Source organism: Mauremys mutica, chromosome 20 (assembly GCF_020497125.1).
Source record: "Mauremys mutica isolate MM-2020 ecotype Southern chromosome 20, ASM2049712v1, whole genome shotgun sequence".
Taxonomy (NCBI): domain Eukaryota; kingdom Metazoa; phylum Chordata; order Testudines; family Geoemydidae; genus Mauremys; species Mauremys mutica.
In genome coordinates this window covers 13,473,226-13,536,366 of record NC_059091.1, presented here as the reverse complement: position 1 = coordinate 13,536,366, position 63,141 = coordinate 13,473,226, and the positions used below count along the sequence as shown (strand labels likewise).

General features: G+C 56.6%; 1 protein-coding gene and 1 long non-coding RNA gene across 2 annotated transcripts; both read right to left on the bottom strand.

Annotated features, from left to right (window-relative positions):
- Positions 1 to 7,104: 7,104 nt before the first annotated feature.
- On the bottom strand, positions 7,105 to 30,231 carry LOC123353862 (syntaxin-binding protein 2-like). Its single transcript, XM_044995293.1, has 20 exons — positions 30,101 to 30,231; positions 28,489 to 28,554; positions 27,029 to 27,078; positions 25,943 to 26,024; positions 25,268 to 25,344; positions 23,026 to 23,104; positions 22,254 to 22,357; positions 20,959 to 21,107; positions 20,121 to 20,205; positions 16,421 to 16,551; positions 16,167 to 16,274; positions 15,196 to 15,253; positions 14,635 to 14,700; positions 13,882 to 13,962; positions 13,412 to 13,547; positions 12,208 to 12,314; positions 11,634 to 11,723; positions 9,007 to 9,092; positions 8,432 to 8,589; positions 7,105 to 7,184 (listed from the first exon to the last, which is right to left on the bottom strand). The coding sequence occupies exons 2-20, from the start codon at positions 28,523 to 28,525 to the stop codon at positions 7,105 to 7,107; spliced, it is 1,764 nt and encodes a 587-aa protein (XP_044851228.1). The 5' UTR covers positions 28,526 to 28,554; positions 30,101 to 30,231.
- Positions 30,232 to 31,332: 1,101 nt separating this feature from the next.
- On the bottom strand, positions 31,333 to 35,417 carry LOC123353864. Its single transcript, XR_006574575.1, has 3 exons — positions 35,391 to 35,417; positions 34,166 to 34,220; positions 31,333 to 31,460 (listed from the first exon to the last, which is right to left on the bottom strand). It is a non-coding gene; the product is annotated as an uncharacterized LOC123353864 (long non-coding RNA).
- Positions 35,418 to 63,141: the final 27,724 nt, after the last annotated feature.

Genomic DNA, 63,141 nt, shown 5'->3' with positions numbered 1-63,141 from the left:
TGGGGTGCAGGGGGGGAGGTGGGGACGGGGAAGGACAGGAGAAGAGGTGGGACGGGGGTAGGGAAGGACGGGATGGGGCACAGGGGGAGGAGGCAGTGACGGGCAGGGAAGGACAGGACAGGACGGGATGGGACACAGAGGGGGAAGGCAGGGATGGGGGCAGGGAAAGATGGGATGGGGCTGGGGGGGAAGGTGGGGGCTGGGGCAGGGCAGGACGGAATGGGGCCAGAGGGGTGAACGGGGGCAGTGAAGGACAGGATGGGACGGGGCCAGAAGAGGGGGGGGGGACAGAGAGGGGGAAGGCGGGAGGGTAGCAGGGCAGGACAGGATGGGGCACGGAGGAGATGGGGGTAGGGAAAGATGGGACGGGGTGCAGGGGGGAGACGGGGAAGGATGGGACGGGGCCAGAGGGGTTGGCGGGAAGGGTGGCGGGACGGGACACAGAGCGAGGGCAGTGAAGGATGGGATGGGACCAGAGGGGGTGAGGAGGGACCAGGTGGTGAAGGATGGGGTGGGACCAGAGGGGGGAACGGGGGCAGGGTAGAACGGGATGGGACCAGAGGAGGAAACAGGGCAGGGAAGGACCGGATGGGACCAGATGGGGGCGAGGGGGGAACGGGGGCGGTGAAGGACCGGGGGGGGGAACGGGGCAGGGAAGGACTGGGCCAGAGGGTCATGAATTTCTATGCAGCCCTGCACACCGCTTATGGGGGAGGGATTCCGGCTCCTGAGGGAGCTCAGGATGGCACCAGAACACACAGGAGGAGACAGACAGGCCAGACCAACCGGCTCCTCTGCCATGGGGCACAGGGTGGCTTCCTGCAGGGCCAGCTCTGGGCCTGTTCGACTCGTCGGCCCCTGTGCAGACACAAGACCCTCAGCTGACCAGCTCCAAGGACGTGCGCCTCAGTTTCCTTCTGAGCGATGTGGGGGCTCATGATCCCAACACCCTCCCAGGGCCCTGCGGGCAGGGAGCCTGCAGTGAAAGCAGCGAAGGGACCCCAGAAGGGCTGGGGTCTGCCTGCTGCTCTGCTCCAGCTAGGGCAGGGCTCTTAGCGGAGAGGTCATCACCTCCCTGCCCTTCCCATAGTGCTCAAGGGGAGGGGCCTGGCTGGCCGGGAGGAGGGGAAGGGTTCAAGGCTCTGTCCTGTCTCCCAGGGCTGCTGCTCTGATGGGAACAACGAATACCCAGCACACAGCACGGCTAAAGGTGAAATGCCCCCTTTCCTTTTCCTCAAAGGATGGTCATCAAAATAAGAGACTAAACATTTTGCCTCCAAAAAAGGCTGCAATAAGTTTTAATTCCGGTTGTTTTGCTGAATCTGTTTCAATATAAACACTTGTTTTGATTTTGTTCTTGTGTTTAATTAAAAAACTTTCAGCTTGAGAATACAAACAAACCAGGCTGCTGGGGCAGCAGATGGCGCTGGAGAGCTGGTAGAGGGAATCCCCTTGTCAAGTCTCCCTTGCCTGCTTCACTGCTGGGAGGGTGGATGGTTTAGCGAATCAGGACTCCAGGACTGTGTTCCCAACTCTGGGGTGAGAGTGGGGCCTAGTGATTAGAGTAGGGAGGGGGAGGGGCTGAGAGCCAGGACTCCTGGGTTCTATTCTTAGCCCTGGGGTGGGCGTGGGGTCTAGTGATTAGAGCAGGAAGTGGGAGGGGCTGAGAGGCAGGACTCCTGGGTTCTATTTCCTGGCTCTGTTGCCTGGGGAGGTGAACACAGCTTCCCACATCAATAACATGGCTTTCCAGAGTGCACTGAGCATCCCACCACCATCCTGGGATGGGTGCCCGAGGGATTGTCTGCCAGGCTCAAGGGGGCTCCATTCCCCAGTGCCCCCCACCCAGAACCTGCATTTCCATGCCTGGAATCCTCTCTCCCTGGGCCGGGAGCCTCAGACACTGCCAGCAAGAGACGGTGCCCAGGCTGGCTGGGGGAGGCTGGAAAAACTGGCTGACTCAGAGAGGAGAAGGATGAAATGAGACCTGCACTGACCCAGCCCCTGCCTTGTTCTGCCTCCCCCGCCCCCATCCTGCCTTAGCAGGGCAGCACGGGGGATGGAGCTGGCAGGGCAAGGGGGCAGCAGTGGCTTGGGGGTAGCAGTAGCAGCGTGTGCCGTGCTGTGGAGGGGCTGCAGGTGACACTGGGACCAGCCCCTGTCCTGGGCTGGCTCCCGAGGGGGGCGGCTCTGCAGAGTTCTCTCCAGGCTGCAGGCCATGGGGCTGGGCATCCTGCTGGGCAGGGAGAGGGGGGTTCCCTTGGCATCGCTCAGGGTCTCTCCCAGCCCTGCAGGTCTGGGCCACTGTGAGGTGGGCAGCCCAGGGGACCCGCTCCCAGTGGCTGGGCTTTGGTGAAGCATGTGGGCGGGCAGGGCTGGGGGCTCTCTCCAGGGCAGAGCAGTCACAGAAACACCTGCCCCAGGGGATGCTGGGATGCTGCCTTCTCCTGGGGGGAGTGGGAAGGGGGCTGTCCCTGCCCCGTGCCCTGGAGCTGCCTGTCACTACAGCTGTTACCGATACCCCTAGAGACGAGGTGGGAGCCACACGAGCCCTGCTTCAGGGCCGGGCACGGCCGGCCGCGCGTCACAGCAACGCGCAAGGTGCCGGGATTGCTCAGCGTGAGCCGTTAGCACCTGCTGGAAGGGGGCAGGCGAGGGAGAGTGGCCTGTTAACATAGGACAAACAGGGGGGCTGGTGGGTTACTGCCTCAATTCCTAACTGCTAGACCAGGGGTGGGCAAACTACGGCTCGTGAGCTGGATCCGGCCCATCAGGGCTTTGGATCTGGCCCGTGGGATTGCCACCCCCATGGCGCTGCAGGCCCCACGCTGCTCCTGGAAGTGGCCGGCTCGGGCCCCAGGGGGCGGGGGGGGGGCAGAGGGCTCTCCATGTTGCCCTCATCTGCAGGCACCGCCCCCCTGCAGCTCCCATTGGCCGGGAATGGGGAACTGCGGCCAATGAGAGCTTTGGGGGAAGTACCCGCAGGCGACAGCAGCACACAGAGCCCTCTGCCCTCCCCCCCAGGGCCACAGGGACGTGGTGCCCTCTGCTTTGGGGCCAGGGCAGGCAGGCAGCCTGCCTGAGCCCCATTGTGCACCGCTGCCACCCCGGAGCCGCTGCACGTAAGCAGCGCCGGGCCAGAGCCCAAACCCCGAACCCTTCCTGCACCCTACATCTCAACCCCCTGCCCTGAGTCCCCTCCTGCACCCCAACCCCCTGTCCTGAGCCCCATGCCACACCCCTCCTGCGCCCCAACCCCCTGCCCTGAGCCCCCTCATAAACCCAATCCCTTGCCCTGAGCCCTTCCTGCACACCGCACCCCCTCCCACACCCCCTCTCTCCCGCACCCCAACCCCCTGCCCCAGCCCTACATGCATGGCCCGGCATGCAATTTCCTCACCCAGACCTGGCCCTTGAGCCAAAAAGTTTGCCCACCCCTGTGCTAGACACTGAAAGTCATGGGCTAAACAGACACTGGCTCTCTGGCTTATTACAACCACCTGTAACCCACCAGCCCCCTTGTTCTCCTGCACCTGCAGCAGTGTTAATGCGCCACCTCACATGGTCACTTACAACCAGTGATGACCTGCCAAATTTTTAACAACGGGTTCCCTCCTCCCTCCAAAATTTTAACAACGGGTTCCCTCCTTCCCCCCCCCTCCGGGGGGGGGGTCGTGCCCCATCCAACCCCTCATGTTCCTTGACACACACACTCCGAGACCCCTGACCCATCCCCCCCTTCCCTGTCCCCTGACTAACCCCTTGCCGCCCCACCCAACCCCTCCTCTGATTCTCAATGGCCCCCCAGAACCCCTACCCCATACAACTACCCCTTCTCTCTGTCCCTGAGAGCCCCCACCACCTCATCCAACCCTGCTCTTTCCTGACTGCTCCCCGGGATCCTTGCCCCCATTCAATCCCCCTGTTCTCTGCCCTCTGACCCCCCCACCCCCAAACTCCCCTACCCTCTCTCCAACACCCCCTCCCTGCCCCCTTACCGCGCTGCCTGGACGTGGCTGGGCCAGGACAGGAGTCGCGCGGCCGGAGCCGGAGGATGCGGCAGGAGCCCAGTGGCCGGAGCCAGGTGGCTGGCCGGGTGGAGCCAGGGAGGGCTGCGGCCAGAGCTGGAGCCGGGCAGCCGGGGCCGCCGCCACGCCCAGACCCGCGCTGCCGGAGCCCGGCCCCCTGGCAAAACAGCAGGGGCGGCTGGAGCCACGGGGCCAGGCTGGGCTGGAGGTGGGGGGCCGTGTCCAGAGCCGAGCATCCCAGTAGGTGGGGGCACGGCAGGGCCGGGGGGGGTGCGGCCGGAGCCGGGCGGCCGGGGAGGGGTTGGGGGGGGTCGGGGACGCGGGGCCGTGCCGCAGCCGGTGAGGGTCGGGCGGGGACCTGGGGCCGGGGGGGGGCAGGGCCGGGAACGCGGGGCCGGGAACGCGGGGGGGGACGCGGCCAGGGAGGGTCGGGCGGGGACCCGGGGACAGGGGGGCCGGGCAGGGCCGCGGGGGGGGGGGATGCGGCCAGGGAGGGTCGGGCGGGGACCCGGGGGGGTGGGTGGCCGGGCAGGGTCGCGGCCGGGAACGCGGGGGGGGGGACCCGGGGACGGTAGGTGGGGGCACGGCAGGGCGGGGGGGGGGGGTGCGGCCGGAGCCGGGCAGCCGGGGAGGGGTTTGGGGGGAGTCGGGGACGCGGGCCGGGCAGGGTCGCGGCCGAGGAGGCGGGGACGGGCCGCGGCCAGGGACCGGCCGGGGCACACGCCCCCGTTTCCTACCTTAGGGTCGTCTTCCTGGGCCGGGGAAGCCTGCCTGCTTCTCAGCCCTCCCAGGCTTCCCGCGCGAACAGCTGATTCGCGGGAAGCTGTGGGGGAGGAGAAGCAAGGAGGAGCTTCATGGCAGGAGGTGGAGGCAGAATTTGCAACTGTTCGCGCGAACTGTTTGCTAAAATTAGACGCCGGACAGAGAACTTTAGCAAGCGGTTCGCTGTCCGGCGTCTAATTTTAGCAAACGGTTCGCGCGAAACCGTTGCGAACCGTCTGCAGCTCACCCCTGCTCAACCCATCCTCACAACCCTCCCCCAACTGCAGGGCCACTACCCTCATCATGTGAGGGAAACTGAGGCATGGGAGACTAAGGGCTGGATTTAGGCACCAAAGTCCCACTGAACCCCTAGAAGTTAGGCACCTACATCCTTGTGGAAGCCTAGACTGAAGGGCAGTGCCAGGGCGCTCGCCTCCCCAGGACCTGCACAGAGCTCAGCAGTCACAGGCTTCTCCCTGCCCCGTGCACTCACCAGCGAAGCTTTGGGGCAGGTTCTTGTATCCACACTGGCCAGGTGAGCCCCATGGCTCCCTGAACGGGCAGGACCCCCGTGCAGCCAGCAGGAGGCAGCGCAGCACCATGCGGGCTGAGGGCTGCACGTGACTCTGCGGGCAGGGTCCATGCGCTGTGCGGGGGAACAATCCCCTCTGCAGCCAGCCAGGGCAGACAGCAGCCTGGGGGGTGAGGGAGGGCAGCTGCAGAGGGGGGTAGCCAAACAGTACCTCAGTAAGGAGATGAACTTGAGAGTTCCCCAGGCTACCCCCTCCCCCATAGCTGTACCCTGTGCCCTCTCCCCTGCCTGCAGATGGGGCTGCCTGGTGCAGGGGGGCCGATCTCTCCTGGAGGGTGACACAGCATCAGTGGCCCCAGCATGGTGCCTGCTGCCCCCACATCCCAGCCAGCGCGTGGCGGCTTTCATAGGGTGAATCACATCCTGAGCTGCAGCGGGTGGAAGTGATTCTGAGAAAACAGAACTGAACATAAGAACGGCCGAACCGAGTCAGACCAAATGTCCATCTAGCCCAGTATCTGTCTACCGACGGTGGCCAGTGCCACATGCCCCAGAGGGAGTGAACCTAAACCTAACAGCAGCAGAGACCTCGGCCAGCCTTTGGCATCGCACCTCATTGGCCCAGGCACGTGCCCAGCAGGGCAGGAGCCGGGGGTAGGGCCAGCACAGACTGTGTGATAATGGGTTGGGGGGGCTCAGAGCTGCAAACACACAAAATCTCCCCTCCCCCCCCAGAGGTCACTCCCAGTAAAGGAGGTCACTGCCTTTACCTGGGGTCACTCCTGCCAGCGCTTGCCCCAGCACAGTCCTGCTGGCGGGCATGAGGGAGGGAGCCTCTAGGGCCCGTGGGATGCAGGGGGTGAGGCTTGGCTCAGGGCCTGATCAGCCCCAAGGGGGCTGGAGCTGGCTGCCTCAGATGGAGCTGGGGCTCCAGGTGCCCAGGGGTGGCTCTGATACCCAGGGAAAGGCACTGGGGAGGTGTCTGCCTCTGGCAGGGGCATTTGATCCAGGCCTGTTGGGGCAACGAGCCCAGCCTGAGTCCTGCGGGGCCCTGGGTGCAGCCCGGCTCTGCCCGGCTGCGGACCAGCCCTGGACGCGCCTCCTATGCGGTCCTGGCTCCTCCCCCACTTACTTGGGCACTCTGACTGCAACTCCTCCTAGGACCCCTCCCCGCTTCTGGAGCCGAGCTCCCCACTCGGGGACGGGGCCGAGAGGCCAGGGTGCCAGGCTGTGGTGGGAGGGGTGCAGGGAGCCAGGGCTGGGCCAGCACCCCTAGGCGGTGAAGGGGAATGATATGGGGGCAGAAGGAGGGGGTTCTCTTTAACCCTTTGCAGACTGGACAGACGCAGCCTGGGGCTTAGTGGCTGGATCACATCCCCCCAAAGCCAGACGCTGGTAGCAGCCTCTGTGCACCCCCCATCGCTGGCAGAGGGGTGACCGGAGAGGGAGGGGGAGGGGCTGTGCTTTGGGTCCCAGGCAGGGTAGGAATGGCTGAAGCTGGTAGATAACAGAGCCTGACTCTCCCCCTACCCATCGGGGGCAGGGTGGCCATGGGGCACAAAGGGTGACAACCCTAGACGCTGTGTCAGAGGGAGGGAGCTTGGCCTGCCCCCTGCCCTAACAGCCAAGCAGCCTGGGGGGTCCCAGCCCCTCTCCCGTCCCTCCCCCAAGAACTGACACTGCAGCCAGGAGTAGGGGGGAAGGTGCCTTGTTGAGAAAAGCAGGTGGAGCTGGGGGCAGCGAGCTGTGGGGGGCAGAGTCTCTGGGAGGAAGGGGCTGCTTCTAGGCCTCCTCGGGGGCCAGCTGGTCGAGGGTTTGGACGTCATCCAGGAAGCGCCTGGTGGTCAGGATGTGACTGGAACCTGGCGGGGGAGACAGGTGGTTGGTAGTGGTGGGCACAGTGGGGCAGGCATCAGGCTGGCATCACCATCGCCCCCATCCTTGCAGCTGGACCCTGCTCTAGTGCAGGGAGGGAGGGGCTGTCTCCTGCCCCCCCACGGCCTGGCACTGCACCCCTCGTGCCGCTGTACCCTGCATGGCCAGGCAAGAATCCACCCGCTGACAGTGTTCCTCACCCTTGGGTCTTAGAGGGGTGTGTGCAGGGGGTGAGCCATATCCCCATGGGTGTTCCTGGGGGTGTCTGACTGGGCCCCCACACATGGTCCCTTGTAGCAGGGTGAAACCCCTGCTCCTGCCTGGGCCTGGCAGGGCCTGGCAGGGCTTGAGAGCTGCTGCTCTAGGCTGGGCTGATTGGGGAAGTGGCTGCAGCTGGGGCCATGCCCCAAACTGAGCCAAGGGCCTTATAGAAAGGCCAGGGAAGCCAGAAGCCCAGACAGTCTCTCTCTGCCTTCAGAGAGAGAAGGGCCTGGCTGCAGGGAGCTTGAGACTGGATACCTGAGTGAAGCAGGGCTGGGGAAAGGCAGAGGAGCTGGGGAGCTCCAGCCTAGAAAGCCCCAGGCTGTGGCCTAGCAGTGGGCCAACAGGTACTGGGGGTTGCAGAGGGCAGCCCAGGGGTAAGCCAAGGCAGCAGGTCCAAACCCCTTTGCCTGTGGTGAGTAGGCTGATACTGCAGTCTGCCCCAGAGTGTGGGGCTAGACAATGACTGGCAGTAGCCTATACTGAGGCAAGGTGGGGATAGAGGGTGGGGGTTCCCCAAGGAGGGGAGACCCAGAGAGAAAGGGGTTACTGCCAGGGGCAGCACCCCATGTGAAAGGGCACCGGGTCCAGGGAGGGACACGGGGGGCCAGAGGACAGGCGGATCACCAGCCTGCAGAGGGCGCTCCAGCGCTGGACTGAGCTAATTCCCGGAGTCACCAGCAGGAGGCGCCGCGGGGGTGAGTCTGACCCGTCTACATCCCTGGGCAAGGAGAGCCCTGGGGAGCCAGAGGCCAGGAGCTCAGGTGGCTAGATACAGGCCATGTGGGGCTGCGGGCAGGTGGGGCCAGCACATCTGTTCCCAGGCCCCCCCCAGTGCAGGAGGACAGAGGGTGGCATGGGTGCCCTGTGGGTGCTGGGCAGGTGGTTCTAGGGTCTCCCCCTCCCAGAGGGTCCCGACTGTCCCTGACCTGGGCATTCCAGCCACCCTCCCCCCAGGACTCGCCCCACTCACCGATCACCACGTCCCACTTGCCCTCGCTGGCCTGAGTCACTTCGTAGGCGCAGCGCATCTCAGACATGGACACCCCACCCAGCACGTAGATGATGAGGCGCTGGCCCGTCGGGTTCTCGGCCGCTGGCTTGTTCTTGTGCCAATGCCCGGAGTGGGTGCTGGGGGGAGAGAGGGGCAGTGTGGAGACCAGGGGCTCGCTGAGGGATGCCAGATGGAAGGGCAGGGCCCCGAGGAGGCTGGGGGGCAGGCCCTGCCCAAGGCCGTGGGACAGGAGACCCAAAGCCGGCAAGAGGCAGTAGGGGAGGGCGGCACCTGCCCTGGGCTGGGGGTGCTGTCTGAAGCTGGGCCAGTCCCTTTCCTCCATCCTGGGCCCTGGTGTGCTGAGGGACTGCTGGGGGGCGGGAGACATGCTGAGAGGGGTCCAGGGCTCCAGGCTCTTGGGCACCCCCTCCCCTGTAGAGGGCAGGGTCCTGGCCACACACTCTCAGACACACAGGTTCCTACATGCTGGGGGTGGGGCGGGGGGAGGATGGCAGGGCTCTGCCCCCCCACAGCCCAGCCAGGCTCAGCCTTACCTGACAGCAGCCTGGGAGCTGGTGGAAGGGACCGGGTCTGAGAGGAAGGGCCACAGCTCCCTGTCCAGTCTGTCCTCAGTGATGTCCTGGTGGGGGGGGGGGGTGGAGGACAGGTCAGCAGGGGCCAAGCAGCAGGAACCTTGGACCTGGTGGCCAAGCCAGGCCCCATTGGCGGGAGGGGCTGGGACGGCTCCTCACTGAATGATTGACAGTCCCTGGGGGGAGCAGCCTGGGGCCCCCTTTCTGGGGTGGCGCATGGGGAGCCAGCAAAGAGCACACGGACTCCTCCAGTGATGCCCCCCATCTCCCCACATCCCCCTCAGCCGCTCAGTGCCCTGCTGTGAACTCCCCACCCCTCCATCATTATGGGGAGGGCAGAGACCTCCTGCCGCTGGATCCAGGGCCCCTCACTTGGGGGGGGAGGCTGCCCTCAGTGCCCTTTCCCTGCTGCAGGCAGATCCAGGCCCTGCCTCTTGCCCCATGAGGTGTGTCCCAGCCACGCAGGGGGCCCAGGCTGTGATACAGCCGAATGCCACATAATAGGGGCTTTTACATGAATCCGCTGCGTTGACTTGTACAGGGAAGCTTAAGGCCTGACGAGCTGCGGCTGGCGCGGGGAGCAGTGCCCCTGATTGGATTAGCCATGGGATCGAGGCTACCGCAACTGCCTGCTCCAAAATCCCACAGGAGGAACCATCACAGCGCTGGAGCAGGGGCCTGGGAGCCTCCCGCCTGTGATCTACCAGGGCCAGGAGCTCGGGCTAGGGGGTTAATCCTTGGCCTGGAGGAGCCCCAAGCCAGTAGGATGAAGGCAACTAAATGTGCTCCCCTCACCCCCTTGAGGAGTGCCCCACAGGGCAGGGCGATGAGGGGCTCAGGCCCCAGCAAGCATTGGGGGAAAGGAGCGACCATGTCACCTCTCACAAGCTAAGCAGGTTTGGGCTCAGGCAGTGCTTGGACAGGAGACCTCTAAGGAAAAGCCACTGGGTGCTGGGGGGTGCTAGTGAGTCAGCAGAGGGTGCTCTGTGACCCCAGTGCGGCGCTAGGGGGCTCTGTACTGCAGGGAGTGGGGAGGCTCTGCAGGGGGCGCGCTCCCCGGTCAGTCAGTGACCAGTACTGTGCTGCAGGAGTTTGTCCTTCAGATGAACGTCAAACAGCTGCTCCTCACTGGAGGTTAGGCCAAGGACCCTGCCGGCCATTCAGATTCCAGTGCCAGCCATGACAGTGTGCTGCCTGGATCCCCTGCACTTCCAGCCCCACACACTGATCACCTCCTGCACTAGCAGGGCCGGCTCCAGACCCCAGCGCGCCAAGCGCGTGCTTGGGGCGGCATCCCGCGGGAGGACCTCCCGCAGGCAGGAGCGGCTCTAGAAAGTAGGCTGCCCCAAGCAGAGCGGTGCGCTGCGCCGCCCTTTCCCGGTCCCGCGGCGGGTCCCCTCTTCCCGCGGCTCCGGTTGAGCTCCCGCCGGCATGCCTGCGGCAGGTCCACCGGAGCCCGGGACGAGCGGACCTGCCGCAGGCATGACTGCGGCGGGTGCCGTGGTCCCGCGGCTCCGGTGGACCTGCCGCAGGCATGCCTACGGGAGCTCAAACCGGAGCCGCGGGAAGAGGGGACCCGCCGCAGACATGCGTGGGCCTGGTCCGCTCGTCCGGGGCTCCGGTGGACGTGCCGCACACTTGCCGGCGGCTGGTCCACCGGAGCCAAATGCCGCCCCCCCGGGAAAGGGCCGCCCCACGCGCCTGCTTGGCGCGCTTGGGTCTAGAGCCGCCCCTGCCCGCAGGCATGCCTGCGGATGCTCCACCGGAGCCGCGGGACCGGTGACCGCCAGAGCGCCCCCCGCGGCGTGCCGCCGTGCTTGGGGCAGCGCAAATCCTAGAGCCGCCCCTGTGCACTAGACTCCCAGGCAGTGTTGCTGTGCGGCTGTTAACAGCTGCCTGCCACTCCTCAGAAAGAATTCAGGCCCAGTGAGGGACCCCTGTATAAACCGCCCGTGCCCCACCCCAGAGGTGGCAGCATCTCAGCACTGGGTAAGACAACTCCCCGGCACTCGTGTCTATGATTTAAGACCCTAAGGATGGCAGCAGGAGAGGGCTCTTTGATGAGCCCCTCACATGGCTAGAGCCTGGTATGGTGACCAGACAGCAAGTATGAAAAATCGGGACAGAGTGTGGGGAGTAATAGGTTCCCATATAAGAAAAAGTCCCGAATATCGGGACTGTCCCTATAAAATCGGGACATCTGGTCACCCTTGGCGCCGAGGCCCCGCCCGCTCCAATCCCAAATCCTGCTGCCCAGGAGCTGATGGGGAGGCTGGTGCTGCTCGATTTGCAGCACAGGAAGCAGCGCAGTGGGGCAAATGGGTGCCGGACAGCCACTGGCTGCTGGCTGGCGGCCCCGAGCGTGCTGCGCCCCCCGGGCTGCATGAGCCGGATGCTGTGGGCCAGGCGCTGCTGGGGAGTAGAGACTGACCTGGTTGTCTCTGCAGCCGATCCACTATCTGCAGAAATGGTGCGCGGATATGCAGGGCTCTACACATGGCTGACCCCAAAGCAACCCCTCCCCCTTGTGCCCCAGCCTGCCAGGTGTGGACCCCACCCCCAAGGCCAGGAAGCAGACAGCCGGGTACCTCCATGACGTCCTTCAGCCTGGGGGTCCAGCGGGAGAGCGGGTAGGTGGACTCCAGCCTCATCTTCCTCTTGGGTTGCAGCTGCCCGCTCTGGGGGAGGAAGGGAGAGGGGGTGAGAGGCAGCAGGGAGGGGGTGCGGGGTGGGAATGGGGGCAGACAGGGAGAGCGCGGCCTATCTGAGTCGCTCCAGCCGGGCTGGCAGGGGAGAGGCAGAGAAAAGAACAGAATGGATCACTGAGCGAGAGAGAGAGGAGGGGAGAGAGACTGGTGGGAGGACAGAGCCGCTTCACCCCATGCAGTGGTCACCAGCTCCAGCTCCCTGGCGATCTGAGGTCCTGACCCCCAGGGTTCTCTGCAGGGGCAGAAGGGGTCACCCCAGATGGGGAGTAACTCAGGGGTCACCCTCATATGGGGAGGGCATCACCCCACTGTACAGGGGCAGAGGCCACCTCTGTGCTGGGAGTAGGTCACTGCCATAGGGGGACACCCCCAGGATGTCCTGGGCTCCCCTGTGCAGCACAGATCTGCCCCTTGGCATGGGTACAGCTACCGGCCCCTGGCCCCAGTCCCTTACCCCACGCCTGAGGGAGGTGCCCAGGAGCTCCATGTTGTGGATGATGTTGCCCTGCTGCTGGATGCTGGCATGCTGGATCAGCCCGCTAATGGCCTCCTCGCTCACACCTGCATGGGGAGAGGACAGGTCAGCGCTAGCACCCCTGGGACGCACCCACAGCCCAGGCACATTCAGTCCGTGGCCCAGGAGTCCTAGTTCCCCGATCAAATCCTAAGATCCTGCTCTTCCCACCCCTCTCAGAGCTGGGGAAGAACCCAGGAGTCCTGGCTCCCAGCCCCCCTCTAACCACTAGACCCCACTCCTCTCTCAGAGCTGGGGATAAACCCAGGAGTCCTGGCTCCCAGCCCCCTTCTAACCACTAGACCCCACTCCCCTCTCAGAGCTGGGGGTAGAACCCAGGAGTCCTGGCTCCCACCACCATCCGCTCTAACCCACTGGATCCCACACAGTTAATGATTGAATTCAGGTTCTTGCTGCTCCTGCCTCCACAGGTTCTCTCAGCGCTGGGGGCAGGGGTCTCTCTAGCTCCCCCCGGCAGTGCAGTGGGAGCCCCCCTCCCCCTGATCTGGGCTCCCCCTTCTGCGGCCAGTCAGGTGCAGTGTCAGAGCCATGGTCTGGCTCTTTAAGGCTGTGAGGCCTTGAGCTGGAGGGAGGGCAACCCCCCCAAACCATTTACTGCTGCTTAGTGCAGAGGGGGAGGCCTGGCAACTCCACAGCGCCCCCTGGCCAGGAAACTGGGCAGCCAGAGGAGCCACATGAGGGCACCTGGCCTGGGCAATGGGCGCAGGGGCAGTGCCTGAGCAGGGTTACAGGAAGGGCCCCGTAGCAGGGCCCTGCCCCACCGAGCCAGCATGGGGCAGGAACCAATGGGGGAAGAGGGACTGTGCCAATGTCAGGGGCAGGGAGGTTCCCCAGGCCCTGGTGAGCTGGGGAAGGGGCTGGATGCAGCAAGAAGCAGGGAGCTGGTCCAGGGAGGACACAAGGGGTGGGCAGGGAGCTGGTCGCAGGGGGCTCAGAGGCAGAACATGGTGTCTGAACAGCCTGCAGGAAGGGAGGGATGTTCCCCTTCCCTGCAGAGAACGGCCCGGGGGGCTGCTCCTGGTGTGTCTCCCCATCCCCCTCCCTGCAGAGAACGGGCCGGGGGCCGCTCAGGGTGTGTGTCGACATCCCCCCAGTGCTGCCCCCTGCAGGCCTGTGGCGTTACCGTTGTTCAAGATGTAGAGCAGGATGATACGGAGCTTGTCGTAGGCCTGCACACTGGGGTCCAGCAGGACGGGCACGATGATCTTCACGGGGTTCTTGATCTTCTCCCCATCCACATCCATCCCCATGGCCAGGTCCTGGGGGGCGAGGGAGGTGCACACACAAGGCCCAGGTCAGGCCGCTCCGCTTCCTCCCACCCCCGCAACAGGATGGGAGACGCGATGGCCCCATGACCCACAGCTCGTCTACCCCCTGTGCCAGGGCCCCCTCCTCCCTGGGGTCGGCTCCCCCTGGGGTGCGCAATGTGCCTCCAGAGAGTAACCTGAGCCCCATGTCCCCTTTCTGCACCCCCGGTGCTGCATGGTGGGGCTGGCCCTGGCTCCAGCGAGCCTGTGGGTCTGAGACCCCTTTCTCCGGGCTGAGTCATGAGCCAGACTCTGCCCCCCAGCCAGGCTCTGCCCACAGACCCACCTGCTCCACGCCGCACAGCTTCTCCACCGATCCTTTGAAGTGCCGCATGCAGTGCTCAGCCAGGTTCAGGTGTGTGGAGTACTGCGGGGAGAGACCGGGGCACGGGGGGTTTACCGCATCACCGGCTGGTCCAGAGCACCTGCACCGCCCCAACCCGCAAGGAGGGCCCCTCGGCCAGAGGGGCAGCCCCAACCGGCTGTATAAGGCAAGTATATAGGGATTGTTTTGCCCAGCACTGACGTGCTGCCACCTCTGGGGTGGAGCGGGGCAGCTGGAGGGGAGGATCAGGAGGAGGAAGCAGCTTCCAAAGCAGCCCACGGTTTCTCTGTTAGCCACCACGAGGCTGGGGGCTTGGAGACCAGCTGGTGTCGGGGTACCTGTGCCAGTGGCCAGGAGCTTTCCGTTGGCACATGGCCCAGTGGCACCAGGAGTGGCTCCAACGGGCTAGTTTGGAAGCCCACCAAGGCCGTCTCCCGAGAGCTGCAGCAGCAAGGCGTGGGCATTACCCAAGGGCTGCCATTGCTGGGGCATTGCTACTGCCCATGGTGCCACACAGCACCTGGGGGGGAAATGGCTTTGCCCGATGGGACAGGTCAGCAGCTCTCATCAGGCAGTAAAGCAGAGTGCCCGAGAGTGTCCTGCCCCCCAGAGAGTCCCTACTGTGCCTCACCAGCCCCACAGAGCACCCTGCCCCCCCCCATTACCCCACTGAATGCCCTGCCCCCTGCCCACTAACAGCTCCAGCGCCGTTACCTTGTTCAGCTCTTTCTGGTACTGGGGCAACTTTTTCACCATCTGGGACAGGTCCTCGATGTTGGCCTGGAGGGAAGCAGTGGTGAGATCCCGGCCCCTCCCAGCACATGGAACCCCCTACCCCTGCAGGGCAGAGGCCTCGCCTGGGCCAGGGCGGGTCACTCAGGCCACACATGGCTGTGGCTTGGGTTAGACCTGCTTTTCCCAGGCGAGCTGGAATGAGATGGGAGCCCCGCAACCCAAGCACCCCCTGAGGTGTAAAGCGGCAGCAGGCCGCGGAGATGCCAGGTCTGGCTCCCTGCAGCTCTCCCTGCGCGGCCCCGATCCTGCTGTCTGACCCCGCCCCATGGGCCCCTGCCCTCCCCCACTGTGGGGAGCTCCAGAGCTCTGGCTGGGGGCAGGGGGCTCCACATATACTTCTTAGCCCTTTACAGGCAAACCCTGGGAGCAATGGGACAGGCCCCCCCCCCCCGCCAAGGCCTCCTGGGGCAGCAGAGCAGCCTCCCCTCCCCATCAGTGGCAGTGGGATGGGTCCCCCCGTCCCGGACTCCCCCGCCGCACCTTGTCCGTGGTCAGCCTCTTGCTCTCAGAGAAGGTGTGCAGCAGCTCCGTCACCTTCCTGCAGCAGGGAGAGGGGTCAGGCCGGAGCCAGGCACTGCCTTCAAGATAGGGGCGCCCTGTCCTATGCTACAGGGGATAGTGTCCCCATCCCACGGGCACCAGGGTTTTTTGCCTCGAGAGCCTCATATGGGGCCGGGGGAGTGTGGGGGGCTCTTCCCAAGTTACTCTAAGGCAGAGAGTTCAGTGCACCTCTGGGGGCTCCTGCTGGGTGGGTCTGGGGGCAGCAGCAGGCCCAGTAGGAGGTCGGTGAAGGACTCCCTCAAGGGGGCTGTGAGGCGCATGGGGAGATCCTGGGATCGGGGGAAGACAGTGTCCAGGGGGATCTCCGAGAGGAGGTGCAGACAGTGGCTCTGGAAGGGAGCGCTCAGGGGTCCTTTGGGGAGAGGGGCTGGGTCCAGGAGGTCTCAGCACTCAAAAAGGAGCATGTCTGAGGGACGGGCCCCAGCACTGGGTGGGAGGGGGAGAGGGAGTCCTGGCAGTGAGCAGGAGAGGGGTGTGTTGCGGGGGGGTGTCCCTGCACTGGATGGGAGAGGAGTGTATCCAAGGGGGAGCGGGGTTCCAACACTGGGTGGGAAGGGAAGGGGAGGGGTGTGTCTGAAGGGGCAGATGGGGGAAGTCCCAGCACTGGAAAATAGGGGGAGGGGTGTGTCAAGGGGGTGGGCTGTCCTGGCACTGGGTGGGAGAGGTGTGTTCGAGGGGAGAGGTTCTTGCAGTGGGTGTGGAGGGGAGGGGTGTGCTGAAGCATGGGGGTGGGTAGCAGATCCCAGCACTAGGCATTGGTTGGGGCACAGAGCGGTGTATCCTGGGGGGAGGGGGAGATGGGTTCTGGCCCTGGGTGGGGCACGGTGGGGAGTGTCCGAGGGATGGGTGGGGCATGGAGGGGTGTCAGGGGCAGGGCTGAGCGCGCTCACTTGGAGACGTCAGCGATGTGCATGTGGCGTAGCTGCACCCAGAGTTCGTCGTTTTCGTCCAGCAGCGCCTCCTTCTCCCGCGAGACGCTGGTCCCCGTCGTCTCGTACCTGTGGGGGAGGGGAGACGGGGTCAGGCTGCGGCACCCCTCCCCCAAGCCTGGGGGCTACAGAGCAGTGCAGGTGCCTGGGACACATCCCCCCCAGCCCGCCTGAGGAGGAGTGCGGGGCGCCCCCTGCTGGCAGCCAGGCCCTACTTGTAGGTGTCGTTCTCGATGCTGAGCAGGTCGTAGGCCATGGCCTGGTAGGTGAGCTCGTGCAGCAGTGGGGACACCAGGTCGAAGCTCCGGTCCACAATCAGCAGCTGAGAGCGGGCTTTGTCGGGGCCCTGGGGCAAAGGAGAGAGACCTGTCACCCCCTGCTCCAGCAGAGGGGTCCTGGCCTGGCTCACACGGCACAATCCAATGGGCCCTGGTGGCCTGAAACTTCACCACCCGCCCTCTCTGCGGCCCAGCCCCCAACCCCAGGGGGAAGCCAAGAGACACCTCCCAAGCTAGCTGGGACGTGCCCTGGGGTCCTGCCCTGACCGGCAGGGAGAGCTCCCCACCCAGCTGCGCTGCAACGCCCCCTGCAGGGACAGGCCACCTGCCCTTCCTGCAAATAGCAATGCCCCCCTCCCCTAAACACGCTCTCTGCTCGTGCCTCCCCTAAACCCCACCTTGCATCTGAGCTGGGACCCCATGTGAGGCTCTAGCTCCCCACTCCCAGCCTGGGTGGCCCCCCAGTATCCAGTTGGACAGAGACCATTCAAATGGTCAGCATCTCAGACCCACATCATGGGCGCTGGCCCAGCCCCTGCTCCCTGCCTGATCAGCATGCACTGCCCTCTTGGCACAGCAGGTGGCGATAGGAGACCAGCCCTGCGCTTCCATGGCAGACGGCTCTGAGACCAGCTCCAGCAGCCCCAGTGGAACCCAAGCCCACCCAGGAGCACCTCAGCAAGGGGCTGCGTCTGCTCTTCGCTGGGTAGCACAGACAGTCGGAGTGGGGGGGGAACGTACAGCCCCTGACGCTTCCCCAACTGTCCCACCTCAGTACATGGCCCGATTTTCAGCCACGCTTGGGAGCAGAACCTCGGACCAGTCACCACCCACTCGCTGGCAGATCTCCACAGTCTCTGGGTAAATGGGTTGAGGCTCGGGTGACCAGATGTCCCGATTTTATAGGGACAGTCCTGATTTTGGGGGTCTTTTTCGTATGTAGGCTCCTATTACCCCCCACCCCCTGTCCTGATTTTCACACTTGCTCTCTGGTCACCCTGGTTGAGGCTGACGGGGAGGTGCCTCTCTTGGAGGAGTATCTGGCCCCCACCACTGTAGCACTATCATTGCTTCATCCTGCCTCCCCCCGCCAAACCATGCACGTGGGGCTGGGCAGCGCTGTCACCCCATTGCAGAGGGGGATGGAGGCCCAGAGAGGCTGGGTGACTCACCCAAGGTCACACCGGGAGTCTGTGGCAGAGCAGGGACATGAACCCAGAGCTGGCGCCATCATTGCTGTCCAGACCTACCCAGCCTGGGTGGGTTGCTATGCCCAGCGTGCCCCACACCCCCCGCCTCACCTCCTGGACTCGGCTCACACCTTTGTCAGTTCAACTCTGCTGGAGGGATCCCCGACTGCAGATGGGGGCTGGCATAACCACTGGGTCACCCCACCTTGCCCAGAGCAGAGGGGCGGTTAGTGCTCTGCCTGTGCCAGCTACTCCTCAGGGCTGGCAGCTGGGAAACATCAAGGCAAGAGGAACTAGTGCAAACAAGGCCCCAGGGCACTGTCACGAGGGGCTGGGTGGCTTTGGAGACCTGACTGCTAGAGGCCATGCTCCAAGAGACCCTGGGGTTCTGCGCCAGCTGGCAATGTGGGGGGCACACTGGACTAGCCAGCCGGGATTGTGCTGCATGGAGCAGGGGCTTGAGTCAGCACTCCCGGCCCTGCGGTGGGCGAGCTGTCTGGATTCTATTGAAGGGGGCTGGGCAGTCCAGCCTGCAGCCCCTGTCTGATCTGTGCTATTCTCAGGAGCTGGGAGGTGCTGGGGAGCTCAAAGTCCTGCTCCGTGCACACCCTGCTGCTCTTACTCCTGTGAGTCCCCCCAGGGATATCCTGTCATAGGTGTAAGCACTAACCCATGTTACCCGGGGGAAACTGAGGCATGGAGCAGCGTGCCAGGAGTAGGTGGCAGAGGCAGGAATAGGAGCCAGGAGTCTGCAGCAAGTAGCTCCGGTGGTTAACAAGCATGCTGTCAATCCCTTCCCTGTGTAGACGGTTTGGGCAGCCAGGTGTGCGCGGAGCCGTTGGTTGCTTCTCAGCCCTCCCAGGCTTCCCATGTGAACAGCTGATTTGCGGGAAGCGGGGGGAGTGGGGGAGAAGCGGGGCGGAGCACAGGTGAGCTGGGGCTGGGGCTGGGGTGGGGAGCTGGAGCACCCATGGGGTCGGCGCCTAAGGTGCCACTTTTAGGTAATATACTGAGGGGGAGTGGCTGCTCCCCCCAAGCTACGCTCTTGGGTCACTTAAACTTACCGGTTGTTAAATTTAGAAGCCCTTTTAGAACTGGTTTTCCCGCACAGGACAACCGGTTCTAAAAGGGCTTCTAAATTTAACAACTGGTTCCCGCGAACCGGCTCCAGCTCACCACTGTGTCTACATGTAAACCGCTGCAGCTGCGCCGCTTCAGTGACGCCGCCTTTCTCATGCCCCCGAGCAACGCAGTTACACCGACCCAATTGCCTCGTGTAGACCAGGCCTCAGTCTGACCTTGGTCAGTTCTCAGGCGAGAGCTCCCAGCTTCCCTCACTTATCCCCCAGCTCAAACCTTCCTAATTCTGTGTTCTCAAGCTGGGGGCCCTGCTCCGATTCCCTGCTGGGAGCATCCAGCCAGGAGCCATTGGAGCTGGCACGGTCTTTCTGGCTCCCAGGCTGATCTGGGTTGGATTCTCTTCATTTCACCAAGACAGGGAGGTGACACCCCCTCACACACCATGATTCTTACCTTCCCTGAGAGTCCTTCCCCCCCCCATGTCCCGCCAGAGAAGCCATGCAACATATAGGGGAAACTGAGGCATGCACTGGCTTCATAAAAGATATTACAAACATTCCCAGTTGGTCACAGGTGCACAGTCTCCCAGCAGCTCGGCAAAGGCTGGAAGCAAGAGCAGAAGCAACAGGAGGGAGAGATCTGGGCAGGCCTTGGATTTTACATCACTTTGCTTCTCCTAGAGGGACAGGAACCTCTGAGTTTCTTGTGCGAGAATCCAGGGCAGGGTGGGTTTGCAGCTCCCCTCTGCTGGGGGTGGGATGGGGACGGCAGAAGCTGGGGGGAGCCCACAGGCCAGGGCTGACTTGTGGCTAAGGCTTAGGAGAGCTGGGTTCTAATCCTGCTCTGACAGACTCCCTGCATGCCTCAGTTTCCCATCTGTAACACAGGCCACCCCGCCTCCCCTGGGAGGCTGAATTCACTAGTGAGGTTCCGATACCGTGGGGATGGGTGTAGGAGCACACACAGACAGGAGTGTCCAGGTGTGGAAGAGGCTCCGTGTGCAAAGCTTAGTTCTGTGACCGAACTGCCCTGTTTATAAACAGAGAGATTGTGCTGGGCACACACTTCCCAGGCGGTGCCTCGGTTTCCCCATCTGTACAGAGGGGATAAGGACACTGGCCTTTGTAGAGCACTTTGAGATCTGCCCACGGCCAGTGTTAGAGAAGGGCTGGGGCCATTAGTCCCCACACAGGGAATGCTATTGTTCTGCCAACCCCTCAGGATCTCCAAGCAGGTCTAGACCCCACCCCTCCCCCGGCCAGGATCTCCAGGCAGGTTTGAAATCGCTCCTCCTTCCTTCTACTTCTCATGTGCTCCCCACACGGCTCTGTCCCAGGGCGAGGGCACGGCCGGCACAGCTCACTCACCTCTCCCATGCTGGGCTTGTATTCCTTGAACACCTTGAGTTTGGCCAGCACAGCACGAGCCAGGTCGAAGTTCTCTTCATGGTCCCTGCAGCAAAGACAAACCCTATGGGTCAGAAACCTCTCCTCCCGCAGGGCACACACACTTCCTGTAGGAGATGACCAGGTACCCTTCTCCCGCTGGGCACACTCACTTCCTGTAGCAGATGGCCGGGTATCTCCCCGGCACACTCACTTCCTATAGGGGATAGCTAGGTACCCCTTTCCCCGGGCACACTCACTTCCTGAAGCAGATAGCTGGGTACCCCTTGTCACAGTGTGGGGGAGACAAGGCCCTGCACACCCGGCTTCCTGTGACTCACCATGACTCTCAGCCAGCCAGTAAAACAGGTTTGTTTAGATGACAGCAACACAGTCCAAGACAGGTCTTTCAGTACAGACAACAGAACCCCCTCAGTCAGGTCCATCTTGGGGGTGCCAGGGAGGCCAGAGCCCTGGCTAGACTCCCCTCCATTTTCCCAGCCAGCTCCAAACTGAAACTCCCTCCAGCCCTCTCACCCAGCCTCCCCCCCCCAACTCCTCCTCCAGCCTTTGTCCATTTCCTGGGTAAAGGTGTCACCTGGCTCCAACCCCCCTCCTGGTTCTCAGGTTACATGCTCAGGTATCTGGCCTCAAGGAAAGTCTCCCATCCCCAATGCAGACAGTCCCAGCAAAACTCCCCTGCAACCTGCCCAGGTCAATACTCCCCTCTCCCTGCTGCGTCACAGGCACCCACGCAGTATTCAGAGAAAACATTAAGAACATTCCCACTTCGTCACACCCCTTCCCCCGGCACACTCACTTCCGGTAGCGGATGGCTGGAGACTCGTCCAGGGTTTCGCACAACGTGGCAATCTGCTCTGCCAGCATCTCCTGCTCCTTGTTCTTTTCCAAGGAGCGGCAGGGGCTGAACCAGATGTGGAAGGTCTGTGGCCTGTCCAGGGAGTACACCTAGGGGGCGAGGGGAGCAGAGATCAGACCCTGGTGCCAACTGCTGGCAGCCAGGCCAGCTGTGCCCCATACCACGCCCCTAAGATGCGCTGTTGGACCAGACCAGCCTGGCAGAACCATAGCGAGCCCCTAGTGAGGGAGATCCCTTTGCCAGAGCCACTCCTGTTGTGGCAGAGGGACAGCGGCCCAGAGATTCATGCACCAGCCTGGGATGAAGACTCCCCGTCTTCAGGTCCTTACTGAGCTGCAGACTCCCAGGTGCCCTCGGGGTGTGTCTCTGCCCTGGAGAAGTCAATGCTGGGGGAGGGGGCTTGGCCACGCTTCTAGTCTGGTGAAAGCCCCAGTTTAGCCACGGGCAAACCTGGCATCAACGCGCGTCTGCTGCTGTCGCTTATTTCACTGGCCAAACAGAACGAGCCATTGGGGCAAACATGCTTGGACACCAATAAAACAGTATCGGCCATGAAGGGTTTGCTGGCGCAACAGGACGGGTGAACCAGCAAAGCCTCCTGACGGACACTCAGCTTATACCTGCCAAAGCTTCTCTTGGCACAGCTGGCACCGGTACCCCAGATGAAATAAGCTACAGTGGCGAAAGGACTGCTTGGCCAGCATATCGGCATCTACCCAGGGGCTCTGCCACCACAGCTGCATCAGTTACTGGGGGGATTTTTTCTCTTATGTCCCCATAACAAACCCAGACCAACAAAGCTTTTGTGTGTAGACCAGGCTCATATCGCTCTGTGCCTCAGTTTCCCCATCAATGCATTTGAGACTGACAACACAGCCCTCCCCTCAGGGGCGTGAGGGGGGAAATCCACTGACGACACAAGGAGGGGATGGGGCGGTTGGGCAAAGGGCAGGCGTGTGGAGTATCGGGCTGTCTTGCAGGCCTGGTATAAACCATCGGTAAGAGCTGGTAAAGCCGGGGAGGCAGGGCCCTCCTCCCCTAGACATCTAAGCCAGTGATTCCCCGTCTCACAGGGTGTGAGCAGCCAGCTAGTCCCTGCTCCCCTGTGCTGGCATCAAATCTAGGGCCCTAGAAGGGAAAGGTTCCCCCCACCCCCGTTGAACACTAAGGGTGGGGGGTCGTACGTCACTGTCTGCCCCGCAGCCCAGCTCCTCCAAAGCCCGGCCACCCCTCACCTGGCTCTCGTAGGGCAGGAAGGCCACGTTGATGTCCTTGAGGGTTTTGATGGCCTTGGTGACCCGTGACTTCCTCAGCTTCTTGACCAGAGGCTCAGGACAGGCTGCAAGGCAAAGGCAGTGGGTGGGGGTGACAGGCACAGGGCTCAGGACCCCCAGCACAGCGCCAGCCCCCCCAGACAGGGCCAGGATGGGCACAGCAGGGGCAGTAGTGCTGCACACCTGTGGGGAACCTGGGCAAGCCAGCAGGGACACACAGGAGTCAACGATGAATCCAGCCCCCACCAGAGTCACGCCGGGTTCTCGCCTGCTGCAGCATCAGCAGCGAGGGGGGGCCACAATCTCTCCTATGCAGCCCCGTCTCACACCCTCCCTCAGCCCATCCACAGGGGGAAGTGACTGGAGTGTACAGCTCAGGATGATGCACAAGGAGGAACGGGGACTTGGGCTCCCCCTGCCGCTGTAATGGGGAGAAGCAGATGTGACCCTGACACACTGAGTATTCTGGTGGTGTCCCATCCCCCCACCCCAGTTGGGACTGATGGAGCAATGCATGCTGGGAATGGTAGCCAGAGGCCACCATTCTGGGCGCACGCTGTGAGCCGTGTTGGCTGGAGGCAGGCCCGTGGGGGAGAAGGGGGGGAAGGGGTAGGTGGGGTCGTTCGGTCTGGTCTGCTGGGGCACTGGCCTGCTGGCAGAGAGAGACCCCCCACCCCCACTGTGCCGCTGGCCAGGCTCCCAGCTGGAGAATCCGCTGTATCCTGATACTCACGGCTGATGAAGAAGACGTGAGCCGCCTTGTAGTTGAAGTTGGGGGTGCCCTGGAAGTCACTGATCAGAGCCTGCACCGACTGCAAAGGGGGAGGGGGGTTGTCAGCACCAGCCGAGGCCCCTCCCTGCTTCCCGAAGGGCCCAGCCCATGCCCAGCCCCTGGGGACTCAGGGTCCAGCATGATGCCATCAGGAGGTGGGCTGGTTTTCACCCCCCTGGCTCTGGGCTCCCTCCCCACCTGGAGCAGGGCATGTGCCCATGTGCCCGGGACAGCCTCAGGGCCCAGCCCCGTCTCTCGCCGGCACACAAGTGTCCGTGCTCGGCCACAGACGAGACCTGGCATTGGCCTTGCTGCTGAACTAAGTGGGCTCTGAGCAGTGCCCAGGGAACAGCCGGCCGAGCAGCAATCCCAGGCAGCCGCCATCAGGGCCCGCTCCCTCCCCCGGTGCCACACTGGGCACCTGCAGCTTTGCCACACCAGCTAGCCAGGCAGGGTGTTCGGAAGCTGTTCGGACCACGTGACCGGCCATTGTGACAGGTGAGAACCTGGCTGCCCGGTTGTGACGTTATTGATGTGAACAGGGACCATATAGAACATGGATGTAGTGGAACCAAATCTTGTATAAATGGGGTCAAATAGGGTGTCTAAGACAAGGTTGTGGTTTGCTGGATGTATATGTGTATCATTTTTGTAGTTGAAGTTACAAATATTGGCTCTAGACTGTGTGTATTTCAAACTTCTGCTATGCTTCTGGGTGACACCTCAGACACGTTGGTGTTAGCTCTGCCTAGCCTGCTTGATGGCTCACTAAGGATCATCAGCTAAACAACTGACCTATTGAGAGAAGGCAGATATGCTTTGAGACTCAGCAAAGTATGCAGGGACTTGCCTAGGTGACTCCAGACACCATTTTGCTGTCATTTTCCACAGTAAGAACAAAGAGGTGTTCTTACACCTGGAAAAGACTATAAAAGGCTGATGCCTCATCTCCATCTTGTCTTCAGTCCTGCTTCATACTTCTGGAGGGACTTTGTTACAAGGAAGCTCTACACAAAGGACCGAATGACCCATCCCAGCTGTGGATGTACAGTACTCCAGAGACTTGATTTGAACCTGCAGTTTATTCTATCACTGCTACAAGCCTGAACTAAGACCCTTGCCGTTACTGTATGTAATTGATTCCATTTGACCAATTCTAGCTCTCATCTATATCTTTTTCCTTTTATGGAAAAACCTTTAGATTTTAGATTCTAAAGGACTGGCAACAGCATGATTTGTGGGTAAGATCTGATTTATTTATATTGACCTGGGTCTGCGGCTTGGTCCTTAGGGATCAGGAGAACCCTTTTTCTTTTATTAGGGCATTGGTTTTCATAACCATTTGTCCCCATAATGAGTGGCACTTGTGGTGATACTGGGAGACGGGAGTGTCTAAGGGAATTCCTTGTGTGACTTGTGGTTAGCCACTGGGGTAAGACCAAAGTCCTCTGGCTGGCTGGTTTGGTTTGCCTTAGAGGTGGAAAACCCCCAGCCTTGGGCTGGAACTGCCCTGTTTTAAGCAATTTGTCCTGAATTGGCACTCTCAGTTGGGTCCCACCAGAACCAGCATCATTACACGGGTCCCGAGCCCCAGCCCCCAGCTCGCAGGCCTCTACTCCAGCGCTCCGTCCGCGGGCAGCACCTGTGGGTTCTGGGCTGCACCATGCTCCGCCAGTGCCCCCTGCCCCTGGTCTGCCTCCACTCACCTCCCTGCAGCAGATGCAGGAGCCTCCTCCCCCACAGTCCCCGCTACATGAGCCTCTGCCTCAGCGATTCTCCTTCGCTTTGAGTCTCAGCTGAGGTTAGGGTAACCAGATGTCCCGATTTTATAGGGACAGTCCTAATATTTGCGTTTTTTTCTTCTATAGGATCCTATTACCCCTCCAACACCTGTCCCGATTTTTCACACCTGCTATCTGGTCAGCTTAGCTGAGGTTGCCTCTCTCCACCTGCTGCATCATCCCATCCAACCCCCATGGGACTGCACTGCGGAGAGGTCCGTGGGACAATCTGTGCTTCCCATGGCAAAGAACACGAAGCCCAGCTCCGGGGAAGCAGCCTCTTGGGGGGCCCTACTAGCCCCATTGCCATCCTGAGGTCGTGCTGCGCATCCCCCCGGACAGCGCCACCTCCAGGCAGCACGAGGAGCTGCCCCGGGGTCTCCCCTGCTCCCCATCCACCTGCCTCAGGCCCGAGCTCCTACCTTCTCCACAGGGCTGAGCAGGTAGATGGCCTCCAGGCTGGGGATTGGCTCCCGGCACTTGTCAATATCTTCCACAGCTTGGGGAGAGCAGACACTGGGTGTGGGTCAGTGCGTCCTAGCCACCCACCCCAGCTGCTCTCCACCGGGATGGGGGGAGGGAAAGCCAAGGGGAACAGGGATGTTCGCTGGCAGCAGGCTGGGGGGTTCTGCAGGCTACAATGCAGCAGCTGCTTTGATGTGGGGCCATGGGCTGCGATGCTGCCACAGTACGGAGCAGGGAGGGAACATCCCTGTGTACTGTGCTGGGGGCACCCTGCTAGAGCCCTGGCTCAGCTCTGTGCCCCTCAACCCCAGGGCTCCTCCACCCTGGAGCAGGGAGCCAGCATTCCCCCTCCCCAGCCAGGACCCTGCCTGCAGCGTGGGGGAGGAGCAGCGAGGAGTTAACGGGAGCTGAGAAAAGTGCTGAAGACGTTCCAGGGGCTGAAAGCGCCGGGCTAAGGGAACTAGAGCTGGCTGGGAAGGTACCAATAGCAAGGAGGGCGTCTACGGGGCTGCAAAGGGAGGAAACTAGATGCAAACATGAATGTAGACAAGTCAACTCCCCGACTGTGAGGTGTGTCCAAGGGGGAGGGGAGCCCTGGCGGGGGGATCAGACGGGAGGGAGGGCCCACTCACGTGTGATGCCTTCGTTCACGATGTCGGACATCTTGCAGCATGACGAGAGGATGCGCGTGCTCGGGTGGTCCATGATTAGCACCTGAGGTAGCGAGAGGGGAGCTAGTCACTGCCCTGAGCCCAGCTGCCCACCATCATCATCCATGGCACAGCCAAGGGAGCAGAGCGACTGCTAACGGCAGAGCCGATGGCTCCCGGCCCAGCCCTTCCACAGCAGAGCAGCAGGGCCGTTACCAAGCCTGCACTTGGCTGAGCTGACCGTGCTAAGGACTGCGTGAGGAGCGACAAGGAAAGCGGCTCCGAGCAGAGTGGCTGGTATGAGATGTAGGAGACGGAGACAAACCTGGGACCCCCGGCCATTCGGAATGGCTCTACCCTCCTAGACTGGAGGAGATCAGCCTCTTCGCCCAGGTGACAGGGTGAGTGCAAGAGGCAGGGACAGAACCCAGGAGTCCTAGCTCCCAGTGCCCTGCTCTGATCCACCACATACCCGGTCCCCAGCCCTCGGACAGAACCAGGATCAGGGCACGGAGAAATGGAATGAGAGGAGTCTCCATGTTCCCCTAGGAAAGCCCTGTAGGCCATCGGCCCAACATCTCCACCACCTTCCTTCCGTGCCGAATGAACCCATTGCTCTGTGCAGCCCAGCATCCCTCTGTACCAGTTCCAGCCACTGGGAAAGCTAGTCCCCTGTGCTCCCTCTGCCGCACCGGCCTAGCCCACTGCTCCACACACCCCAGCCCAGTCCATGCCGGGGGCTCAATAACCTGCCTGCCCAATGGTGCATACTGCCCCCATGCTTGGCGTCTCCTGTTCCTCCTCCCACCCAGGCTGGCTCACTGGGCCCAGTGGTCTGATCCGGTGGGGGGGGGGGGATATATGGGGCTAGCTGGACAAGCTGGGGAAGACAGACATACCCAAGTCTAGCTGGGGACGGATGATGGGCTAGACAGAGCAGGGATCTGATCCAGCCTGGAAAACCTCAGGTTTCTAATGAATCCCAAGAGGCTGGAGGGGGAGGAGCACAATATATGGATACAGCATATCCCCAGGGGGACACCAGGGCAGCAGGCCCGGCCGGCTTACCTTCCATTCTCCTTCCTTCTTCACGCTGCGAAAGACAACGCTGAAGATCTCTGCGAGGGAAAGAGACGGGGATTAGTGGTGGGGCTCGGACAAGATGGCTGTGCCCTGAGCCAGGACCCACTGGCTGGTGGAAAGACCCCTCGGAGAAGTGGCTCAGAGGCTGCTTTCAGGCCAGCTAATGATGTGCTCCTAGCAGAGCCCCCAGTCACCGACCGTGGTGGGCTGGCAGGCTAGATGGGCCGTGGCTCTGATAACCTTTCCTTTCTGCCAGGCCAGATACGAGCGCAGCTGAACTAAGGATCTGACCCCGTGCAGCAAGAGATAGGGCCGGCTCTAGGTTTTTTGCCGTCCCAAGCAAAAGAATTTTGGCTGGCGCCCCCCCCCCCAGAGCCCTGAGCTCCCCCCCACTCACCAGTGCCCCCCCACCCGCACTACCTGCAGCCCCAGCACTGGGCTCTCTCTTCCACTCACCCACCCACACCCCCTGCCATCCCAGCACTGGGCTCCCCCCCAAACGTGGGATCCGCTAACAGCACACGGCAGCCGAGCCCTGGCCTAGCTGCGACTCTGTCCCCATGCGGGTGGAGCTTCTGGGCGGCGTGGAGCGGGAGTACTTCCAGGTGGTGGTGCAGCTGTGGGGTGGCGCGGAGAACGTGGCCTCCTCCCTGGGCTTCGCGGCGCTGCTGGTGGCCGAGGTGGATCAGTTCGTGCTCACCCCCCTCACCCCCAACATGCTGGTGGCCGAGGACCTGGAGAGCCCCCCAGACCAGCTGCTCTTCAGCCTCACGGTGCCCTGGCCCAGCCCTGGCCTTTTAAACCCCAGGTGTGTGGTTTGGATTTAGCCACAGGCCCCGTCCACTGCAGCCTGGGCTGGAGATTCAGCAGTGGCCTGGGCTTCTGAAGTAATGCAGCCCTCACAGCAGGTCAGGGTGTTGTGAGAAGACAAGGACTAACAAACACCTCAGAGTCCAGCATGCACAAGGCAGCAGAGGCCATGCTGATCGAGTGTCAGGCTTTAACTTGTTCTCTCCTACATTACAGCTGTAGCCTAGGCCAGCTCTGCGATGGGGCTGGGCTGAAGCGTACTGCTTCACTATGGTACAAAGTGGCTATGATGTCATTTTTCTCCTCGCACGCAGCCATTACCCGTTCTGACAGGCTGTTTATAACACTAAGATTACTAGTTTTCAGAGGTGGTCGGTGGGGAGAGGGAGGGGCGCAAGTTGGAAGTTTCGCCTAGGGCACAAAATATCCTTCCACTGGCCCTGGTGGGAGTCACCCCAATGGAAAGAGATGCTCCCCCAAGGTGCAGCTCTTATGGCAGGGGGCAGCCCTTGGGGGTGGGGCAGACACCCTCCTTCCCCTTCTGCTGTGTGACAAGCAGGTGATGGGGGGAGCTCTCTGCTCCGACTGACACCTAATCCTCCCCAACTGGGCCCTGCCCCCGGCTCCGCACTTACTCTCGCGCACCACTGCCTTCAACCCGGATGGAGCCATCTTCGCCTCCTGTCACGTCCACTCGAGTCCTGTGGGGGGAAGTGGGATTCAGCTGTGCATGGGGCAGGGCTGGAGTCAGGACTCCTGGGTTCCACCCCTGCTCTGCTCCTGCCCTTGTGCGCGCCCTGGCCTCTCCCTGCCGTGCTCTGGTGAGTGTCTGTGACCCCTCACAGATGGATGGGCCCAGCCCCCGCTAGTGTCACTGATGGATGGGCCCAGCCCCCCCAGTGACTGATTTCAGTATAAAGCAACTGAGGTGCTGGTGGGTCGATGTCTGCAAGGCTGATGACGGCCGAACGCCGCAGCCCCCCACTTCTGGCGCTGCGGGGGCCGGGCCTGGGCACCCATGGGCAGGCGCCTGGTGACAGGGCCACGCAGGTCCCCACTGAACCCCCACCTGGTCACGTGGGGCACAGAGGGAGGCAGGGGCCTCGGGCAGGCTTAAAGCGAGGACGGGGTTCGGGTAGTGGGGCCTCAGCCCACTCCGGTCAGAGCCCCCCCCCTGAGCTGCAAGTCCCCCTTCCAACCAGTGCCCCCCTCAGCTGTGTCCCCCCACCTCCACCCAGCCCCCCCCAGCCAGGCCCCTCGCCCCCCACCTCCACCCAGCCCCCCCCCAGCCAGGCCCCTCGCCCCCTCACCTCCACCCAGCCCCCTAGCCAGGCCCCTGCCCCCCCACCTCCACCCAGCCCCCCCCAGCCAGGCCCCTCACCCCCCACCTCCACCCAGGCCCCCAGCCAGGCCCCTCGCCCCCCCACCTCCACCCAGCCCCCCAGCCAGGCCCCTCGCCCCCCCACCTCCACCCAGCCCCCCAGCCAGGCCCCTCGCCCCCCCACCTCCACCCAGCCCCCTAGCCAGGCCCCTCGCCCCTCCACCTCCACCCCGCCCCCCCCAGCCCGGCCCCTCGCCCCCCCACCTCCACCCAGCCCCCCCCAGCCAGGCCCCTCGCCCCCCCACCTCCACCCAGCCCCCCAGCCAGGCCCCTCGCCCCCCCACCTCCACCCAGCCCCCCCAGCCAGGCCCCTCGCCCCCCCACCTCCACCCAGCCCCCCAGCCCGGCCCCTCCCCCCCCCCCCTCCACCACGCCCCCGACCCTGGCCCCTCGCCCCCACAACTGCACCCCCCCCCCCAGCCAGGCCCCTCGCCCCCCCACCTCCACCCAGCCCCCTAGCCTGGCCCCTCGCCCCCCACCTCCACCCAGCCCCCCAGTCAGGCCCCTTGCCCCCCCACCTCCACCCAGCCCCCCAGCCAGGCCCCTGGCCCCCCACCTCCACCCAGACCACTAGCCAGGCCCCTCGCCCCCCCACCTCCACCCAGCCCCCCCCCAGTCAGGCCCCTTGCCCACCCACCTCCACCCAGCCCCCCAGCCAGGCCCCTCGCCCCCCACCTCCACCCAGCCCCCTAGCCAGGCCCCTCGCCCCCCACCTCCACCCAGCCCCCCAGTCAGGCCCCTTGCCCCCCCACCTCCACCCAGCCCCCCAGCCAGGCCCCTCACCCCCCATCTCCACCCAGCCCCCCCCAGCCAGGCCCCTCGCCGCCCACCTGCACCCAGCCCCCCAGCCAGGCCCCGGGCTGTACCAGGAGCAGGAGCGGGTTCGATGGAATCTCCTTCCCTCACTCGTCACTTCGGGCAGAACGTGCTGGGCAGGCCTGAGCCGCGCACACAGTCACTGGGATGGACTGCGCCACTCGGCAGGGAGCTCAGTCCCCCCTGCCTTTAGTGGCAGGAAAATATGGTACAGTCCCACCAAGGGTGACATTGTCCTTGGAGTGGCCAATGGGGGGAAAAACCGGTTGGATCCAGTTAGGACTGGGCCATGATAACAGTAAACAACAAGATGGCGGTCACAAGATGGCAGTTCAGACTCCATCTTGGATTGCTGCTTTAGCTTTACAAACTACACATTGAATTTAATAGACACATATTTTAACAGACTATAATCCTATAACAAAACACACCCAGCAGTATAAACAAGTCATTGTCTGTAGGAAATGTTAGTTTGCACTGACTTCACTAATGCTTTTTATGTAGCCTGTTGATGTACCCCTGGAAGACCCTCTGCGTACCCCCAGGGGCACATGTAACCCTGGTTGAGAATCACTAGATTAGAGGAATGGTGGAGGGGGGGGGGTCTAGGAGTCAGGACTCCTGGGTTCAATCCTGACTACAAGCAGAGTGGGGTCTAATGGTCAGAGCAGAGAGCTGGTAGTTAGGATTCCTGGGTTCTAGTCCAGGCTCTGCAATTGATTCATTCTGTGACATGGTTTGTTTTGCCTTGTCTGCGTGTGACATGTGGAGTGCAGAGACCTGCCCCAGCCCTTCCCTTCTGGTGGTGCAATAATTAGTTTTATAAGATGTATATCCTGTAAGCATTTCCATCCTGATTTTACAAAGATAGTTTTTACTTTTTTTTTCTTTAATTAAAGCTTTTATTTTTAAGAACCTGTTTGGTTTTTTTCCCTTGTTTGAAACCTCAGGGGTTTAGTTTGACTCACCAGGGACAGGTGGGGGGGAGGTGAATCCCTCTTTGTTTAGATTCAAGGAGCTGAATCAAGATAATCTCTCCCAACGACTAGGGGAAGGAGAAGAAGGTTGGGGAATGGTTTATTTCCCTTTGTGTTAAGATCCAAGGAGTTTGGATCTGTGTTCCCAGGGAAAGTTTGGGGGAACAGAAAGTGTGCCAGACACTAATCTCTGGCTGGTGGCAGCAGAACCAGATCTAAGCTAGGATTTAAGATTAGAAGGATCCATGCAGGTCCCCATCTTTTGGACGCTAAAGTTCAAAGTGGGGAATAAACCTATGACACATGACTAATCAAAATAATTTTGCTTTATATATCAGAAGGTGAGAGCTTGAGAATACAGCAGGTTTGAAGGAGAGAGATGGCTTCCACTGGTTTGCATTTCTTCTTGTAACTCATGAGGATACACTCCAGACTATAACAGAAAAATAAGGATTGGAAAAGCGACAGTCCTCTGTCAGAGAAAAACTCAGTTCTCGCTTTTTCTTTGGGTGCAGCAAAATCAGATACTTTATTATTTCTTCAGTAATTACAATAGAGGGAGAGAGTGTCTTAGGACACAGGGTCGCCCCAGTCCCGGACAGGTCTCTCAAGAGGTAAACAATTACAGCAAGCATTTATACCTTTGTTACAGACAATAACAAGCAATAATACAGACAATAATGAGCAACAACTGCATTTTTATTTACACATAAGCCATCCTGCTATCTTATTTTTCTCACTTCTAGGAGACGCCAGTCTACATATTTGGTTATCAGATGCAAGGTCGTAATAACTTCTTACACAGTTTCTTTCCCTCTCGCCTCATACCATCCTCGCTTCTACAAGTCTCACGTCATTAGGGTTACAGTGTGGCCTAACTCTTGCTAACTACTAGCCTGACTTGCTAACTGACTGACATGCATTAAAATCCCCTTCAAATCTTTGTTAATTCTTTCCCTACTTCCACACCTCTTGCCCCACATCAAAGAGGCATAAAACAATTGTGCAACTTAAAGACTTGAGCTACGGAACACTCAAAGTATTCAACAAAAGGAAATTCTAAATCACTTCCTGTGTTTGTTTTACCATAGTTTCATTCTTGCACAGGATTGGCTTTTAGAATTCATGTCCTGGGTATTTCTCACCTATGGTCACAATTCTGTTTGTAGCATTACAATTAGTTGCTGTAGATTGTTACAAACAGGCCAAAAGATGAGAAATGAATATGCTGTCAGAGTTGGAGAGTAAATTAATCCTGCTGGAAAGCTTGTTAACAGCTACATCACAAATTCAAACAGCTGAACACCAAGCAGTGTAACTAGTCATAAGCTCCCTGGCTCTACTATCACCAGAATATGAATCCACAGTCTTCCTTGCACCCAAGGCCGGCTCCGGGCACCAGCTAAGGAAACAGGTGCTTGGGACGGCTAATACAAAGGGGCGGCACTCCATCCACTATTGGGGCCGCAAGTCCAGGTCTTTGGCAGGAATTTGGCGGCGGGTCCCTCAGTCCCTCTCTTCCTCTTAGAGCTGCCACCAAAGTGCCGCCGAAGAGGAAGAGAGGGAGTGAAGGACCCATTGCCAAAGTGCTGCCGAAGAATGGAGCGGCACTACTGAGCTGCCGCCGAAGTGCTGCCAATTGGCTTTTTTTTTCCCCCGCCACTTGAGGCAGCAGAAACCTGGAGCTGGCCCTGCTTGCACTCACCAGAAACATCTCCACTTGCATTTGTATTTACAGGTTTGTTACCAGTTATAATGATGGGCTTGTGGCTGTTGTATACATACGGGTACATCCGCCAACATTCAGAAATTGGGACAAGTGAAATCTGGATATCAAACAAGGGAGCATGAATTTCTTTTCTCTTACAGCTTCTACTGCAATATACTTCTGTTTAAACAGCTTGTTCAGCAGTGATGAATCCTTGAGAACTGTCTGTCCTCCTCCTCTCCCAGGCTTCTGCTCCTGCAGGAAAGCTAGTGCATGAAGTCAGTGGTGTTTTCTGCACTCAAGTGAGGCTTGTCAGATCAAGGCTCTTGCCTGGACTGAGTCTAAGGGCAGGGTTTTAAGTGTAGCAGTGGCACCAGTGCAGCTGGACTGCTGTAGCGCTTCAGTGAAGACAATACTACCCTGATGGGACAGCTTCTCCCATTGGCATAGTTTATCCACCTCCACGAGGGACAGTAGCTATGTCAAGGGGAAAAGCTCTCCTGGCCACATAGCGCTGTCTACAATAGGGGTTAGGTAGGTGTAACTGCGTCGCTCACAGGTGTGGATTTTTCACACATAGTTCTATCAATGGCATGCAGGGGTAAGTTTAAAGTGTAGACCTGGCCTAACTACCTTACTATCTTGGCACTATTGAGGATTGGAGAAGGAGTCTCATATGAAGCTTCCCTACTTTTTTTGTTCTTTGTTTTGCCTGGCTTCTGGGCTGGAAGACAGCAAGGGGACTCTGATTGGCTGGAGTACCCATTTGGGGATTAAGAAAAGGATGTGACCCGATAGAAGAGGGCCAGACTGCTTTGCAAGAACAAAAAGTTACATGTGGGTGTTGAACCTGGAGTCTAAAGGATTAATAAATGTAGAAATACCATGAAAGATGAATTTGAGAAAGGTGTATGTCCACAGCTTCTGTTATCTAAGTTCTCAAAACATTTCATGTTACTCTTTGGAAACCCCTGTGAGGTATGCGTCATTATCCCCATTTTAAAGATTGGAAAAACTGAGGCAAAGAAGTGGTCCCGTGACCTGGTCACGCTCAGAGTCACTAGCAGAGCTGGGACTGGGACTCAGGGGTCCCAATCTCCTGCATGATCCCATTTCTGCTCAATGCAAAAAAGCCTGAGATTCAACCGTTAAGGTTCCCACAGAAGCCATAACTTCACCACATCACACAGATTATGTTCAAACATCAGTTAAGCAGTGTAAGTACTACTTTGAACTACTGCATATGTCAAGCATGCAATATGGCTAAGTTAGCGTTACTGTGTGAACCTTAACTTTTGAAAATTATGACCTACGTACTAGCAGTCACAACCAGAGTGTGTTACATTAACAACTTTTTGCATTCGATTTACAGCTTATGCCCCATGTACTCTAGTCCTACTGACAAAATAGTACTTTAGCTAAACACATACCAGTGATGGTGATGATGATGATGATGCGAACAAATGCTATCAACACTGCCCATATCTGTTAAAAAAAAGCACATAATTTAGTACAAACAGCTCACTTAGATATTTTTAAAAGAGGGCAAAAGCTTCTTCTCTACACTCAACTACTGCTCCCCTGCCTTACAAATTAATGTTTTCCACTCTGTCTTGCCTTCTCAGCAAATAAAGAGTAGGCTTCCAGGCCTTCCTGTAATTAGCACACGTGACTGTGTTGGAAAATCATAGTGCTAATGAAGCCTTTCCGTATTAGGCCTGAGTAAACCAAAGTTATGTTATGCTTGTCCAAACTGTGTTGGAAAGCTTACAGAACTCATTAGACTGAAGGCCGTGTATCTACCTAAGTCAGCTATTTCGCTTATCAGTTTTGTTTGGCTCCCCAAGTATATGTTGGCTCCCCAAGTGTATGCAGCTGCGTTCACATGTATGCATCCAAAGTATCTAGTACAAAGGGTCAACGGATGTATCTTGTGTCCCCTTCAGAATGACAAATGTATCCTCAACAGATGTATCTTGTAGCCCCCACAAAATGATATATGTATCCTGCATATCCAATTATCCCCTAACAGATGCATGTACAGGTTCTACAGGTCAACCAAATGACGTAGACAAACGTAGGCTAAGTTGTTTGTTTCGGGGTATAAAGGTAAGCCCATCTGGCCATGTAAGGTGTGTCTCTTTCTCTGGCACTAGCCGAGAGGAACACCCGCTCAGCTGACCGATCAATAAAGGGTGTGGTACTTGTCTTCCTGTCTCCGTGCCTCCTTGGTGTAATTAGGTAAGCTCCAGGGGGAAACGAGCCCTTTTGGCTAACAACTGTCAGAGACTAAAGGTTCTCCGTGCTGTTGTGTGTTTTGTCGTCATTCAATCCATATCACTGAATTTCTTCCTTCTAGATCTCCAACACCTTCAACTAGTACATTCATTTCTCCTTAGCCACATTTGTGTCTTGGAGAATGTTTTGTGTAAAGGAACTTGGCCAGGACACCCAACTTTTGGAAAGTTCATCTACTTCACTTATCCAGATGCTCATTAAGGACCAGATGTTGTAATCTTAAATACTATTCACCATGAGTAAACGCTGCAGAAATTGGCCAAAGTTATTTGGATTTCTTCCCCTTTATGGAGTATTCAACAACTTATAGTTCTTAGTCACATTAATTTGCATTGGAAATACTCGAGTCATGGTTACCTTACAGTTCTTCCACCAATACTTTTTATCAGCTTGGTAGCATTGGTCTCAAATTCCGCCCGCAGTGCATCATCCAACTCTGACAGCATTGGATCTCGTTCCAAAACCTTGTCCACATTCACCCTCATGATGTCAATCACCTACAGTGATTAAATAGTCACAGTCAGTAATTCATTCATTAGATATTCATCTCCTCAAACACTTTAAGCATGCAGCAGATCCTGACAGATGCCTTTTATAACATTAACATCATTCAAGCGTTTGTTTTTAAATAAAGTAGAAGATATTGCCTTTTTGATTAAGAGTAGACAATATTGAATTTTGGTTTTTATATTAGTTAAAAGATTTGTGGAACTAAGAAATCCAATTGGAAGCCTATAAACCTTGTAACTAGTACAGGACTCATTTGACCAAGAAAGATTTTGCATATTTCTGAGCAGGATCTGTACTAGTGCAAATATTAAATGCTACAGTAATCAGCTTGCATTAGCATGCATATTCCAGTTAAACAGGTATGCACCAGTACAGATGTTGCATGTCCTAGGTGGAAGTTGGCAGCAAAGCATGTCTCGTATTTTTTCCAGCAAAAGTGTGCTCTCTTAGTGTAGAACTTGCATGTTGAAGTGCTAAACATGGAGACAGCGTGCATCAGTAAGAGTCACAGCTTACCAGTTGTGCATATTCTCACTGAGACCTATAGTGATAACAGGTGAATTTTATATTACAGTAAGAGGTGCAACTGTAAAATGCACAAGTTGCACTACTGTCCGGCATCATCTAGGGAGAAGTAAATGTTCACTTTCCTGCTGCACGGAAAGAGAGCTTAAGTTTTAACAAATTAAGAATATTCTCAGTTTGTGTTTATTGTGTGTAAGTACAATATCGTAAATTCCCTCTACTGGTTTGAATACATATATCCCATGTGGAAGAAACAAAACTCCACTCTCAGGCTGGAGGCAACAAATCAGAGACAGCTTTATTCAGGCAATTGCAGGGGAAGAATACAGCTGGCAGAGAGCATCTCTGCCTCAGTTTCTCCAAAGTACAAGCAAAATCACACAAGCATTTATACCTCTTTGTGATGTGCATTAATTAAAAACATTTAAATTTTATTTAGATTATTTGCTATCTATTCCAGTATTTTCTCACTTGCTCTTCTCAAAACATTGTTATCTCAAGGCTAGGTCACACTGACTATTCTGCTGTTTTCCACTTGCTTCTGACGTGAGCCCTGCTTCTACAGGTCTCACGATATTAGGCTAAGACTTAGCTCAATACTTGTTCTGTCTCTGACACTTAAATGCCTGCACTTAAACACTCTCTTTCTTTCCCTGCTTCCACACAAGAACAACACAACCAGCAGCTAATTCGCAGAACAACCACAGTGAGCTGCAAAGAGAGAATAGGGAGTAACCTCTATAGGACACAGAATGCAGAATTCCTCCCAGGCAACTGGAGTGAAATCCTGGTGTGACGTTATTGATATAATCATATAGAACATGGTTGCAACCAAAATCCTCTTTGTTTGGCTGGTTTGGTTTGCCTTAGAGGTAGAAGAACCCCAGCCTTGGGCTGTAACTACCCTGTTTAAGCAATTGGTCCTGAATTGGCACTCTCAGTGGGGTCCCGCCAGAACCAGCACTGTCACAGTGGCGTAGTCATGCTTGGATCCACAGAATCATGTCAATTAAGCTTTGGGTCATAACCCCACGCTATATAAATCTGAATTTTGGTTTGGAGAGTTTGACTGGTTAAAGAGCTGCTGCAATGGCTGAGCAAAGAGCATATGGGGGACTTGACAAAAAAGCCCTGGAAAATTTGTGTTCAGAAAAGGGGATAAGCTTTAGAAAGAAATCAACAAATCAAGAACTCAGAAATCTGTTAATGGCCAGTGATCAGGGGGCAAGAGCGCAGCCCTTACCGGAGGATACAGAAGATGCAGAAAGAATTAGAGGGCAAAAGACGACAAGTAAACTGCAACTTGAGCATGAACGGAATCTAGCAGATCTTCGATTGCTGGAGAAGCAAAAAATAGCTGAACTAGAGAAAGAAGCTGATAAAAGAAAGAAGGAGGCCGATGAGAGAAAGAAGGAGGCTGATGAGAGAGAAGAGAGAGCTCGTAAGGGCATAGGCGGCAGGTTCGTATAATTTTTGGTGGGGCCCAAAATGGTGGTCCCCCCCCCCCCCTCACCCTGTAAGCTGATATAAAATGAAGCTACAATGCGTCAGCACCACAAGATTACAAGGGTCAATTAAAAGTGGAAAGTCAGAAGCAGCACTTGCCTGCTTCAGTATACAGTATTAAATGTTGTTGCACCTGTTGTGACAAAGTGGGAATGTTCTTAATGTTTTCTCTGAATACTCTGTGGGTGCCTCAGTTTCCCCTGCAAAGTGCCAACTGACGGTGTTGGGGACAAAGAGATCAGGTGGCCTCCTTGTCCGGAAGAGACACAAAGGCCAGATGAGAGAGTGTTAGTTTGGAGCTGGCTGGGGAAATCGGGAGAGGCCCAGAACTTGGGTCTGGGCTCCCCACCCCCCAAGATGGACCTGACTGAGGGGTCCTGTTTTCTGTACCTACACGCTCTGTTTTAGACTGTATCCCTGTCATCTAATAAACCTTCTGTTTTACTGTCTGGCTGAGAGTCACATCTGACTGCGGAGTTGGGGTGCAGGGACCTCTGGTTGCCCCAGGACCTGCCTGGGCACACTCGCTGCGGAAAGTGCATGGTGTGGAAGGGCATGCTGAATGCTCCGAGGTCAGACCCAGGAAGGTGTAAGCTTCTTGCCCTGGAGACAGTATGCTCAGACAGGAGGCTCCCCCAGAGTCCTGACTGGCTTTGTATGGAGTTGTTCCAAAGCATCCCAGCATCCCCTTCCATACCATGCGCTTCCCGGAAGTCTGCACAGGCACTGACACTCCCTCCTCTGGCCTTTGTCTCTTTTCCAGGCATTAGGAGGCCACCTGATCTCTTTGTTCTCCAACACCTTCAGTTGGCACCTTGCAGGGGGGTGGCCCAGGCCATCAATGGCTGCAACCCTGCCTCCAGGCAACTATCTGTGCAGACGGCATCACACTGGCCCTCTAGGGCTTTACAACAATCACACCCCCTTATCCCACCATCTAGAGCCTTAAGAAATGCATTGGGGAAACTGAGGCACACAGACAGTATTCAGAGAAAACACCTGTATACGACCAGTTACATACTTTGAAGGGTGTAAAATAATCAAATATTGTGCTAAATACAATGATACTCCAAACACCTTCAGTTGGCACCTTGCAGGAGAGTGGCCCAGGCCATCAGTTGCCTGGAGACAGGGTGTCGGCCATTCTCTGTGCAGACAGCATCACACTGGCCCTCTAGGGCTTTACAACAATCACACCCCCTTATCCCACCATCTAGAGCCTTAAGAAATGCATTGGGGAAACTGAGGCACACAGACAGTATTCAGAGAAAACACCTGTATATGACCAGTTACATACTTTGAAGGGTGTAAAATAATCAAATATTGTGCTAAATACAATGATACTCCAAACTGACCACCAAATTTAAGTTGCACGTTTTTCCCCTCAGGTGCGGGTTCTGGGGTGGGGCTGGGGATGAGGGGTTCACAGTGCAGGAGCGTGCTTGGTGCTGGGGGTGCAGGCTTTGGGATGAGGCAGGGCTGAGGATGAGGAACTTGGGGTGCAGACAGGCTGCCCCAGGGCTAGGGCCAGAGAGGACTCCCCATCACCACCACTGGCAGCAGCAAGCTCCAGGGGAGGGATCCCTCCTCTGTCCCCCTGCCCCCACAGCACACTCACTCTGCACCACAGTCACTGCACATGCTCCTAGGGCCCCTCAGGTCCAGAAAGCTCACTCCCCTCCCCTATGATGGGTACTGGGGAGGGGGGGGTTTGCCATCACAGGTGGCCTTCCATGCTGCCCCTCACCATAACTTCACTGTGGATGGGGCTGCCCCTTGCCCAGCATGGGGCAGAAGTGGGGTCTGCACGGTGATGGCTATGGGGCAGGGGAGCAGGGTGTCATAAAATTCACCCAAGCCCCAGCTGCTCAGGTAGGTCTATGAATCCCCCTCCCCCATCTGCCCTGTGGTGGGTGGATGCTGGAGGGGAGGGGCACTGCCTTCACATATGGCTTCCTGCCTCCCTGACCCCTGCTGCAGCCTGCAGCCCCTCACCGTAGCTTCAGTGGGGGGGGGGACGGTGGGAGGGGATGGCATGGGGCTGCCCCTTCCCCAGCGTTGGGCAGGAGTGGGGGCTGGGGGGGGAATCATAGGGTCAAACACTCACGGAAGCCCAGGACCTGCTCAGGTGGGTGAGGTCAGTCTCCGAGTCCTGGCCGGAAGTGCCCTTTGCATCTCCTGCAGGTAGGGGGAGGGGAGGGGAGGGCTGCCAAGCATGGCACAGCCCCCTCCCCTCCCCCGGCCAGTGCTCCAGCCAGCAACAGCAGCCAGCAGCAGCAGAGGCAACAGGCAAGGCAAGGGAGAGAGACATGCCTGCGTTTAAGCCTCCAGCCTCCAGGGTGGGGCAGAGGAGAGGGCTGCCACCAGCACGGCGGGCCCCCCTCCCCTCGGAGATGGTACAGTCAGCAGCAGCTTGCTGTTGCTGAGACACACAGACGCAGCTGCCTGCATTCAAGCAGTTAAGCTCTCTGGGCCGGGCGGGGCGGGGCGGGGCGGGGAGGAGAGGGGGGAAGCTCTCCAGCCCTGGCGGCAGCGCGCTCCAAGCAGGGGAGAAAAAACATTGGTGGGGCAGAGCCCCTGCTTGGGATTTATTCATGGGGCTAAAGCCCCAGAGCCCCATGTAAGTCAGCGCCTATGCGTAAGGGGCGTCTGGAGCTGCTGGCTGCTGAACAGGAGACTCACAAGATGGAACAGGAGATGGCCAAAGTTCAGCTCCAAGTAATGGAAGAGCAGAGAAAATCATCGCCCCCTGGTACTCCACTTCCCCACCACCATGAGAAAAACTGGGAAAGGATGTGTCCCATTTACAGTGATACTGAGGATATAGAGGAGTTTTTGTCTACCTTTAATTGCCTCTGCAATCTGTACCAGATCCCAGAAGGTCAGCAAATGCCTGTCCTGCTGACCAGACTGACTGGAAAAACCAGGGAGGTATTTAATGAATTGGGGGAACAAGCCTTAGATTATGAGCAGTTTAAAGATTCTGTGTTAAGGTGGTTCAAGGTTACTCCTGAATCTTACAGAGTTAAATTTAGAGAGTTTAAAATGTCTAAGGATTGGACTTTTGTAGAATGTGCTCATAAGCTGATGGGTTTTGTTAAAAAGTGGGTTATGGGAGCAATGGCACATGGGAGTTTTGAAAAACTGCTGGATTTGATAACTTTGGAACAGTTCCTAGACATTGTGCCTGACCATGTTAGAGCAGCTGTGTGTGATAGGGACCCTGAGTCAGTCCTACGGGCGGCAGAGATTGCGGATGCCCATACCCAAAACAGGGCTCGGGAAGGATGTAAACCCCTGGGGAAAAATAATCACCATTCTCCCCAGGTCAAGAGGAAGGAAGGATTTAAAAGTAAACCGGCCCTGACTCTTCTAAAGGAGCCCTAGGGGGCCTGGAGGGTAGGAACTCGCATCCCAGGACGGAACAGGTTACCTGCTATCACTGTGGCATGCTCGGCCACATGAGACCAGATTGCCCGACACTGAAGGGCAGCCCAAAGCCAGCAGTAAATGCCAACTCCATTACCCTGAGCACTCAGGCTGAACCAAGCCTCAACAGCACCACCTTAAGTTCAGGTGCAAGCAAAGCAGTGGCTAATGCCAACCCCATCGTCTCCAGTGGTATGGGAGGAGGTGATGAGCTCACCAGTTATGTCAGAACTAAGGCATGGCAAGGGAGTGAGAGGTTTATTATGGAGGCAAAGGTCAATGGTGTTGAATGCATGGGATGGCAAGACACTGGCTCGGATGTAACTAAAGTCAAGGGACATCTGGTGAAGCCAGAGGACATGTTCCCTGGGGAATATGTGACGATAGTAGCACTATCTGAGTACTCTGTGGACCTGCCGATGGCTAGAATCCACCTTGAGTGGGATGGCTTTAAACGGGATGTGAAGGCTGCTGTCCGGGATTTAATTCCGGCGGATGTTTTGGTAGGAAATAACATACTGGGGGTGCCTGGCCAAGTTAATGTGGTGACCAGGTCACAGAGGGAGTTTGGGTCTGTGGCAAATACCCTGACTGATGGCAGTGAGGGGAACGGCAAACAGACAGAGAGTGTCTCTCAAGATGAATCAGGTGAGGGTTTGTCTGAAATATCAGAGATGGTTCTGAATTCAAACAAAACCCAGAGTGAATTCATTGTGGCTCAGCAAAGTGATGTATCTCTAGAGAGAGTCAGGTCCCAGCCAGTGAAGAGAGAGGCAGGTTTTTTATGCAAGATGGGCTGTTGTATAGGGAGCAGCCTAGGGGAAGGAAGAATTCCCAAGCAGCAGTTCGCAAACATCTTGTGGTACCTGAGAGTTACCGCAATGATTTGTTGAAGTTGGCTCATGATGGTCCATTTGCAGGACATCTGGGTCTAGGCAAAACATGTGACAGGCTAGAGCAAAATTTCTACTGGCCTCACCTTTTTGGGTCGGTGAGAGATTACTGCAGGAGCTGTGAACTGTGCCAGAAGCGTAAGGGGTTAAAGGGGGCCTAGCAAGGTGCCCCTCCAGCCTCTGCCCATTATTGGGGAGGCGTTTGCCAGAGTGGCTGTGGATATTGTAGGGCCACTCCCCAAACCTTCCAAAAATGGGAAGAAATACATCCTGGTGTTGGTAGATTTTGCTACCAGATATCCTGAGGCTGTAGCCTTGGCTAATATTGAGGCAGAGACAGTGGCAGTGGCCTTGTTCTCTATTTTTAGCAGAGTGGGTTTTCCCAAGGAAATATTGTCTGACCGTGGGTCTAACTTTATGTCGGATGTTTTCAAGCAGTTGTGGGAGTTATTTGGGGTGAAGCACCTGAAAGCTGCTCCCTACCATCCCCAGACTAACGGTCTAGTAGAACGGTTCAATGGAACCCTGAAGTCTATGTTGAAAATGTATGTGGATAGACGCTAGAATGACTGGGAGGTTATGCTGCCATATCTATTATATGCATACAGGAGCATGGGCGGCAGGTTTGTAGACATTTTGGTATTGCCCAGAACCCGCCCCCGCCCAAATTCTGCCCCCCCCAAAACTCTGCCCCCCACCTACCCAAGGCTCTGGGAGGGATTTTGAGTGGGGGAGTGGGTCTCGGGTGCAGGAGGGGTGCAGGGTGCAGGCGCTGGGAGGGATTTTGGAGAAGGGAGGGGATGCAGGGGTGGGGCTGGTTTTGGGATGTGGGAGGGGGCTCAGGGCTATGGCAGAGGGGAGGGGTCTGGGGTGAGGGCTGTGGGGTGGGGCTGGGGATGAGGGGTTCATGATGCAGGAGGGGGCTCAGGGCTGGGGCAGAAGGTTCGGGTGTGGGGGGATGAGGGCTCTGGCTGGGACTGGGGATGAGGGGCTTGGGGTGCTGGAGGGGCTCAGGGCTAGGGTTGAGGATGTGGTGGGGGGATGAAAGCTCTGGCTGGGGGTATGGGCCCTGGGGTGGGGCAGGGCTGGGGATGAGTTTGGGGTGCAGGCAGGCTGCTCCAGGACAGGGGCCAGAGAGGAGGACTCCCCCCAGCCCTTTCCCTGCCGGCAGCAGCGAGCTCTGGGGAAGGAGCCCCCCTTTCCCACCCCCCCAGCAGTACACTCACCCCCAGCACTGTCACTGCATGTGCTCCTAGAGCCCCTCTCAGGTCCAGGAATCTCCCTCACCTCCCCCATGGTGGGTGCCAGGGGGTGCTCCGTGCTGCCCCTCCCCTGCTGTTTTCCCTGACTGTAGCCACACTGGGGGCGGGGGATGGGGCTGCCTCCTTGCCCAGCATGGGGCAGGAGTGGTGACTGTGGGTGGAGGGAGCCTGTGCTGATAGAGGTCCCACCGGAAAAGGGAAGGGTCTGAGGTAGAAGGGTCAGAGTCTGCCCTGGCAGTCGATTTGGAGGGCACTAGGACCCTGCAGCAGGGCAGCATGGAGCTGCACAGAAGAAGCAGGGATGCCCTGCTCCTGGGTCAGCAAGTGGGGGGGGGGGCAGCGGAGGACACTCAGGAGGTGCGGGGGGGGCAGTAGGTGGGGCTGGGGGGAGACCCAGCCTCAAACATTGGTGGAGCTGGGCCCCTGGGCTCTGAATATTGCTGGTGCCTGGGCACAATGTGGGTATATATCTTGCCGCCCACGCATACAGCCATCGCAGTTATTACATTGCTTGTGCGTGTGCACACTGCACTCCTTGAGTCAGCGGTGCGTGGCCTCACCAGGAGTGCTTGTATCAAGGCAGCGTGCACCATGAGCAGCTATCCCACTGTGCCACTCACTGTCATTCCAGCCCAGAGTGATTAGGGACGTTTTTGAAGTGCCTCATGGGGCTGAAATGAGTCACACTCTGCAAATTCTGCAGGCTCAGGTGCCCCGTGCTCACAATACTCACGAGAGTAGTGCAGAGCTGTGCATGCTCCATGCTTCTGTCAGAGATGGTAGACAGTGAGAAGGGACACACAGGTTTTTGGGGATTTTGAAACGAGGTGTGAAATATTATGGGATGCAGAACACTGCATTATGGGAAGTTGAACACATGCTCCCGGTCACCTCTGCGCATCCTCACCAGGAGCGCTTGTGTCAATTCAGAGTGCAGTGCATGTCTGGAGTGGCTCACGACCATGAGTGCCTAACTCAGAGCAGACTGCCAATATCAGGGCAGACACCCCAAGCTGGTGGTGTGTTCTACAATCAGATTTCACCAAGCCAGTAACTGTGAACACCTGGATCACTATACGAGCCTTACCATGGAGTCACACGCAGTCCCTTTAGACTCTCCAGTCTATCCTGCCACCCAGACAAACTGAACTTAGTGATAAATGGTCACTTACACCCGGGGAGGCTCTAGGTATTTTGCCGCCCCAAGCATGGCAGGCAGGCAGGCTGCCTTCTGCGGCTTGCCTGCGGGAGGTCCCCGGTCCTGCGGATTCAGCCGTGGGCCCAACAGACCCTCCTTAGGCATGCTGCCGAAGGCAACCTGCCTGCTGTCCTTGCGGCAACTGGCAGAGCGACCCCCATTGCTTGCTGCCCCAGGCACGCGCTTGGGATGCTGGTGCCTGGAGCCTCCCCTGCTTACACCAAAAATGACACCACATTCAGGTTGCTTCCAGACCCAAGAGACCAGTCACCTACCACAGATCACTTGACACCCTCGATCCTGCATCAAAGTGATGCCTGTAGCCAATCCTGTAAGAAACTAGCTAAAGGTTTATTAATTAGGGAAAAGGACTAAGAGCGTCATTTACAGGTCAAAGCAAGCGAACTTGTACAACCAATGAGTTACCATCTAACTCCTGAGAGTGACAGAATTGTCCTGATCTGTCTATTCAAAGCATCTTTCAGGGCACCCCAGGAGGCAGCCCCTGGGGATCTCTGGCTTCAGTTTCAAGTCTCTGGCCCTTCAGAGTTCAAACAGCCACAAAGGTGCCGTTTCTTCTTGTCGGGGATTTTTATTCCCTTCCCCCACAGTTCAAGGTGATGGGACGAGTCCATGTGCACATCCCTTCTTTGGGGGGCGGGGGGGAGAGCAATTGTCTTCTGATGTTCCACAAGGGTTTGTCTGGTGTCCAGGGGCCTTCTTGTGTTGGCCAGAAGATGACAGCTCCTGCGGCAAACTTGCATTCCAACCTGGTGATGTTTCTCTCCTCACCGTGGGGGCTTCCAGTTTCAGAGCAAACACTCAAACTTACCTTATGAATTGAAGCAGCCCAGGGAGCAGACCTGTGCTGGGAGCAGGGCCACAGAAGCAGCCCAGGGAGCAGACCTGTGCTGGGAGCAGAGCTGCAGCAACCAGAGCCAGAGGGGCCAGAAGAGCAGCCCAGGGACCTGGAGGCAGAGCATTAGTGCTGGGGCTGAAGCTGGAGCAGTGAGCACTGTGGGGAGCGAGGGGGGACCCTGGGCAGCGGGCGCAGCACAGGGAGATGCCCCCAGCCAAGAGGCCTTGCAGGCCAGACTTGGAGGGGGATCATAACCCTGACGGGGGGACTGACTCTGGGAAGAAGGATCCTGCCACCTAGAGCCAGAGGGCGTGTGGCCACTGCCAGAGCAAGTGTCTGACCTACAGCATCCCTGCAGCACAGCTAGGGCCTGGGCAGGAGACTGGGAGCGTGAGGCACAGACTGTGAACTGCCCTCACATTCCCTAAATATGTAGCATTCATAGGCGTCGACTTATATGGGCTCCCTGGGGCTTTACCCCCAGGAATATTCCCAAGCAGGGGCTCTGCTCCACCAATGTTTTCTCCCCTGCTTGGAGCGCCCCCCCGCCGCCGCCGCTGCCACCAGGGCTGGAGCTTCCCCCCTCCCCTCCCCGCCCGGCCCCAGAGCTTCCCTGCCTGAACGCAGCGTGTCTCTCTTCCTTGCCGCTGCTGCCGCTGCCTAGTATAACAGCAGTGAGTGCAAGTTGCTGTTGCTGACTGTAGCATCTCGGAGGGGAGGGGAGGGGGGGAGGGGGGGGCCCTGCTCGGCAGCCCTCTCCTCCTCCCCACCCCGCCCCGCCCCGGAGGCTGGAGCTTCCCTGCCTGAACGCAGACAGCGTGTCTCTCTCCCTTGCCTCTGCTGCTGCCGGCTGCTGCCTAAGGGCTAATATAACAGCAATGCAAGCTGCTGTTGCTTACTGGAGCACCGGCCAGGGGAGGGGAGCGGAGTGGAGGGGGCTGTGCCATGCTTGGCAGCCCTCCCCCTACCTGGAGGAGACGCAAAGGGGACTTCCGGCCAGGACTCGGAGACTGACCTCACTCACCTGAGCAGCTGCTGGGGCTTCCATGAGTGTTTGACCCTATGATTCCCCCCCAGCCCCAGCCCCCACTCCTGCCCAACGCTGGGGAAGGGGCAGCCCCATGCCATCCCCTCCCACCGTCCCCCAGTGAAGCTACGGTGAGGGGCAGCAGGCTGCAGCCTGCAGCAGGGGTCAGGGAGGCAGGAAGCCATATGTGAAGGCAGTGCCCCTCCCCTCCAGCACCCACCCATCACAGGGCAGATGGGGGAGGAGATTCATAGACCTACCTGAGCAGCTGGGGCTTGGGTGAATTTTATGACACCCTGCTCCCCTGCCCCATAGCCATCACCGTGCAGACCCCACTTCTGCCCCATGCTGGGCAAGGGGCAGTCCCATCCACAGTGAAGTTATGGTGAGGGGCAGCAACATGGAAGGCCACCTGTGATAGCAACCCCCACCCCCCACCCCCTTGTACCCATCATAGGGGAGGTGAGTTAGCTTTCTGGACCTGAGAGGGGGCCTAGGAACATGTGCAGTGACTGTGGTGCAGAGTGAGTGTGCTCTGGGGGGTAGGGGGGGAGAGGAGGGGTCCCTCCCCTGGAGCTTGCTGCTGCCAGTGGTGGTGATGGGGAGTCCTCTCTGGCCCTAGCCCTGGGGCAGCCTGTCTGCACCCCAAGTTCCTCATCCTCAGCCCTGCCTCACCCCAAAGCCTGCACCCCCAGCACCGAGCACGCTCCTGCACTGTGAACCCCTCATCCCCAGCCCCACCCCAGAACCCTCACCCGAGGGGAAAAACATGCAACTTAAATTTGGTGGTCAGTTTGGAGTATCATTGTATTTAGCACAATATTTGATTATTTTACACCCTTCAAAGTATGTAACTGGTCGTATACAGGTTTTTCTCTGAATACTGTCTGTGTGCCTCAGTTTCCCCAATGCATTTCTTAAGGCTCTAGATGGTGGGATAAGGGGGTGTGATTGTTGTAAATCCCTAGAGGGCCAGTGTGATGCCGTCTGCACAGATAATGGCTGCAACCCTGCCTCCAGGCAACTGATGGCCTGGGCCACCCCCCTGCAAGGTGCCAGCTGAAGGTGTTGGAGAACAAAGAGATCAGGTGGCCTCCTAATGCCTGGAAAAGAGACAAAGGCCAGAGGAGGGAGTGTCAGTGCCTGTGCGGACTTCTGGGAAGGGCATGGCGTGGAAGGGGATGCTGTGATGCTTTGGAACAACTCCATACAAAGCCAGTCAGGACTCTGGGGGAGCCTCCTCTCTGAGCAGACTGTCTCCAGGGCAAGAAGCTTACACCTTCCTGGGTCTGACCTCGGAGCATTCAGCATGCCCTTCCACACCATGCACTTTCCGCAGCGAGTGTGCCCAGGCAGGTCCTGGGGCAACCAGAGGTCCCTGCACCCGAACTCCGCAGTCAGATGTGACTCTCAGCCAGACAGTAAAACAGAAGGTTTATTAGATGACAGGGATACAGTCTAAAACAGAGCTTGTAGGTACAGAAAACAGGACCCCTCAGTCAGGTCCATCTTGGGGGGTGGGGAGCCCAGACCCAAGTTCTGGGCCTCTCCCCATTTCCCCAGCCAGCTCCAAACTGACACTCCCTCATCTGGCCTTTGTGTCTCTTCCGGACAAGGAGGCCACCTGATCTCTTTGTCCCCAACACCGTCAGTTGGCACTTTGCAGGGGAAACTGAGGCACCCACACAGTATTCAGAGAAAACATTAAGAACATTCCCACTTTGTCACAACAGGTGCAACAAAATTTAATACCGTATATTGAAGCAGGCAAGTGCTGCTTCTGACTTTCCACTTTTAATTGACCCTTGTAATCTTGTGGTGCTGATGCATTGTAGCTTCATTTTATATCAGCTTACAGGGTGAGAGCGGGGAGGGGGACACCACCATTTTGGGCCCCACCAAAAATTATACGAACCTGCCACCTATGTCTGCGACAGGTCCTTGACGTTGGCCTGGCGGGAGGCGGTGGTGAGATCCTGGCCCCTCCCAGTGCACGGAGCCCCCTGCGGGGCAGAGCCCTTGCCTGGGGACAGCCGCAGCAGCCCAGCCACGCGTGCCAGGGCCAGGGCGGGACACTCAGGCCAGCTGGAATAAGCTGGGAGCCCCGCAACCCGAGTGCCCCCCAGGGTGTAAATCGGCAGCAGGCCGGGGAGATGCCAGCGTTGGCTCTCTGCAGCTCTCCCTGCGTGGCCCCGATCCTGCTGTATGACCTCACCCCATGGGCCTCTGCCCTCCCCCACCGTGGGGAGCTCCAGAGCTCTGGCTGGGGGGCAGGGGGCTCCACATACATCTCTTAGCCCTTTATAGGCAAACCCTGGGAGCAATGGGACAGCCTCCCCGCACCCAACCGCCAGCCCCTCCTGGTGCAGCATGGCAACCTCCCCTCCCCATCAGTGGCAGTGGGATGGGTTCCCCTGTCCCTCAGGCCTGGACTCCCCAATCGCCCCCTCCCCAGCCCCCACTGCACCTTGTCCGTGGTCAGCCTCTTGCTCTCAGAGAAGGTGTGCAGCAGCTCCGTCCAGCCCCAGGCTGCTGCCAGCAGCACATTCCTACCCCGGCCGGGGGGTGGGGGGGTCTTTCTCCAGCTGGGACCAGTCCCCTGGGCAGCCCCGGGCTCTGCCCGCACCAGCCCTCTGGGCCGGAGCCCCCCAGTGAGTGAGAGACCCCGGGGGGGGCACTGGGGCTGGGCAGGAAAGTGACTCTGCCCCAGGGAACCTGGGAGAAGCCTCAGAGCTGGCTCAGCCCCAGTGGAGCTGCAGCAGGATCTGCCCCTGGCACCGCTGGGATTTGGGGGGCAGAGACTGGGGCCTGGCGGGGGGATCCCCTGTGGTGTGGGAGGGGATGGGGGGTGTAAGGCAGGGAGGGGAAAAGCTGGAGTTGTAGGGAGGGGGAAGGTCAGTGGGACGCGGGGGGGGGGGGGTGTTGAACTGTCTCTGTGCAGCCAGGAAATTCCGGGGTGGGGGAGAGTGGCGGGCAGGTGAAGGGGGGAGGTGAGTTAATTGGATCCTTCCCCTGTTTGTGCCACTTGCCTCTCGCCCTGATACAAATTCTCTCTAGTTCTGCCCCTTTTCTCTCTTAGTATCTCACACGGGGCTATAAAATCTGGGGCGATTTCACCCCTTTCCCCTCCAATGATCAGCTCTCCCATCTCCCCCGATTTCCCCCGTTCTCCCCATGAGTCTCAAATGTCAATATAAAATCTTTTCTAATGAGGGGCATTTTCCCACCCATTTCATCTGCAGCGATTTGTCCTTGTTTAGGTGGGAAATTGTTGCCCTGAGTCATTCCCCACAACATGGCTGCCCCTGGAGTGGGGATGGGATGGCTCAGTGGTTTGAGCACTGGCCTGCTAAACCCAGGGTTGTGAGCTGACTCCTTGAGGGGGGGCCATTTGGGGATTTAGTGGGGGATTGGTCCTGCTTTGAGCAGGGGGTTGGAGTAGATACCTCCTGAGGTCCCTTCCAACCCTGATATTCTATGAGATGCCTGTTCTCTGCCAGGGCAGGGAAGGGAGGCGCACATGTCCCCCATGGGGACTGCCCAGACCCCAGTTTCCCAATCCCAGTTGTTGTCCCCTAACTACCAACACAGTTGCCCCCAACCATCAGTTGCCAGTCACCTGTCCATCCCCCACTGCTGCCCCCTTCTTTTATCCAGGAACCTTTCAGCTCCCCCTCCCTTGCCCTTTTAATCAGCTCCTCAAAGGGCTCCCTGCTGCCCATGGCAATGATGGGGGTGGGGAGAATCATTATTTTGTGTTTATGTATTGGACAGTCGTATAAAATCCAGTCCAACAGTCCCCCTATTCCACCAGTTGGTTAACAGCAATATAAAATCCCCTCAGATCTTGGTGTTTTTCTCTCATGTTATCAAATACGCAGTTTGTGACACATTTTCTTTGCAAATCTCAAAGATTCATATAAAATAACCTAAATGTTTGCCGCAATTCTTTCTAGTTGTCTGTTTCTAATTGAATATGCCCTGAGATTTCCCCGTCTCTCTAATTATAAAATACTAAGAAAATCTCAGATTTACACCTTTTCTCAGATTCTTGAACCTGGATATAAAATGTTTGCAAATGTTGCCCATTTCCTCTTTATTCATTTATCAAATATTGATGTGAAACACTCAGATTTTACCTCCTATCAACAACTGATATAAAATCCTTCTGATTTTCCACTTTCCTCTCTATAATTTGCAAAATGGATCCAAAATCTCTCAGATTTCCACCCTTTCTCTTTCATTTCTGAACGTTGCTCTCAAACCTCAGGTTTTGCCTCTTTCTATGTCATTATCAAATGTCAGTTAAAAATCCTTTCGGGTTTGGGGTTGTTCCCCATGTTTCTAAATCCCAGCAACTTCTTCCTTCGAGGGAACCTGTTGCCCTGAGTTCTTCTCCATCCTGGATGTTGTAGGGGGTGAAATTGCCCAGAGATCATCTTTCCCGACTCCTTTGCGAATCATTTTGTTGCCGGCTCAAAGAGCCCGAGGCGGAGCAACAGCAGGGTTCGTTGCCCGGTGTGCGTCGCACTAATTATTACCCCAGGGTGGAGAAGCAAAACCAGGTTTATTTGAGCCCAAAAAGGTGCCAGGGAGAAAAGCATTCTCAAATCCTGCACACCGATACAAAACAGCTCTCTTTCTTTTTATACATGATTTTAACTAAGCATTCCCATCACTCCTCACACTCCTCCTCTCCCCCCCACCTTTCATTTCCATGCAGCAAATACACTTTGCAATAGCAATCAGATGAAGCAGTTAAGTCATACTTGGCAAAAACCATATTATTTCGTTAGTAACTTTTTTTTGACCGGTTATTTTGTTTTACTTTTTTCAGGCAGGTGCAAGCAGGCTGTATAATTGCCTCCTGGTACTGATAACTAGTTGCCACACATTCCATTCTTTTCATCTGGCCTGTGGGGTTAATTAAAGTTTAAACATAAAAGCGGTTCGGACAAGCAGAGGCCTAATACAGGGAGCCTTTATTGGCACTGTTATTTTTCACCCCTCTGTTAACACTGGGCCATGCCTGGTGCCACCAACAATTTGGTCCCTCCTTTATCTCTGTTAAAATGTTTGCTGATGAAAGAAACCAGCCACATCTTTAATACACATCAAAGCCAGAGTCCTCTCCATGTTTGGGGGATCAGTGGTTCCAAGTGGTAACGAGAGAGTTGGCTGGACTCTTTTCTTTTCTCCAGCTGGCACGGGATGAGGAGGTCACTTTGAGTGCAGTGTGGGTCCAGAAGTATCCAAAACCCCATGACAAATGGCCTCTGTGAGGAGTTGCTTCCCGCAGTGCTAAGATGTAGCCACCTCTGGGGTGGATCCATGGTGGCCATTATTTGCTAGTGACAGGCATGGACATTTTTTACCTATTTTGTTCCTCCAGGCCTTCCATACTCCAGTTCAAGAGACATCCCTCAGGGCTTCCTCTGCCTGTGTGACTGGCCAGCAGGGGGCAGTGACAACTTTCTATCCACTTTTCACACACTGTGAGGTAAGAGTGGTGCTGGGTGGGGCTGGGGCTGTGTGGGGAGATAGCAGCTGAAGGGGGATTGTGGTAGGGGGAGGTGTTTGGGTGGCTGGGCAGGGGGTACCCTAGTTAGGTTGGTGGGTTCTGGAGACTTGGGATTTCAGGGAGTGGTTGTGATGTGCCCAGCCCTGAGGCTATGGGTCCTGGAGGTGCGTATCGCTGGGGGGCCTGGTGGCTGCAGAACAGCAGGGGTGGGCGTCTCTTGGGGAGGCGGGACAGGGGGTTAAAGGGAGCCTGGTGCTGTGCCAGGGGCTCTGGGCTTCCCCCGCAGACTCCTGGGATCGCTGCCATGCCCAGTGCACAGAGTGTGTGTGGGAGAATCCCCGATGCTAGGCCAGGGGGTGCCCCTGTAAAGCATCAGGGGCAGGAGGGAGGAGGGGGTGCCAGGCAAAGGGCAGGGCAGATCCTGCTGGAGGGCGGGGGGGGGGCGATCCTAGGCAGGCAGCGAGGGACTGAGTTCCCAGTGGTGGGGTCCCTTTTGGGAGGTCTCTGGCTTTTGGGGTCTCTTGGGGGGAGGGGGAAAACCCTTTGGGATTCCCAACCTGGCAGTAACGGTCTGGTGGGGGTTCTCTGGCCGGTGGGGATCTGAGGGGTATCTGAGGTCCCTGGCTACGGACTCTGGGGGCTGGGTCCCAGGGAATATCTGGGGGGGGGGCTGGCTGGGGCTCTGGGGGCTGTTCCTGACCTCGCTTCTTCTCCCTAATTAGCTTATGCCAGAATCCTGGCTCCAAGCACTGCCTGACATTCCCCGGCCAGGCCCAGTCACTGTGATAACTTTCTATCCACTTATCAAACACTGTGAGGTGAAATCACAGATTTTTGCTTTTCTCCCCTCTTGAAAACTGCAGGAACTTCTGGTTCCGTTGGGAAAATGCCACCCCGCCCCCCAGTCCTTGTCCTAGATCTGGGGGTGAGGGAGGTGGGAAGGGGGTCAGCACTGCCACACAATGGTCTCTTCCACAGCGTTCTGGACTCAGTCTTTCTGAAATCTGGTTTCATTGAGACCATTGTTAATCCAGAGTCACTGTATGGAAAGACAAGGAGTGACTCCAGATGGACAATGGGGCAAATGAGATTTGCAATTCTCCCTGTGAGGAGGGGCTCTCATTAGCTGCTCTCCCCAGAGAGCTAAAGGAGGGAAGCTGCTCAAATGCTCTGTCCCTCTCTGCTCAGGATACTGGGGTTCAGCTTCCTGGGTCAGATGCTGCAGCCTCCATTGTGATCTGGGAGATGAGGCTTAGCTGCTGCTGCTCCCCCAGTGGGGTTCTGTGCTGGGAAGTGACCTTAATTAAAGCTGCTTCTCTGCCTGGCCCAGGGGATGACTTTCTCCAGCTGGTCCTCGCCCCCTAGGGCAGCCCTGGGCCCTGTTAATACTAAATTCTGAGCCAGAGTCTCCAGGTAACTGAAAGACCTCAGGGAAAGTGCTGGGGACTGGCAAGAAAGTGACTCTGCACAAACAGCTCCTCCTCATTTCTCCTCCCAGTAGCAATTGCCAGGAGAAAATCCAGCCATGGGAGAGCAAAGCCCCCAGGAATGGGACTTTCCCAGCCAGAGGGGCAGGGAGAGAGGACAGGGGAAGGAGAGACTGAAAGGGCCAGTGGTAGAAATGAGGGAGGAGAGATTTCCAGCTCTCTAGTCCACCCAGACACATGTATTGCTGCATCCCTGGGCAGAACCACTTTCCAGTGAACAAAAAAAGGATCAGACAGAGGAAAAGCCAGTTCCTGACTCCATATTCCCCCTGCTGGGGTGTGGCTGCCGTGGGGTCAGTGTCCAAGGGAATCCCCCACAGTGACTCCTTTGGTTCTGCTCTTTTCTAGCCTTGTGTTCAGAGACTTTGTTACGGGGTGAGGGGAGGGAGAAGGGAGGTTAAAAATGTCTCTCTGGGCTTAGCCTGGCAGCAGGGGCCAGGACTACGTGGTAATAAACAGATTGAGCATTTCCCAGTATGGCAGAATCTAGGAAGTCTGTGTGCAGGGAAAGGACCTGGGGGAATTCTGATGTGAAATTAACTAAAACTGGTTGTAAGATGCCCACAACTGCCCTTCTCCCCCAGACAGGCTGCAGAATGACGTCCATGTTTTGCTCCAGCTCATCCCAGCCTGCCGTGGGACAGGGAAGAGAAATGGCTGCAGTGGAGCCAACTCAGGTAGAGATTATCGGGGGGTTGCTGGTGGGTTCCTGCTGGAGGAGGGGGACAGCGAATACACCGGAGATGGGAAGGTTTGCACAGCTTGGTTTGGAGGTGTGAGCGGGGCAGGAAATTCACAGGGTGGAGAAAGGAGGAGGCCAGGGTGTGGCAAACCTGCTGGGAGTTATTTAATAAGTGGCCTAGATTCTAGGAACAGACCCAGGAGGTTGTGAGGTGGAAATGCCCTAATTTGTGAAGAAAGAAAATAGCCCACCTACATGGAGCTAGTCAAACTGACCAGACTCCCAGTGCTGGAGCCTGACCTCACTAACCAGCGGCTGCTGTGAGATATGAAGGGGTCAGGCTTATTGGAGCTGCCTCTCCCTTCATATCCCGCTCCTCACAATGAGAAGGTTATTGGGCTTCCTACCAGGGAGCTCTCCCTGGACCCTGCTAGGGGCTCCATCTCCTGTATCAGTCAGTGGCTAGTAGGTGTGTGATGGATCTGCTGGGAGAGACAAGGGGCTCTCTCTTCGTCCTCTCACTCTGGTATTTGCTGGATATGCTGAGCGGGGTCGGGGTGGGACTCTGTTGACTACGATCCACCCAGAGCTTCCATTTGATTGGCTCCTCTCTGCCACAAATAGTGGGGCTGTGAGTGGGGAAAGAGATCCTGAGTGTTGGATTCTCGCTCTTTCAGGGGCCGGTGACCTTCGAGGAGGTGGCTGTGCATTTCACCAGGGAAGAGTGGGCTCTGCTGGACCCCGCTCAGAGAGCCCTCTACTGGGATGTCATGCAGGAGGACTATAAGACTGTGACCTCGCTGGGTAAGGGTTCCTGTCCCCTCGGTTCTTGGAAGGGGAAATGAAGAGATAAGGTTCACGCCAGCCCCGCAATGCCACCTCTACTCTGTCCTGTTTCAGCATCACCCCAATATGCCAGTGACACACACACACTACCAGAGACCCTCCCCTGCTGCAGAACACTTTGGGAACAGAGCACAGGAGCCGTATCTCACAGTGTCAAATAGCTCCTGTTTGCTCAAGTGAAACTGGGGGTTAGGTCTGGCATAACTGTTCCATACCCCTAATCATTTTTGTTGCCCTTTTCTGAACCTTTTCCAATTCCAATATATCTTTTTTTGAGATGGGGCAACAACATCTGCATGCAGTATTCAAGATGTGGGTGTATCATGGATTTATTTGCTGTTTTTACAAATATTATATATGATATATTCTGTCGTATCTGTCCCTTTCTTAATTATTTCCAACATTGCTCGCTTTTTTTCACTGCTGCTGCACGTTGTGTGGATGTTTTCAGAGAACTATCCACAGTGACTCCAAGATCCATCTCTTGAGTGGAAACAGCTAATTTAGACCCCATCATTCTGTATGTATAGTTGGGATTATGTTTTCCAATGGGCTGCACTATGTGCTATCCTGTCATCTAGTACTGCTGAGATCCTGCATTCAGAGATATCCCTGCCCTTCCTGTTCCCTTTCTCCACTGAACCCCACCAGCCCATGCTTCCTGTTCCCAGCTTCCCCAGGACTCTCTCACTGTCTCTGAACCTCTCTGTCAGCAAGAAGCAGTGCCAGGGACACTTGCCCTCTGTCTGGAGTCTTCGATTTCTGGGACATGGATTTACTTTCTCTGTGTTGTAAGAGGCTCTGTCATAATGAGGGTCTGTGACATTAATAGTCCAGATTGTACTCTGGGTAAATAGCTGTGTTCCCTCAGTTCTCCAACCTGGGGTGCCTTTTCCACTGTTTTCCCGTGAGAACAGCCCCTCTTGGCCAATTAACACACAGTCTCCAGCATCTAACTCTCTCCCAGCTACACAGTATTGAGTGCTGCTAGACAGCCACTCATGAATTACACCTCAGGAGAAAACTAGCAAATTCTCAAGTGCCCAACTTTCCCCCAGAAATGTGTGTCTTGCACTGTCCAGCACGCTGCTGAACAACGCAAGCTCATATGAAGTCTGTCATTTCATCAGTGGGAAAGGACATGCACCAGCTTGTTAGCCCAAACGGAGTTTCCAACACACTTTAATCCAAACACACTGGTTAGATAAACAATAAACCAAGATTGCTAACTACCGAAAACTAAAACTAGGCCCAGCCGATGAAAGGGGCACTCCCAGGAGAGACTGTATAAAGGCCGGAACATCGAACAACTTTGTCAGCCTGAGAGAGCTGCCTTGGGGACAATGACAGGGAGAATCCCCCAAAGTGACTCCTTGGATTCTGCTCTTCTCTGGTCTCTGATTGTTCCTTCCGAAGTGGAGTACTTTGCACTTGTCCCTACTGAATTTTATCCTCTTTCCTTCAGCTTATTTCTCCAGTTTGGCCAGATCATTTTGAATTTTAATCCAATCCTCCAAAGCACTTCCAACCCCTCCCAGCTTGGTATTGTCCGCAAACTTGATAAGCGTAACAGAGAGACTGTTATTGGGAGGGTTTCACCATGTGTCAGAGGGTTACATCCTGGTGGGAGGGCGCTAGGCCTGTACTGGAATAAGGTCAGTCTGTGCTTCACAGTGTGGCAGAACCTAGAATGTCCATTAGCAGGGGAAAACCTGGGGGGAATCGGCTTGTGGAATGGACAAAAGCCCCGTCTGAATTCTTACACCTTGCCCTTTTCACCCTAGCAGGCTACAGAATAATGTCCATGTTTTGCTCCAGATCATCCTGTCCTCACAGGGGGAAGGAAATGGCTGCAGTGGAGCTGGCTCAGGTAAGGGATTACCAGGGAGCTAGTGGTGGGTTCTGCTTGGAGGGAGAGGAGCAGTAAATGCATAGGAGGGTGGGAATTGCTAGAGGTGGTAGGAGGCAGGAAATATCTTGGGTGGAGAAAAGGAGGGGACAGGATGTGACAAACCTGCTGACACTAGTGTAGTTTAGGGTGTGATGGGTTGTCACCCCCAGGGGGCAGTCTGGGAACCGCTGTGCCCGCTAACCCTCAAGCTGGGCTGGCCCTTCTCACACTGATTTGCTGGAGATTCAGCCAGCCTCTCCAGGCCCTGTTATCACCCAACACGACAGCAGGTGGCACCATACATCCAACTAAGCGACCTGAGTGCTTTACCTAAGCCGCTCAAGGACAGATAGAGACAACAGCCAATTTCTCAGCTCCCCAGCCTTGCACACTTGCTGTAGTATAAATTCAGAATTATACCATTTTATAGTGCACAGGGATCTCTATAATGTAAGCTCATTAATATAGTTCGCCTTCCCCTCGATCTGGGACAGATGTGCACAGCAAGTTTGTGCTAACCAAGCTGAGATTTTCCCCAAACACGTCACTCAAAATATGCTGGTTAAGATAAAGCATAAAACAAGTTTATTAACTGCAGAAAGGTCGATTAAATGATTATAAGTGATAACAAACAGATCAAAGCAGATTATTTAGCAAATACCGAAACTCAAACTAAGCCTAACATACTATCTGGATAGAATTTGAATTAGCAGTTTCTCACCCTGACTGATGGTACAAGCAGTCCACCAAGTTTCCATACACAAGCTAGAAAACTCTTTACCCTGGGACCAGCACTTCCCCCACTTCAGTTTTTGTTTCTTAGGTGTTTCCAGGAGTTCTCTTGTGTGGGGAATGAGACCAAGAGATGCCGTCACACCCCACCTTATGTAGCTTTTCCATATGGCGGGAACCCTTTGTTCCAAACTCAGTTCCCAGTCCAGTTTGTGGAAAAATACAGGTACTAAAATGGAGTTTAGTGTCATGTGGTCTGGTCACAGGCCCTGCTGCGTCATAGTATCCATGACTAATAGGCTGGCTGAAACATTCAGAGGAAGGCTAAGTTCTTATCATAGAATCATAGAATCTCAGGGTTGGAAGGGACCTCAAGAGGTCATCTAGTCCAACCCCCTGCTCAAAGCAGGACCAAACCCAACTAAATCATCCCAGCCAGGGCTTTGTCAAGCCTGACCTTAAAAACCTCTAAGGAAGGAGATTCCACTACCTCCCTAGGTAACCCATTCCAGTTCTTCACCACCCTACTAGTGAAAAAGTTTTTCCTAATATCCAACCTAAACCTCCCCCTCTGCAACTTGAGACCATTACTCCTTGTTCTGTCATCTTCTACCACTGAGAACAGTCTAGATCCATCCTCTTTGGAACCCCCTTTCAGGTAGTTGAAAGCAGCTATCAAATCCCCCCTCATTCTTCTCTTCTGCAGACTAAACAATCCCAGTTCCCTCAGCCTCTCCTCATAAGTCATGTGCTCCAGCCCCCTAATCGTTTTTGTTGCCCTCCGCTGGACTCCCTCCAATTTATCCACATCCTTCTTGTAGTGTGGGGCCCAAAACTGGACACAGTACTCCAAATGAGGCCTCACCAGTGCTGAGTAGAGGGGGATGATCACATCCCTCGATCTGCTGGAAATGCCCCTACTTATACAACCCAAAATGCCATTAGCCTTCTTGGCAACAAGGGCACACTGTTGACTCATATTCAGCTTTTCGTCCACCGTAACCCCTAGGTCCTTTTCTGCAGAACTACTGCCAGCCATTCGGTCCCTAGTCTGTAGCAGTGCATGGGATTCTTCCATCCTAAGTGCAGGACTCTGCACTTGTCCTTGTTGAACCTCATCATATTTCTTTTGGCCCAATCCTCTAATTTGTCTAGGTCCCTCTGTATCCTATCCCTACCCTCCAGCGTATCAACCACTCCTCCCAGTTTAGTGTCATCTGCAAACTTGCTAAGGGTGCAGTCCACACCATCCTCCAGATCGTTAATGAAGATATTGAACAAAACCGGCCCCAGCACCGACCCTTGGGGCACTCCACTTGATACCGGCTGCCATCTAGACATGGAACCATTGATCACTACCCGTTGAGCCCGACCATCTAGCCAGTTTTCTATCCACCTTACCGTCCATTCATCCAGCCCAGACTTCTTTAACTTGCTGGCAAGAATACTGTGGGAGACTGTATCAAAAGCTTTGCTAAAATCCAGAAATAGTACATCCACTGCTTTCCCCTCATCCACAGAGCCGGTTATCTCGTCATAGAAGGCAATTAGGTTAGTCAGGCATGACTTGCCCTTGGTGAATCCATGCTGACTGTTCCTGATCACTTTCCCCTCCTTTAAGTGGTTCAGGATTGATTCCTTGAGGACCTGTTCCATGATTTTTCCAGGGACTGAGGTGAGACTGACTGGCCTGTAGTTCCCTGGATCTTCCTTCTTCCCTTTTTTAAAGATGGGCACTACATTAGCTTTTTTCCAGTCATCCGGGACCTCCCCCGATCGCCATGATTTTTCAAAGATAATGGCCAATGGCTCTGCAATCTCATCGGCCAACTCCTTTAGCACCCTCGGATGCAGCGCATCCGGCCCCATGGACTTGTGCTCGTCCAGCTTTCCTAAATAGCCCCGAACTACTTCTTTCTCCACAGAGAGCTGGTCACCTCCTCCCCATACCGTGCTGCAGAGTGCAGCTGTCTGGGAGCTGACCTTGTCTGTGAAGACAGAGGCAAAAAAAGCATTGAGTACACTAGCTTTCTCCACATCCTCTGTCACTAGGTTCCCTCCCTCATTCAGCAAGGGGCCCACACTTTCCTTGACTTTCTTCCTGTTGCTAACATACCTAAAGAAACCCTTCTTGTTACTCCTAACATCTCCGGCTAGCTGCAACTCCAAGTGTGATTTGGCCTTCCTGATTTCACACCTGCATGCCTGAGCAATACTTTTATACTCCTCCCTGGTTATTTGTCCAATCTTCCACTTCTTGTAAGCTGTTCTTTTGTGTTTAAGACGAGCAAGGATTTCACTGTTAAGCCAAGCTGGTCGCCTGCCATATTTACTTCTCTTCCTACACATCGGGATGGTTTGTTCCTGCAACCTCAATAAGGTTTCTTTGAAATACAGCCAGCTTTCCTCGACTCCTTTCCCCGTCATGTTATTCTCCCAGGGGACCTTGCCCATCAGTTCCCTGAGGGAGTCAAAGTCTGCTTTTCTGAAGTCCAGGGTCTCTGTTCTACTGTTTTCCCTTTTTCCTTGTGTCAGGATCCTGAACTCGACCATCTCATGGTCACTGCCCTCCAGGTTCCCATCCACTATTGCTTCCTCTACTATTTCTTCCCTGTTTGTGAGCAGCAGGTCAAGAAGAGCTTTTCCCCTAGTTGGTTCCTCCAGCACTTGCACCAGGAAATTGTCCCCTACACTTTCCAGAAACTTCCTAGATTGTCTGTGCACCGCTGTATTGCTCTCCCAGCAGATATCGGGGTGATTAAAGTCACCCATGAGAACCAGGGCCTGTGATCTAGCAACTTCTGTTAGTTGCTGGAAGAAAGCCTCGTCCACCTCATCCCCCTGGTCCGGTGGTCTGTAGCAGACTCCCACCACGACATTACCCTTGTTGTTCATACTTCTTCCACAGTCCATTGTCTTTGTTGATGAGCCATCAGCACTGTCTTGCTTCTTCATTGTTGTACCTGAAAGGCTCGTTGTGGGTGTTACCCAGAGTAAGCACATTTGAAATACAGATACAGAGTCAATACCCATAACTTCAGATAGGAACATGATATGTGCACACAAATAGGATAATCATATTCAGCAAATCATAACTTTTCCAGTGACACCACACATAATGCATCTTGTACAAAATACATCATAATTATGTCCTAATCATATTATAACCATACCACTATGATGAATATGGGGGTGTAGTGTCAGATAGGGCCTAATTTCAAGGCACAGGAGTTGGGAATGGAACTTCCCCTCTTTGTGGAACAGGAAATAACCCTCCAGCCAGGGCTGGGACAACTTCCCAGACTCCCAGTGCTGGAGCCTGAATCTACTGGCATTTCATTAGTTACCACCAACCCCAATCGTTGTGGCAACTGCAAACTTTATCAGTGATGATTTTATACTCTCTTCTAGGTCATTGATAAGAATGTTAAATAGCACAGGGCCAAGAACCAATCCCTGCGGGAACCTGCTAGAAAGAAATCCACTCGACCCTGGTTCCCCATTTACTATCACAGTTTTTAATCTATTTAATGTATGCCGTGTTTATTTTGTATCATTCTAGTTTTTTTAGTAAAAATATTGTGCTGATCAAGTCATATCCCTTACAGAAGTTTAGGTATATTACATCAATACTTTTAGCTGCAACCAAACTTTTGATCTCCTCCGGTAAGGATATCCCGTTAGTTTGATAGGCTCTATTTTCTCTAAACCTTTGTTAGTGGGCACTAATCATATTACCCTTCTTTGATTCTTTATTAATGAATGAAATCCAGTATTGGCTGCTCCATTCTCTTGATGAGTATAGATGTCAGACTTCAGGTCATTTAGAAAGTCTTGGATACAAGTTATCCGGACCCGCTGATTTAAACATGCCTGACTTTAATAGCTGCTGTTTAATGTCCTCATGACTTCTTGTCAGAATGGAAAGAGTGTTGTTGTCAACATCTTATGATACGAGTACATCATCTGTTTTTCTCCAAATCCAGGAGAGAAATATTTATTGAGGACTTTTACCTCTTCTGCATTATTTTTGATAATTCTGCCATTTCTATCTAGTAAAGTACCATTGTTAGGATTAAGTTTGCACTTAATATACTTTTAAAATCTTCCTTCTTCTTCTCATTGATTGGTCATTGATTTCTGATAGCTTTCTTTACCAGTTTTCTACAATTCTGACCTTCTAACTTCTATTCTTTACTATTGACTTCCCCTTTCTTCCATATATTTTATTTGGAGAGTGTTGGGATTCCTACCAGGGAGACACCAGTAAGGGCTGGCTCTGGACCCATCTCCTATATCAAGCTCTGGCTAGTAGCTATGTGATAAATGTGATGACCCTGCCTCCGTCTGTCAGCTGGGAGACACAAAGGTTCTCTCTTTCTACCCTCTGATGCCTCCTGGCTGCTCTAAGCTAGGTGGGGTGGGACTCTGTTAACATGTGCCTCCTGGAGCTTCCATTTCCCTGGTGCTGCTGTTCCGTGAATAGTGGGGTTGTGAGTGGGGCAGCAGGTACTGAGTGTTGGACTCTTGCTCTTTCAGGGGCCAGTGACCTTCGAGGAGGTGGCTTTGTACTTCACCATGGAGGAATGGGCTCTGCTGGACCCCACTCAGAGAGCCCTCTACAGGGATGTCATGCAGCAGAACTATGAGAATGTGACCTCGCTGGGTAAGGAGTCCTGTCCCCTCTGTTCTTGGAAGGGGAAATGAAGAATGAAGGTTCATGCCACCCCCACAATGCCACCTCTACTCTGTCTTGTTGCAGCATCCAGGGCCGGCTCCAGGCACCAGCCTACCAAACACATGATTGGGGCGGCACCTTGGGAGGGAGCGGCGATCGGGGGTTGTTTTTGGTTTGGCCAGGCGGCGCTGGGGGGGGGGCGGGGGGCGGGGACTTGGGGGGTGCGACGTGGCGCTGGGGGGTGGGGACTTGGGCGGTGCGACGCTCGGTGGAGCGGGGACTTGGGCGGTGTGACGCAGCACTGGGGGGGCGGGGACTTGGACGGTGCGACGCTTGGGGGGGTGGGGACTTGGGGGACGCGGCACTGGGGAGGGCGGGGATTTGGGCAGTGCGGCGCTGGGGGGCGGGGACTTGGGCGACGCGGCGCTGGGGGGCGGGGACTTGGGCGGTGCAACGCTCAGGGAGGGGTCGGGCGGCGCTCGCGGGGGCAGGGCGGCGTTTTTTTTTTTTTGCTTGGGGCAGCAAAACTGTTAGAGCCAGCCCTGGCAGCATCACCCCAATATGCCAGTGACACACACACTACCAGAGACCCTCCCATGCTGCAGAACACTTTGGGAACAGAGCACAGGAGCCGTATCGCACAGTGTCAAATATCTCCTCTTTACTCAAGTAAAACTGGGGGTTAGGTCCAGCATAATGAACAGAAGCTTCCTACCCCCGGCCTTCTCTCAAACCCTGAGCCTTCTCTACCCAAACCAGAATGTGCTTGGGGTGTAACAAGCAGGTGACTGGAGTCAGAGCTGCCAGTCCAGGGTTACTTATCACACAGACACTTGGTACGTCCTTGAATGCTGGCTGGGAGTATCCAGACAAGGGAGCTCCAGCAGCAGAACACTGATTCTCACCCAGGATTACAGATGACACAACTCCTCACTGCTCTGGATTGCACCCCAGCATGTGAAAATGGCCTAGGTTGGTAGTGACATTTCTTGAGACATGCAGAGTCTCGCTCCCATATCACCAGGTGTAATAACAATAACAGGAAAGGCCGAATATGGAAAA

What these genes read in the sequence shown, in the direction of transcription:
- LOC123353862 (XM_044995293.1), bottom strand. Translation starts at nt 28,525, where the DNA reads ATGGCTCCATCCGGGTTGAAGGCAGTGGTGCGCGAGA. An exon ending in AGAAGGAAGGAGAATGGAAG is followed by an intron (nt 26,025 to 27,028) that starts GTAAGCCGGCCG and finishes TCGCTACCTCAG; the next exon opens with GTGCTAATCATGGACCACCC. An exon ending in TCCTGCCCTACGAGAGCCAG is followed by an intron (nt 21,108 to 22,253) that starts GTGAGGGGTGGC and finishes CTCGCCCCCTAG; the next exon opens with GTGTACTCCCTGGACAGGCC.